At 37.5% G+C, this 72,089-nt stretch overlaps 1 protein-coding gene and 1 long non-coding RNA gene across 2 annotated transcripts; one reads left to right on the plus strand and one right to left on the minus strand.

Annotated features, from left to right (window-relative positions):
• Nucleotides 1-12,673: 12,673 nt before the first annotated feature.
• LOC124170265 lies at nt 12,674-28,632 on the minus strand. Its single transcript, XR_006867401.1, has 2 exons — nt 28,588-28,632; nt 12,674-12,732 (listed from the first exon to the last, which is right to left on the minus strand). It is a non-coding gene; the product is annotated as an uncharacterized LOC124170265 (long non-coding RNA).
• Nucleotides 28,633-30,252: 1,620 nt separating this feature from the next.
• On the plus strand, nt 30,253-46,091 carry LOC124170237. The gene is made up of 4 exons (XM_046548954.1): nt 30,253-30,295; nt 37,412-37,491; nt 42,830-44,286; nt 45,200-46,091. The coding sequence occupies exons 3-4, from the start codon at nt 42,964-42,966 to the stop codon at nt 45,203-45,205; spliced, it is 1,329 nt and encodes a 442-aa protein (XP_046404910.1). The 5' UTR covers nt 30,253-30,295; nt 37,412-37,491; nt 42,830-42,963; the 3' UTR covers nt 45,206-46,091.
• Nucleotides 46,092-72,089: the final 25,998 nt, after the last annotated feature.

The raw sequence follows: 72,089 nt of genomic DNA on the forward strand, positions 1-72,089 counted from the left end.
GCAGAGTATTATGCAGATTGAATGCAGAATTATTTGATTGATAACAAGAATTCGGCTGTTTCTTAGCCATACTGATTTCATTTCTGGAGCATACCTCTCAATTTACTATTATGTCAACCATATTTTCTCCTCCAAGAATCTTTAGGCTTAATCATTAGTAAAACCTAACAAAGCACCATTGCTAATCCCAGGGACAAAAGGGTGAATAGGAATGCACTCATTTAAAAGATTTTCGCTAATTTTCCCACGAATTTAAAATGGTCCAAATGCAAAGCTACTTTTTGCCCTCATTTGACCCAATTCCATGTTAACATTTACAATCAACCCTGAAATTTACTTTCTTTACTCAATTCTCAAACAAAATGCTCCATTCTGGCTTTTTGGGTTTATAATTTTGAGGATTCGCACATCCCCCTTTTTCACCGGCATTTCTGGAAAAAAGGTGCGTGGCTACAACGAGTAAATTTTTTTCTTTCAAAAAACTAGTCTCCAAGCTTGGTTGAAGCAAGGCAGCATTCTTTTCATTCATTTAATATGACTCTTTAACTGTCAAAAATGCCGAATAGAGAAAATGAAGAAAAAATTCTTAGCCATTGGTCAGTTACATACCCAACAATTTCAGTGAAACAAAAATATTTTGTTAGGGAAGACCATTAAAAACGATACAGACGACTACAAAAAAGTAAGAAAATATAACACTCCCCCCCTATACAATTACCACTTAAAATAAAGATAACAGGAAATACGTATGGATGACTAATTCAGGTTCTTCATCCTTCAGAATCAGTCACAATAAGGCCGATTTTAGAAGAGACCACTTTCCACATTCCTACATTCTCCACATGGCACAAGGAAATCCAGAGTTTTCTCATTTGAAAGCAGTCTGAGTTTCACGACCAGTTGACGCTGTTGATGCTGCAGTGCCTGGCCGGTTAGAAATGGGCGCAGTGGAGAACACCGCATGATTTGACTGGTATGAAGGCATCGGTAGGGACATTAGATTATATTAAAGCACAGCACCGTGCCATCTGAAAGTGACCTTAGCCTTACTTGTATGCAACTATTTGAGGCCCTTAAAAGCACTCATCCATGGCTTCCATTGCAGACTTATGGGACACTGTCAAATTTTCAATAATTGCTCTAGTCACAGTAAAAGTTGGCTAAATAAAAGCATTTACTTGTATATCCTCCACATTAACATCAATCCCTCCAAGTATAGAGTTATTTGCAACCTGTAAGAGTACTCACCAAATGCAGACTCATGGGCAATAGCTGAACTCTCAAATGGGTCCCCATCCTCACTTAAAGTAGGCTGGAAGTAATCATCAAGATATTAATCATGCACGAAAAGAGATTCAGGACTTTTTTTTTGAAAGGATTGATTTAAACTTTTTTATACACCACATTAAATCAAAATTTGGAATTCCACAGAAATTTTTTCCTTACAAAGTAAAAATATTTTCGACACTTCAGGGAATTAAATATTATTCCATTTTTTTTCAACATGTAAACGGTTTTTGATTTATGTTCTGCCTGCATTGTAATATTATCCTCATTAGATAACTCTGCAATGGATGTAATTTAGTCCATGTGATACCATATAATAATTAAGGTTTCTTTCGCAATGAAGGAACCAAAATAATGCAATGGAAACTAGGCATCTGTGTGAAAAATGGGATACAATCTGACGCTGCTATATTGCAGAAAAAGATTTCCACACAGAAAACTAAATTTTTCAGTGAAAATCATGGAACTAATGATGAACAGCAGGCTTTTGTACAACTTTGTAAAGTGAAAAGTAGAAACAAATTATTAAAAAAGTGCTGCATGCTAATGTGGAACCTAGGACCTCCAGATAGTAGCCAAACACCATAACCACCACACTACCACTGCTATTTGAAAGGAGACCATTTCTAGGGGAATATATTAGGCATATAAATGTTGAACTGCATTCCACTTTTAAAACCATTGGTTATATAACCCAATATGGGAGGAGATTTGTGGACAGGTCCCTGTTAACTACAACACTACAGAGTTTGATTGAAATGTGAGACCTGATTTTCTTAATGAGCTATGAATTATCAGTCCTGGGATTTCATATTGTAAAATAAACGTCTTCATGAGGCATGATTTATTGGTCGCAGGATATTTTATAGTAAAATAAATATCATATTGATATTTTATTTATTGGTACCAAGATTTAACATAGAAAAATCTAAGGCAAGAAAACTACAACAATTAAATTAAAAATAAAGAGGAAAAAATGACTTATTTTGAGATACGAATATGTACTTGTTTCAGTTACAAGTAACTTTAAATGGAATAGGTAAGACTACCTGTAAATACTCGTGTGTCAGCCTAACTAACAAGGGGAGACCACGAACCTTGCTCTGCCTTTTTCAATGCCGTATTTTTTATGGCCTTCGAATGGTAAACACATCTCGGACCTAGTAGTGGTTCTGTTGTATGGGCCATAGTTTGGCTGCAATTAATTAATTTTCATGCGGTACTTTTCACAAGCCACCTATAGATCCATAATATCTCACCTTTTAGCAGACGGGTCAGGTGGGTTAGTGGTACCATTTCAGGCTACCACACAGGGGACCAGGGCTTCATCATGGCTATATATTTTTTTGTCTTCATCGTGATCATACGGCACCAACTTTTTCAATTTTAATAGGGGTGTTAACCTCAAACGAAATTACCCATTCAAGTAGATGCTAATGGTGAGTTTTGGCTAATATTTGATATTGGTGAAAAAATTTCTGCAATAGGTGCATTACATTTTCTATTGTGTACAGCTACTTTTCTGACTGCACACTTTCAGTGAACCCCATTATCCAAGCCGTGCTTGAATTTGTGGATGCCGTAGTGAGAAGTGCCTTCGGATTGTGGTTTTGTGAGGGCTAATTCTTATACTGTGCCTAATATGAGCTAAGTGTCTAATGCTCATTTTTCATTTTCAATTTTTTTTCAATAAATAGTGGTCAAGGCAAGAAAAAATCTAAATACGCAGAAAATAAATCTAATACTGACATTTTTAGCTCTCTGGAAATTCAAAGAGTCAAGCGTGCAAGGTAAGAGTTAATACATATTTACTATGATAACACTATAAAATATGTTAATTTTACTTATGAGTATATTTTGTATCAAATACTTAATTTTGTTACCATTTACTTGGCCTTTGCTGGCTTCCATTTTTATTTTAATTATACTCTAGTAAATGCTGAAATGGTTCTCGAGGGATGCATTTCATATTATATATATTAACAATCCCTGTCACACAATGCTCGTTTTTTAAGTTTGAAAGGCTTTTGATAATTTCTCGCCTATAAAAACTATGGTGACTAAAGGAAACTTATATCATAAAATAATCAATTATGTTTCTCTCAGATTCGTCCGCATCATAGAGTTGCGTGTTGTTGTCAATATTTATTCTTGTGAAGATTACTGAAAGGCCTCTTGGCCATGCACCGATTTTGGATAGCCAGTAATATACCAGCTGTCACTATGCCTTCGGCAACCATCGTATGCTTTCGGAGCATTTGAGCCGACCCTCGTATTCCACACTTTTCGCTTAGACTTTTAAGGATTAAATTTTTAATAGAAAAGCGCTGAAACTGCCGCCAGTATCCCCTCCATGTGTACTTTTACTTAAGACTGTAAAAAAAATTGGGGAACAACCCTATTGCAACAAGCATAGACATGATACTATTTTTTATCATCATAATGACGTTTAGGTATTCAAGCAGTTTCATTTTAAACAAGGAGATGCAAGGAGGACACTAGCAAGGGTTGGTGCGCGCAAAAATTTTAATTTTTTTCATTGCTTATACTGATCAATTTCCACATTAAAAATTAAAACCACTCTTGCGAGAGCACATGCCATTCAAGGCTCCCGGCGATCAACAACTTGCGTACGGACATAATTAATAAGAACACAAAAGGATTATAAAATGCCATATTTCTCAAATACCAAGGATCCTCGAAAACCAAGGATTTCAACATTGTACGTATATTCTGGGCTAGAATGGTCTCGCGTATTCCTACAATATACTTTGACTGTCTATATTGTGAGTTTTCAAAGTTTGAGATATAGAAGCTAATTTTTTAAGATCAGGAAGAGGAACCCATCACACATGGCATATAAATTACGCCGCGCGACCAGCCGTGTACCACCTGTGTACCTTTATATCTGTGTCACCTATAAATGTACAAGATTTAACTACTTCATAGATATAAAGATTAATTTAAACAAAAATTGAGTGTTATCATATATGCACATAACATAGGCAAAGTACGCCATTTGCCCGGTTGAGTAGAAATAACAGTCGCGCCCGCTAGAGGGTTAAAAGCAACAATTACACCAAATGTGTCTTGTGCTCGCCGCTTCCCCAAATTTTCCGTAGACCTTCCATTATAATAACAAGAGGCGCTCCAACAAATGTCATTTCTTCAAAAAAAAAGCCACTGTTACAGGTCCCTATTAATCTTTCGGCATGTTTTTGAGGAGAGTAACAAGTGGAACCTTCACTTCTCCACATTGAAAATGACCCTGCTTAAATACCTAAATGCCTTTATGAATGATAAAAAAGTCTCATGTCTGTGTTCGTCGCAATTTGTAATTAATGAAAAAGTTGAAGCTGTATGAGAACAATGAAGACAACAAAATATATAGCCATGACAAAGCCCCAAACCCTGGTCCCCTGGCAGGTAGCCATAATCGCTACCACTACCCCACCTGACCCGTATGCTGAGCAGTGGGATATTATGGAACTATACGTGGCTTGTGAAAAGTACTCCTTGAAAATTAATGAAGTACAGCCAATCAAACGCCCATTCAAAAGAACCACTACTAGTTCAGGGATGTGTTCACCATTCCAAAGGCCATAAAAAATACGGCATTGAAAAGGCAGAGCAAGTTTCATTATCTCCCCTTGTAAGATGAATGGAATTTGAAGAAGGGTCACTATACTTCCAATAAACAGTACCACTGCGAATCCAGGCTCTTGGTGCCCAGGCATTGCAGGAATATGGCTCTCTGTTATTCACCACAGGGAAAAAAGTGGAGCTTGGTCACTTGTAAAGCTACAGCATTAGGTCATTTGCATCTCACCCCCCTCCCTTGTGATGAAGGCAAACAAGTAGGCCACTTGCTGAGGTACCAATAAAAGTAGCATATACGTGCCAAACACTTCTAACTTGTGGCCCACTTTCCCACTTTCTTTAGCTATTGAATGCCAACCAGTTACTAACAAGTATCCATGAAAGGCATTTCACACCAAAATAATGGGTAGCTTCTGAAAACACAGGTATTTTTCGTCATCACAAGAATAACAGCACACGTATGAAACACTTTGGACTACCGAGGTGCCACACTTCCCCACTGGAGGGCTAATAGTGTTTATCGGTCCCAGGATTTAATATAGTTATGTATGAGGCAAGAAAACTACTACACAAATGAACAACTTAAAAAGGAAAAAACAGTTTTTATGATAAGAAAACTTATTCGAGCAATTAGTAACTTTGAATCAAATGGGTAACCTTTACAGCTGTGTAAAAATCAATATGTCCTAGCATTTTCCATGATTAACATTTTCACCCACTATCTCCTTCAACAATTAATTAAATTCCATAACAATAATTCCATACATACCTGGGCATTCTCCTCGGGAGATGGTTCCTCCTTTGCCCCCACCAGCGTCCAGTCCAGGTCTGCCCCCATGGCTCCTGTGCCCTGAGCTTCCACCTTTTCGCCTTGGGAAGCATTTAAGGCATTGGGCTGCAACATAATCCCCAATCATCGTCATTAAAGATTGAGATACAGGAAGATAAAAAAACGTTTGAGAATTCCTCATACGAATAAAATTAAAGTTAGTTTCAAATGGATATATTCTTCATACTACCCTGCAAGCTGCCTCACGGTACTTAATGTTAGGACTTTATAACATTTATAATTATTATGTTAAAATTCCCACATTACTATATTCCTAGTACTTCTTATTTTCATCACAAAATCCCTGTAAAAGCCACCTGATGATCCTAATGGCAATCATTTCTGGAGATGCAGAACTCCAGATAAAGTCTTATTCGTAACAGTTTCTTATTTTACGAAAGAACTTTGCATGAGAATCTAGAGCTCATAGGTAATAACATACATTCATGGAAAATAAAAAGGGTCTATAATGGAGGATAAATTTAGTGTATATTCTGGTTTGTAATGCAGTTTAGACACATCAAACATTTTCACTAATAAATTAAACTTACTCAGACAAGATATAGAAGGAGGCTATTCTGACTTAACAAAAAAGAGAAATCTGTAGATAAACTCCTTATAGGACAAAGCTTGCATAGCTTCAATGGGAAAATATGAAGGTTCATTTACTCTGCATGGACAACTAATAAGTAGGGATGGGAAAATTTTGCTGTCTAGAATTTTGCGGATTTAGACACAAAGTGTTCTGGTAGAGGTAAGACGTTACAAAATACCCCAAAGTGACTGGGAAAATGACTTATGAACTCACGAAATGTCGCAAATTGTGTCCCAAAATATGAATTTTTATTTTTTTGGGAAAAATTTTGGAACTATAATTTCAAACACAGGAAAAAGCATTACATTACACAGAATTATTTCAATTCGATTAAAATTAACACAAGTGCGAGTATTCCTTAGGTATCTGGACGAGTGCAGTTCCTAAGAGCATCACTAATGTTACGATACAATCCCGGGAGGATGGCATCGCGTGTTTTCGATTTGCTGCAATAAGAGGCAATTGCAAAATATATGGCAATCTCCCATCCTTACTCTGAGGGAATAACCGTATATTTGCTCTCTGAGTTGAAAAATAGAAGAGCAATTTATGCAATTTATTCTTATCAACATCACGAATGGAATATTACATTAGTAGAGGAATCTGAAGAATGCCCCTAGAACTGTTGTCACTCCGTGAGCATTAAAATCAGATTTCAGTAGTAAATCCAAAGTAGAACTGTCCACTAGCCCGGCACCTAGCTTGATGAATGCACCAATGGACTGCACGTGCCTGAATACCTGCTGTTTGGATCTCTAACTTTTAGCTATATCTGTCAAATAACTGTTTTTCCAGTGTCCATTGTTAAGTATTGCTGCTGGTGTCTCAGACATTCTAGTTATTTTGACGAGTTAGTGTAATGCAAAATGAAAAATTAAGAAAAGGGACAGGGCTTTTCAGTATCAAAAGGATGGATTATATTGTATCGATAAAAGTATGGTAATGTTCAAATTCTGCAATTGTCAGGTAGCTTGGGAAAGGAAAGACTCGATTGAAAAACATTGGAAATCTTGGAAGCATCTAACTGCTGCAACATTTGGTAAGTATGGAAATTCTTTGAAGCTAAAAACATCAATCTCTATCTGCATCAACTGCTGCCATGAAAAAACCTTATTAATCATCATTTTGGAAAGTGGGTAGTATGAAACTTTCTCAAAGCTGACATTCTTCTCTACAAATAGGAAAATGAGCACATGAAGTCATTTTTGAATGACAGGAATAGAAGGATCAACAACTTTCCTATTTCCACATGGTGATTTATTGAGACCGACCATGGTTTCGTTGCAGCGTAAAATTATCAAGGTTGCTGTAACGAAACCATGGTTGGTCTCAAAGAATTACCATGTGGAAATAGCAAAATTGTTGATCCTTATATTCCTGCGATTATGGATTTCCACAAAGTTACACCCGCTGCTGTTAATTATTTTTGAATGAATTCGTAGAGTGCAAGTATACGAGTACAGCAGCTTCTTGTAAATCAAGTCAAAGCATTCTAATCCTAAATCCTAGTCATAGGAAAACTAACACTTTATTTACCGCTGTGAATAATTTTACCTCGCCACTGGTGCTGGAGAAATTCCCTGCATTTGCCAACTAAGGGACAAATATATTCCTGATCTAAAATACAACACGAAGACTCAACTGAAGGACAAGTAGGTTATAGTTTTTTGTGATAAAACAATGGAAAAGAGAGAAGAAAATGTTTTTGTGATCCAGCTAAAAATTGTTGAACTTCTTGATAGTGCCTTGGACATTGTAGTTGGTGACGTGTGTACTTTGGAAACAGCTAATTCAAAAACATGTTCAAGAGCAATTTTAGACACACTGAAGAAATATGAAATACCACTCGATAATGTAACAGCATTAGTGTCAGACTCTGCTCGCTAAATGACAAAATGTTTTCATGCAATGGAGGATTTGTTGTCAGACATTGTTCTGATTATTCAGTGCTGGGGCCATCAACTTAATTTAGTACTGTATACTCTTGTAAAAGATCTGCATATTTTGCATCAAGCAGTATCCAAAGTGAGGATGCCATTCCTTAACACATGAAAAAGGAAGCACCTTTATAGAAAACATATCTGAATACAGCCTACCCCGAATCAGCAAGTGCCACTATTTCCTCAGCCATTTTTAACCAGGTGGAGCTCCTGGTGTGAATCTGTGGCATATCTTGCAACACATGCAAAAGGTCATTGTAGGGTCTATGCACAGTGGGAACATGACACGTGACAATGATGGGTTGATTTTTCTAATAGTATTTCAGAAGAAGACTAGGAATCAATCCAAATACAGGCTATGTTCATCACAGAACATGGCAAACACATTGTTGAAATGATCACATTTCTGGAGGGACACTCACAGCCAGCTGTACCTATTCTAGATGGGCAGCTAAGGGTAATTCAGCAAGCACTTGAACTCATTGTATGAGGGAGTTACGGGAGCAATATTATTAAACTACTAGAGGATTGTGGAAGGGGAGTCGGTAGGGGCTAAATGAGTGCAGTTCTGTCCAGTGCAGCTTCCCATGCTGTAACCAAGCTACTGGAGTTCCGGGCTTTATTTGACTCTACAGCATTACCTATGTTATTCTCGATCCCGTGGGATTTGTAAAAGAAGTAACTTAGATTGAAATTTACTTATTAGAAAGAATTAAAGCCTACTAGCCACACTAAACAGCATGCAATTTTTATACATATCACATTCCCCATTTCACTACCGACAGGTATTATAGCTTAATTTTTGACTTAAATCGATTTTCCCGGTTCCACCACTGAGGTGATTGTCTGCAATCATAACACAGCCACAAGGGAAGTGTCACTTAACCAAGATATATTCAGTTAAACAATGGTACTGTCCCTTTTCTAGGTTTTGAAATAAAAACTAATGTAAGTATATATTCAAACTTGCAGCTTTTGAGAAAACACCGAAATGTCTATTTGAAAGAACCGAATTTCCAATTTCAAAGTACTGCTTTTCTCCCTCTCAAACCATCAAAAAATTCACATCCCTAATCATAAGTGGTGTTTTCTTGAGGAATTTTACATCCAGGGACTAAATAAAAACTTGCAATTCAATTCAAGTTGAACATCATTAGCTTTCCCGGAAATAACTGAACCATTTACAACTTATTAGCTCAAAAGGCATAAGACAGTGCTTTCAAACACGTGAAGTTGTTTCAGGTGGAAAAGAAATATATCCGTGATAAAATATAAAAAACAAATGATAACATCACCCCTTTAAAGTATACATACACTACTTACCATGGCTTCAATAATATGCGATTTTCATGTTTCATAACCTTACAAACAGACTTATATGCTAAGCTACACAAAGCAGAGTAACCAGTTCATTTATAAGCCACAGAAAGTCTAGCTACCATTGATGGAAGAAGCATGAAAGAAATAGACAATGGAATAGTAAAGGCACAAGGAGCATTCTCCAAAAAAGAAAGTTCTACTCACAACTGAGAATACAAATACAGAGGTAAGGAAACAATGCATCAGATTCTAAGTATGGAACATACTTATAATTGGTGGCTTCAAAATTTACAGCTGCAGAACAGTTAAGAGATAATTGTGAGTTTAAACTTCCATGCAATATTCCTTCGATGATCTCTATTTTCAAAGCAATTCACCTCTTTCAATTTCTATTCTAGGTAAATGGTTTTTCATGATAACTTCTTGATTTTTCTACCCGCATTCCTATATTTGGCCATTGTTCTCTTGGTTTTCCCTCTGTATGGCTCTATCAAAATCACCTACTGCAGCACAGTATTCCTGTGTCACAAAGGTCCTACGACAGCTGGGAGGGAATGATGCGATTGTGTTTGAAACTAATGCAGACCCTTTATGTGTTGATACTATTCATACACAACTCGGCCACCACTCCATTTCTCCTGCGTAAATACCAATGACCTCAAAGTCTTTAGCATAGATCCTCTACCTGGAAGTCAATCGCCCGATAACCTATGATGGCAAAAATTACATCTCATACCGTATTGCTTAAAGAAACTCATTTCCACTAGCTCCACGCATAATTAATGATCTAAATTAACTATTGTTATTCTGTTAAAGAGTGGAGATAAATTACTTTGGTAGGCCAACTATCTAAATCCAATGATGAGTAATGCTTTTGTCCATTGCACAGCAATGGATTTCGATTAATATAGGGACAAAGAAGATTTGAGGCAAGCAATATTAGTAAAATGCATAAAATGATATCACTTTCATGAGCACTGAGCGCAAGTTCACGTGTTATCATGAGAGCGATAAAGTTTTTTGATTAGGCTATACTGGATTTTTATTGCGCTATACGAGGCATGGGTGTACATCCATCTGAGCCACAAATTATCCATGGCAGTGGCAACATACCACTGGCAATACCATTAGAACATTACCAATTCATTTTCCTTGTATTTTTTGGACACAACGTGCAGAAAAATATGAAAGAAAACAGTGGCGCGGGGAAGAAGCCGACCTTATGCAACAAGCATCACATATCTATCCCGCTGTGCAGTCGACAGAAGAGGGAAAAACGGAAGCCGCACAGGGGGTTGATTTTGAGTTTTACATGGTCAGCTTTGAAACAGTTAACATCACTAACAATTGATACCTTTTGGCAATCGACTAGCATTGCCGATGCCCAACACTCAATTCAAATATGGTAAACAAGGTCTAAAATATCCATCATCCCCACAGTAAATTCCTCTTCACTTTCATCACAAAATCCAATTCTGCAACATTTTGATTCCTATGAACATCAATCTCTCATAAGGAATACGAGTTATGTAGTTGAATCTAGCTAGCAGCTACATTATGATGTCATGGTCAATCTGTTTCACTGAACGTAAGTCAATAGTATTCAGTTTAACTCTCGATCCCCAACATCCCCCCTTCCACTCCATGGTAAACGGAAGTGAAACTGTGTTTGTAAGATCACATACCAAATGACTGCTCAGTGCTGAGATGAAAGAAAGCTTACTTGCTCAGTGAGCAAAGTTGAGCAGCCAGTTTGGCAAAATACACCAAATCTGTTCATTACATTTAATTTAAACGATTCAAACATGAAAGCTCTTCTGTAGTTGTTCATGATTGAACAGGCAAGGCAAAATGCAGTATGTTTCTGCAGAAAGGTCTTAGGAATAATGCAAAATAGAATGACATTGTGCCAGAGAAAAATTAAATTACACTTGGCAAAAGTACACTCACCAGGTCATCAGTGGCCAATGGGTCAGAGGCATCACTTAAAATTCCAGCTGGATGTGACGTGTCGAGAACAGGAGAGTTCCCTTCACTCAGAGGGTCTTCTTTCTCGTCCTTCACGTGAAACTAGGAGAGAACAATGGGCGTCACTCAATAAAAGCAAAACAATAATTCCCTCACTCGATAATGAAAACTCCTCTTTTAATTGAGACCACTCCAGCTGGCCAAAATACTCATGAGAATCATGCAACTCACAGATCAAACTCAAGAATATTAATGCTCAACTAGGGAGCAGGGAGCTACGCTGCCAAGAGCACATGATTTTAATGAGAGTATTGGCCACTTACATTAAGGGCACCACAGTGGGAACGATACATCGAGGTTCCACTGAAAATTAATTTGTCTTCATCATTTCTTCACCTAGGCTTATAAAAAGGATCCACAATAGTTTATGCTGGTTCCTCAGTTGAAACAATGGAGGATGATGGCTTGAACAAATAGAGGGCAACCATGAGAGACAGCCTTGCAATAGCCACCACTAATGGCTTGAACAGAGATATGACAAGGGATTCCGAAATTATACTCCATGGGATTAGAGACATTTCTGTCAACAGATTATCAATGCTGTACAACTGCTGTTGACTTGCACGAAAAAAAATTGTGTGTTTCCACTTCCTGCCTCCTGTGTCACTACTAGAAAGAACAACATCTTAAGGTTGCATTATGCCAGTGACTTCCCACCAAAATTCTTAAATTTGTAACAGACACACCCCCATTCCTCATACAACCGAGAAATTTGTAAAACTGAAGGTGATTAGACTCAGTGGGTGCTTTCCATTCATACAACTCATGAGTCGACTTGTGTCGGCTCGCGGCATTTGTTTATAACTCTCCTATTCCTGTGCGTTACCGTTTGTTGACTTGTGTCACAACAGTCGGCGACACACACCGAATGGAACACGAAAACCGCGACGCAAGTCGACTTGAGTCGACGTGTGTCAATGAATGGAAAGCACCCAGTGTTCACTGTGAATGAGATTATAACTTACCAACTTATCCTCCCTGGGCAATAAGCAGTCTGGCACAGGAATGTACACTTCAGTCATTTGGGCTGAGCATGTGAACTCTGAAGTGTTTTCAATGACATCTTGAATGCAGTCCTTAGTCTCCACAAAAGGCTCCGACTCCTCATCTTCTGTCCCTCCTCCTTCAAAACTCTGAGGAAAAAGTAACAGAGATAAACCTTTATCTCTTTAAAATACATACATGGGGTACTCAAAGCATTACGGAGAAAAATGTTACACGTATTGCCTCTGCTATCATATAAAAATAGCTTGGTCTCTGCATGCCTGTTAATCAAATACTGAAAAGCTACAGAACAAACTAAAAAAAATTAACAGGAAGATCGCTGATATTCCAGGTTCACACAGTGTCTTTTCTAAATATCTTAGGGACCATGGAAGCTGCCCCTTCACAGCAAAATACACGACAGAGAATGGAGATTATTCAGATGTATCATTTTTCCGTTTTTTTTCAAATCATGAGAAATCAAAAGAGAGACTGAAGATTCAATTTTTTGCAGTTAAGAAAATGAATTGATCAAGTTTCTTATTCTTGCACTCAATTTGCTTCTGCAATTATCATTTTTGTAGTAGTAGCTGTTACCTGGCCAAGATCACTATTTATTCTTTTCTCAACAGTAGAGCCATAGAAAAAAACAAGTGGAGAAAATTTTTTCAATGTTCCTATTATGCTCTTATACCTCCTGTTAATACTCAAATATAAACTCTAGAAGAGAATACAAGGTGTAATATTTATGCAGAAAGAAAACAGACCTCAAAATCATCTTCTCTTCCATAACTATTTCATGAAATGGATTTTTAAATTACCCTGTTATTATTATCCTTAAAACATGCGAAACCAATCACAGCGCAATTAAGTATTATTCTCGAAACAAAGTTCCTACTGCCTGTCAATAGATGGCTATAGCACTGATTGTTGGTCAATTTTGAACTACCAGAATAATCATGACTCAAGCTTAGACATTAGGTAAACAAACTGCTCAACAACCATGATGAATATGTCACAGCATTAGATCCTTAGTGTTGAGAGATGAGCACCATAAAGTTAACCGAGATACTGCTATAACAGAAACACTGTTACAAGATTGGTATCATTGCTTCAAGGACAATCATTTCAATGATGACCACTGTCTATGTAAAGAAAGGCCAAAAACCTCCAGAGAAAATCAATTGGAGGCATTGCTCAAAGATGATCAATGCCATACTTACTCAAAAAGAGACTGCTTTGTATTTGTAGTTGCCCACCAAGCCATTTCCAAGGGATTGCATGCATTAGGAATTTAGTGTCAAGCGAGGAAATTTTGTTTTCAATTATTCAACAGTAATTCCACAGCACAAAACCTCACATCACAATGCCTAGAACATTAAATATTAAAACCTAACTGGAAACACTCAAATGCAAAGGCTGAATGCACTCACCAAATTCCCCAGACATTGAACCATCTTATTATTATTTGTTGAATTCAATATTGCATGGTCTGGCAGATCAGCAGTTGCACTCATGTGAATACATTGAAAAATGGCTTCATTCATGCATAACCTCAAAAGATGAACACTTAAACCATTCCAGTATTCAAGCTTTGCCACAATGATGGGAAAAAAACTACAGCTAGAAATGGACAACATCCTTCCTTTTACACCTCACCCACAAGATATTCTAATACCTACATTTCTATCATGTGGTGGACAGAGCCTCATTAATCAACCACAATTATAAATTATTAATCACATCAACCATTAAAATACAAAATAAATACACATCACGAACTAAATCCTTAACTCTACAGTTAGGTGACAACGTTTCTCACCACAGTAATCTGCATAAATACAAAGGTATTAAAGAAATCATTAAAAAGCATTAATTATACCTTATGCACAAAGAAAATATTTCTGTCAACACACTCCAAACTCATTGAGCAAAATTGATCCACAAACTAAAACAGCATCCCATTCCAAATATCATGCAATCAGTACACAAAACATTGGCTGCTATTCTGGATAAGCGTTGCAAAAAATAGCATATGCTATTCTGCGGGTCATTATTGCAACGACCCCGTATTCAGAATGAAGTGTAGTAATAATTTTGTTCGGAATAGCAGCATGCTATTTCTTGCGTGAGCTATTTGGAAGCTCCGCCCCTTCCCGTATGAAAAATTTTCTGAACAGTTTGCGCAACCAATGAGGGAGAAGATATTTTATATATTTTTCTGTATTTTATGGAATATTGACTTGCAATTAAAAATAATTGCTTCATTTGCATTTAAAAATTATATTAAACCGTGGATTTATATAATACGCTTTGAAAATATTGTTTATGAAATCAGCTGATTGTTGTTGTTTTGATATCACAATGGCTTCAGACAGGTGGGTTAGGTCATAATTTTACTGTTATAATGATGATTTATCGGGCATATATATTGAATCATTTACCTATATCCGATCGGTCCTTTATCGTGAGATATATGTTATGCGAAATAATCATTGAAAGCTAAATATGTTGGATTTTCTTCGTAATTGTCTTAGGCTTCGAAGTCTGTCTGTTCGTTGCATGTCAAAATAAATATGTACCAACTTTTATTGCTTTGATCGTGACGATATAGCTTTATTGTATGGACTAGAAGCTTTCGTTTTTAATACCAACTTTATATTATATGACTCCCTAATTTCAGTATTCAATCTCTGTTTAGGAACTGAAGTAGGTGGCAACGTCACAGCTGTGCTTTCATGTATTACGATGGAAAAGTATCGATATTTCAGCTGCAGATTTGGAAAAAGCAGAGGGAGGTGATGGTGAATTTGAGGATGATGGAACAGCTGTGAAAAAGTGAATCTAGCAATAGTGAATCGTGTGGAAAGTGCTGTTGTGTCAGTTATCATTGTTTTCGTATCAGCTGATTTTAATGTGCTCATTGAAATTTTGTATAGACCCTGAACCCTGCCGATATACTGAAAATTAATTGTGTGAATAACTTGCTTGGCTATAGAGGAAACAATTTGTATTGAATTCCACATGATATATATTGCGTTTATGATGTACATGAATATTCCATTAAACGTTTGTGGTGAATCATATTTGTTCGGAAACTTTATTGGTGTTCGGAGAAATCCTTTGTTTTCAAGCAAGTATTTCAAGTCGACTGCCCGTTATAATTTAGTAAATTTTAAGTTTTAATTGTAGAAGGTAGCGAATAGTGGGGAAAACAATTTCGACTCGTTGCATCCTATCTATATACAGCCCTTGTGGTGACTGACTGACTGATGGATACAAATTCCCGAACACTTCTAGAAGTGCTGGAGAGCTGAAATTTGGCACGCGTGCGGGAAACCGGAAATGATCCGGAGGAAAAATCCGAAAACCGGAAGTTTCCGCCACGTGTCGTCACTAGGACGACAAAATGGCCGAAATCGGGCTTTTTTCGGGGACCATCTTTCGGTTTTTATTTTACTGCGCGCGAATTATGCGTGACACACGGGTCGTTAATGCCTTTTTTGAAAGCTGATGAACGTTGGCACGTAATAAAGTAAATTTATTAGTTTCCATTTGAGAAAATTGCAGCCAAAATGGCGTCCAAAAATTGATTTTTCGAATACAATTTCATAACTTCCGCTCCATTCCAGTTAATTTAAAGTGTAGGGTAACTAAAATGATTATTATATATGCTTATAACATTCTCTACGAAATGTAGGCAACAATTTACTTTCGTCGTCCTTGGTTACTCAGAAAAAAAAATAAAATATTTCGAAAATCACCGAAAATTACGATTTCCAAAAGATTAACACAAGATTTTGTCAACTCTAACCTTACCGATTTCTTTCAAACATTGTAGTTACATACAACTTTGCATTGTCTTTCAGAAAACATGAATGTTTAATGAATGATTCAACGCATTTAACTGCGAAAAAATAAAAATGGCGGGCGCTACTCACTTTTTTCGGGGACTGGTTTGCTTTTTATTGTATTACTCTCGAAATATGGATGTCATAGGGCTCACTTCTGTTAGATATGAAAGTAAATGAATGTGACCATATAGTATCGTCATCTTTAAACCCCCCGAAACCGCCTAAAAAATTAAAATTTGCACATAAGTAGCCTTTTCGGGTACTTTACGTCACGATTCCGCCGCTTTCCCAAGAATTACCACTCATCGCTACGGAATTAATGTGGACGATTGATGACCCCTGGCAGTACAAAGCTATAAATCCCCGGTAAACCCACATACACCCCCCAAAAAATAAAAAAATTCATAAAAGTCTCCTATTTGGGAACTTCTAGTAAACAATACGCCGCACTACCCGTACACTCTGAGCTCTAGATGCGGAATATTTTATGAGGGCGGGCCACCGCAAACCATACGGGAAAATATACCAGAAACTTCCGGAGGAAAAATCCGAAAACTAGAAGTTTCCGCCACGTGTCGTGGCTAGGACGACAAAATGGCCGAAATCGCGCCTTTTCCGGGGACGGTATTTCCGTTTTTATTTTACTGCGCGTGAACGGTGTGTGCCACGCGGATAGTTTATGTACGCTTTGAAAGCTGATGAATGTAGTCACGTAATTATGCAATGGATTTAGATAATTTTAAAGTAAATTGCTGCACAAATAGCGTCCGAAAATGCTTTTTCGAAACAAATTTCATAACTCCCTCTCCCATCGTCGTAATTGCAGGTGTAGGATACTGAAAATGGTTATTATATATGCTCATAAAATCGTCTACGATATATAGGTAATAATTTTCTTTCGTCGTCCATGGTTTTCCAGAAAAAATAAAAACGTTCCCAAAATTACCGAAAATTACGATTTTCAAAAGATTGACACAAGATTTTTTCAATGTTTTCCCGACCGATGTCTTTTAAACTCCACAATTACATACATCTATGCATATGGTTTCCGAAAATATAAGAACTTAATAAATGTTGCAGTCGATATAACTGCGGAAAAATAAAAATGGCGGACAATACTAATTTTTTCCGGGAAGAGGTTTACTTTTTATTGTACTACTATCGAAATATGGATGTCATACGGGCAACTTCTCTTATACATGATAGTAAATGCATGTGACCATATGATAAGGCCATATTTAAGCCCCCTGAAAACCCTAAAAAATTAAAATTTGAATGTAAGTAGCCTTTTTGGGTACTTTTCATCACAATTCCACCGCTTTTCTAGCCTTAACACTCATCGCTAAGGAATTGATATAGACAATTGATGACCCCTGGTAGTAAAAACCTATAAACCCCCGGTAAACCCACCTACAACCCCCAAAAAATAAAATTTTGTATATAAGTCTACTTTTTCGGTATTTTTCGTAACTTTCCACCGCTGGTTCTTACCCCAGCGACTCATCCCTACGGAATTCAAGTGAACGGATGGTGACCGCCAGGAGTACACACATATAAACCCCCGGTATCCCCCTGAAATCCCCCCAAATGTAAAATGTGCCATTAAGTCTCCTATTTGGGAACTTCTCGCAAGCATTACGCCGCACTACCCGTCCCCTCTGAGCTCTAGATCCGGAATATTTGATAAGGGCGGGCCACCGTAAATAAAACGGGAAAATATATCAGAAAACCTCCGATCACCTCCTGGAAGCTCGCCGAAAAAAAATTTAAAAAATGTTAAATGCGCTTTTCCGAGTAGTTTTCGTCACAATTTACTCTACTACTGACTGGTGCCTCTACTACTTATTAAAACCCCCGATAACCCCGTGAAACCTCCCAGAAGATTTTTCTAATAAATCGCCTATCCGGGTAAAACAATCGTCAGAATTCTGCCACTGTTCCAGACCCCTAGGACTTATCCGCACGGAATTTATGAGAACGATTTGTGACCACTGGTTTTCACACGTATAAAACCCCCGGTATTCCGTTGGAACCCCCGCAAAAAATGAAAACTTGCCATTAAGTCTTCTTTTATGGGTACTTGTCGCCACCATTACGCCGCATTGCACTACCCTTTAAAATCATCGCCACATGATCACTGTGGACGATTGATGACCGCATGTATAACACATGAAAACCCCCGAATCCCCCTGGGCACCCTCTCGGTGGAGAGGACCATTTATGAGGACTACGTGGAGCAGCCGCGGGGGGCTCTTCATCCTCAAGGCGGCGAAGCCGCCCCACAACGAGGAACGGTGAAGTCGTTCCGAGGAGTAACTGGCGTAGGCGAGGGGGAGCTTCAGTAACCCTTGGGCGGCGAACTGACTGATGGATACAAATTCCCGACCACTTCTAGAAGTGCTTGAGAGCTAAAATTTGGCTGGCGTGCGGGGAACCCAAAATGATCCGGAGGAAAAATCCGAAAACCGGAAGTTTCCGCCACGTGTCGTCGCAAGGACGACAAAATGGCCGAAATCGCGCTTTTTCCGGGGACCGTATTTCGGTTTTTATTTTACTGCGCGCGAACCGTGCGTGCCAATGGATTGTCAATGCATTTTTTGAAAGCTGATAAACTTGCGCACGTAATTATGTAATGTTATCATTTTATAATTAAGCAATATGCTGCTAAAATGGCGTCCGAAAATTAGTTTTTCAAAAAATATTTCATAAGTTCCGGTCCCCTCGTCGTAATAATAGGTGTAGGATATTGAAAATGATAATTATATATGCTCATAACATCGTCTACGAAATGTAGGTAACAATTTTCTTTCGTCGTCCTTGGTTACTCAGAAACAAATTAAAATTTGCCAAAAATCACCAAAAAGTACCATTTCCAAAAGATTAACACAAGATTTCGTCCAGTTTTACACGACTGATTTCGTTCAGACTTAGTATTTACATAAAACTATGCATTTTGTTTCAGAAAAAGTAAACGTTTTTACAATATTGCCTTCGATAAACCAACAAAAAATTAAAAATGGCGGACACTTCCCATTTTTTCCCGGGAGTTCGTTTACTATTTATCGTTGTACAGGCGATAAATTTCCGTCACACGGACCGTTGTTATATATTATGAAAGCCAATAAATTTTGCCACCTACTTATGTAATTTTTGAAGTTAATGTCTAAGTTAAACGCTTTCAAAATGGCGTCCAAAAATCTATTTCTCGGAAAATGTTTAATATTTTCCACTGCCATCGGCCTAATTCTGTGAGTTGGACAACGAAAATGATTATTATATATTTTCATAACATCATCTACGAAATGTAGGTAACAATTTTCTTTCGTCGTCCTTGGTTACTCAGAAAAAAATTAAAATATTCCGAAAATCACCGAAAATTACGATTTCCAAATGATTAACATAGCATTTTGTCAATTTATACCTCACCGATTTCTTTCAAACTTTGTAGTTACATACATCTATGCATCATCTTTCTGAAATCATAAATATTTAATAAATGAATTGATCGATATAACCGCGAAAAAAAAATGGCGGGCACTAATAATTTTTTCCGGGGAGAGATTTACTTTTTAATGTTTTACTCTCGAAATATGGCTGTCATAGGGGCAACTTCTCTTAGATATGATAGTAAATAGATGTTACCATGTAACATAGTCATTTTTAAATCCCCTAAAAATCCCTAAAAAATTACAATTTGCATATTAGTAGCCTTTTCGGGTACTTTTCGTCACAATTCCGCCACATTTCCAAGCCTTACCACTTTTCGCTACGGAATGGATGTAGACAATTGATAACCCCTGGCTGTAAAAACCTATAAACCCCCGGTTAACCCACATTCACACCCCAAAAAAAAAATTAGCATACAATTCTACCATTTTGGGTACTTTTCGTGACTATTCCACCGCTGGTTCTTACCCAAACGACTCATCCCCACGGAATTTATGTGAACGGATGGTGACCGCCAGGAGTACACACACATAAACCCTCGGTATTCCCTGAAACCCCCCGAAATGTAAAATGTGCCATTAAGTCACCTATTTGGGAACTTCTCGCAAACATTACGCCGAACTACCCGTCCCCTCTGAGCCCTAGATCCAGAATTTTTCGTGAAGGCGGGCCACCGTAAACCATACGGGAAAAAATACCAGAAAACCCCCGATCACCTCCTGGAACTTCGCCAAAAAAAATTTTTAATTTGCCTTTCCGAGTAGTTTTCGTCACAATTTAACCAGTGCCCCCACCACTTATTAAAACCCCCGATAACCCCGTGAAACCTCCCAAAACATTTCTAATAAATTGCCTCTCCGGGTAAAAGAATCGTCAGAATTCCGCCTCTATTTCGGACCCCTAGGACTTATCAGCACGCAATTTATGAGAACGATTTGTGACCACTGGTTTAACACAAGTATAAAACCCCCGGTATTCCGTTGGAATCCCCCGCAAAAATGAAATATTTCCCATTAAGTCTTCTTTTATGCGTACTTGTTGAACTTACTACGCCGCATTGCACTACACTTTACAATCATCGCTGCATAATCACTGTGGAAAATTGGTGACCGCATGTATAACACATTGAAACCCCGAATCCCCCTGGGCACCCCTCTCGGTGGAGAAGACCATTTATGAGGACTTAGCGGAGTAGCCGCGGGAGGCTCTTTATCCCCAAGGCGGCGAAGATGTTCCGAGGAGTAACTGGCGTAGGCGAGCGGGAGCTTCAGTAACCCCCGGGGGGCGAAGCTGCCCCGATGTTCAAGCGGCGTAGCCGCTGTGGGCACCATCCACCCCTGGGCGGCTAAACCGCCCCTTAAACGAATAACGGTGAAAAAGTTCCGAAATGCCCTCGCCCTCTGGGCGGCTATGCCGACCCCAGACGAGGAACGGCGAGGCCGTTCCGAGTGTTAAGCGGGGCAGCCCCGGGGGGGCATACGCAACCCCTGGGCGGCGAAGCCGCCCCTCAACGACGAACGGCGAAGCCGTTCCGAGGAATGAGTAGGGCGCTTCCCTACCCCCTGGCCGGCGAAGCCGGCCCCTAGCCGAGGTGAGATTATTCGAATTAAAATTCTTCGAACGACCACAAATGTAGACGGCGAAGCCGGAACCGGGGTTTTAAGGGGCGGAGCCCCTTAACGAGCGCGCGCAGCGCAGCGAGTCTCTATTATATACAGCGCTTCGGGTAACTGACTGACTGATGGATACAAATTCCCGACCACTTCCAGACGTGCTGGAGAGCTGAAATTTGGCACGCGTGCGGGGAACCCGAAATGATTCGGAGGAAAAATCCGAAAACCGGAAGTTTCCGCCACGTGTCGTCGCTAGGACGACAAAATGGCCGAAATCGGGCTTTTTTCGGGGACAGTCTTTCGGTTTTTATTTTACTGCGCGCGAATGGTGTGTGCCACACGGATCGCTAATGCATTTCCTGAAAGCTGATGAACGTGGGCACGTAATAACGTAATGTTATTAATTTCTTTTTAAGAACATTGCAGCCAAAATGGCGTCCAAATATTCGTTTTTCTATTAAAATTTCATAACTTCCGCTCCTTTCGACTTAATTTAAGGTATAGGATAACGAAAATGATTATTATATATGCCTAGAACATCGTCTACGAAATGTAGGTAACAATTTTCCTTCGTCGTACTTGGTTACTCAGAAAAAAATTAAAATATTCCGAAAATCACCGAAAATTACGATTTCCAAAAGATTAACACAAGATTTTGTCAATTTTAACCAGACCGATTTCTTTCAAACTTTATAGTTACATGCTGCTATGCATTGTCTTTTAGAAAACATGAACTATTAATAAATGATTCAATGGATTTAACCGCGAAAAAATAAAAATGGCGGACACTACTCACTTTTTTCGGGGACTGGTTTGCTTTGTATTGTATTACTCTCGAAATATGGATGTCATAGGGCACACTTCTGCTAGATATGACAGTAAATGAATGTGACCATATTATTTCGTCATCTTTAAACCCCCCGAAACCCCCTAAAAAATAAAAATTTGCACATAAGTAGCTTTTTCGGGTACTTCACGTCACAATTCCGCCGCTTTTCCAAGCCTTACCACTCATCGCTACGGAGTTGATGTGGACAATTGATGACCCCTGGTAGTGCAAACCTATAAACCCCCGGTAAACCCACATACACCCCCCAAAAAAATAAAAAATTTCATAAAAGTCTACTTTTTGGGTACTTTTCGTGACTAAACAACCGCCCCCAACGACTCATCCCCACGGAATTTATGTGAACCGTTGGTAACCGCCAGGAGTACACGCATATAAACCCCCGGTATCCCCCTGAAATCCCCCCTAAGTGTAAAATGTACCATTATGTCTCCTATTTGGTAACTTCTCGCAAACAATACGCCGCACTACCCGTACCCTCTGAGATTTAGATCCGGAATATTTGATGAGGGCGGGCCACCGTAAACCATACGGGAAAATATACCAGGAAACCTCCGAAGGAAAAATCCGAAAACCGGAAGTTTCCGCCACGTGTCGTGGCTAGGACGACAAAATGGCCGAAATCGCGCCTTTCCCGGGGACGGTATTTCGGTTTTTATTTTACTGCGCGTGAACGGTGTGTGCCACGCGGATAGTTTATGTACGTTTTCAAAGCTGATTAATGTAGTCACGTAAATATGTAATGGTCTTAGATAATTTTAATATAAATTGCCGCACAAATGGCGTCCGAAAATGTTTTTTTCTAAACAAATTTCATAACTCCCTCTCCCCTCGTCGTAATAGCTGTTGTAGGATACTGAAAATGAATATTATATATGCTTATAACATCATCTACGATATGTAGGTAACAATTTTCTTTCGTCGTCCATGGTTTTCCAGAAAAAAATAAAAACGTTCCCAAAATCACCGAAAATTGCGATTTTCAAAAGATTGACACAAGATTTCTTCAATGTTTTCCCGACCGATGTCTTTTTAAACTCCACAATTACATACATCTATGCATATGGTTTCCGAAAATGTAAGAATTTAATAAATGTTGCAGTCGATATAACAGCGACAAAATAAAAATGGCGGTCACTACTATTTTTTTCCGGGGAGAAGTTTACTTTTTATTGTACTACTATCGAAATATGGATGTCATAGGGCACACTTCTCTTAGATATGATAGTAAATGCATGTGGCCATATGATAAGGTCATCCTTAAACCCCCTAAAACCCCCTAAAAATTAAAATTTGCATGTAAGTAGCCTTTTCGGGTACTTTTCATCACAATTCCGCCGCTTTTCCAAGCCTTACCACTCATCGCTACGGAATTGATGTGGACAATTGATGACCCTTGGTAGTCATAAAACCTATAAACCCCCGGTAAACCCACATACACCCCCAAAAAAATAAAGTTTTGCCAATAAGTCTACTTTTTCGGTACTTTTCGTGACTATTCCACCGCTGGTTCTTACCCCAACGACTCATCCCTACGGAATTTAAGTGAACGGATGGTGACCGCCAACAGTACACACATATAAACCCCCGGTATCCCCCTGAAATCCCCCCTAAGTGTAAAATGTACCATCATGTCTCCTATTTGGTAACTTCTCGCAAACAATACGCCGCACTACCCGTACCCTCTGAGATTTAGATCCGGAATATTTGATGAGGGCGGGCCACCGTAAACCATACGGGAAAATATACCAGGAAACCTCCGAAGGAAAAATCCGAAAACCGGAAGTTTCCGCCACGTGTCGTGGCTAGGACGACAAAATGGCCGAAATCGCGCCTTTCCCGGGGACGGTATTTCGGTTTTTATTTTACTGCGCGTGAACGGTGTGTGCCACGCGGATAGTTTATGTACGTTTTCAAAGCTGATTAATGTAGTCACGTAAATATGTAATGGTCTTAGATAATTTTAATATAAATTGCCGCACAAATGGCGTCCGAAAATGTTTTTTTCTAAACAAATTTCATAACTCCCTCTCCCCTCGTCGTAATAGCTGTTGTAGGATACTGAAAATGAATATTATATATGCTTATAACATCATCTACGATATGTAGGTAACAATTTTCTTTCGTCGTCCATGGTTTTCCAGAAAAAAATAAAAACGTTCCCAAAATCACCGAAAATTGCGATTTTCAAAAGATTGACACAAGATTTCTTCAATGTTTTCCCGACCGATGTCTTTTAAACTCCACAATTACATACATCTATGCATATGGTTTCCGAAAATGTAAGAATTTAATAAATGTTGCAGTCGATATAACAGCGACAAAATAAAAATGGCGGTCACTACTATTTTTTTCCGGGGAGAAGTTTACTTTTTATTGTACTACTATCGAAATATGGATGTCATAGGGCACACTTCTCTTAGATATGATAGTAAATGCATGTGGCCATATGATAAGGTCATCCTTAAACCCCCTAAAACCCCCTAAAAATTAAAATTTGCATGTAAGTAGCCTTTTCGGGTACTTTTCATCACAATTCCGCCGCTTTTCCAAGCCTTACCACTCATCGCTACGGAATTGATGTGGACAATTGATGACCCTTGGTAGTCATAAAACCTATAAACCCCCGGTAAACCCACATACACCCCCAAAAAAATAAAGTTTTGCCAATAAGTCTACTTTTTCGGTACTTTTCGTGACTATTCCACCGCTGGTTCTTACCCCAACGACTCATCCCTACGGAATTTAAGTGAACGGATGGTGACCGCCAACAGTACACACATATAAACCCCCGGTATCCCCCTGAAATCCCCCCCAAATGTTAAATGTGCCATTAAGTCTCCTGTTTGGGAACTTCTCGCAAACATTATGCCGCACTACCCGTCCCCTCTGAGCTCTAGATCCGGAATATTTGTGGAGGGCGGGCCACCGTAAACCATACGGGAAAGTATGCCAGAAAACCCCCGATCAACTCCTGAAACCTCGCCGAAAAAAAAATAAAAAAAGTTTAAAGTCGCTTTTCCGAGTAGTTTTCGTCACAATTTAGCCGGTGCCTCTACTACTTATAAAAACCCCCGATATCCCCGTGAAACCTCCCAGAAAAGTTTTGTAATAAATCGCCTCACCGGGTAAAAGAATCGTCAGAATTCCGCCACTGTTCGGGACCCCTAGGACTTATCGGCACGGAATTTATGAGAACGATTTGTGAACACTGGTTTTCACACGTATAAAACCCCCGGTATTCCGTTGGAACCCCCCGCAAAAAATGAAAACTTGCCATTAAGTCTTCTTTTATGGGTACTTGTCGCCACTATTACGCCGCATTGCACTACCCTTTAAAATCATCGCCACATGATAATTGTGGACGATTGATGACCGCATGTATAACACATGAAAACCCCCTAATCCCCTGGGAACCCCTCTCGGTGGAGAGGAACATTTATGAGGACTAAGCGGAGCAGCCGCGGGGGGCTCATCATCCCAAGGCGGCGAAGCCGCCCCACAACGAGGAACGGTGAAGCCGTTCCGAGGAGTAACTGGCGTAGGCGAGGGGGAGCTTCAGTAACCCTTGGGCGGCGAAGCCGCCCCAAAATTAAAGCGGCGCAGCCGCTGTGGGCTCCCTACGCCCCTGGGCGGCGAAGCCGCCCCTTAAACGAAAAACGGTGAAATAGTTCCAAAATGCCCTTGCCCTCTGGGCGGCTATGCCGACCCCTGACGAGGAACGGCGAAGCCATTCCGAGTATTAAGCGGGGTAGCCCCGGGGGGGCACACTCAACCCCTGGGCGGCGAAGCCGCCTCTCAACGAGGAACGGCGTAGCCGTTCCGAGGAATGAGTGGGGCGCTTCCCTACCCCCTGGCCGGCGAAGCCGGCCCCTAGCTGAGGCGAGATTATTCGAAATAAAATTTTTCGAAGAACCACAAATGTAGACGGCGAAGCCGGACCCGGGGTTTTTAAGGGGCGGAGCCCCTGAACGAGCGCGCGGAGCGCAGCGAGTGTATTTGTATATACTGTCCAATTGAGGAAATGAACGGCTGATCAAAGTATATGGTATTATTATGGTAATATATGGTTTTCATTGAAAGCTATAACTGTTATTATATTTGGCGAGTTAGTGTGTTAACACAAGCTTGAAAATTTTCAAGAATCGACCTCATAGCCTATATTGAGGATATTTTTAGTAGCAAGTCAAGTGATGAAATAAAATTATGAGTTGTAAATATGAATAAAACACGGAAAATTTGGTCTAATCGTAGTAATTCTCGATGAAGCAAGCTTGTGCTTCATATATTAGGCTCGAATGTTAATTTCTAACCAATTCACTTAACTAGTTAAATATTCATCACTTATGCTTCTATTATTTAATTAAAATAAAGCTGATATCATTTTATTTTTGGCTATTATTCCATTTTTCAATACTTGATTATGTTACTTTAACCTCAGAAAAACAATTCGACATCGCAATGCGCACGTTTTCTGGGTTGCAATACCGAATAGGTCGGCCTCGAAGACCGCGTAATATTATAGCAAGCCTACCGGTTGCAATTCGCCGTTCAGAATAGTGAATTGCTACGGGCCTATGCTATTCTGAGAATTACGTCTTCCGGTGTAGTAAAAACACGAATTGCAACCGTTCTGAATACCAAATAGCATAGGCGTTGCAATACGCTATATTATAGCAACATCGGTTGCAATATCGGAGAATAGCATAATGCTATTCCATCCAGAATAGCAGCCATTATCAAAACAAATAAAAAAAAGGTTTCAAGAGAATAGACCTCAAAATAGATTGTAAGAATTAAGCTACTTTGAGCATGAATTCAGAGCCCTTATTTATGCCAATAGCCCCCAAAAAAATTAAGAACGCAATAACCTTGCCAGGCATGCATATCATAAAAAGAATTGTCACAGGTTTTCCCTGTATATAAAATCGTTAAAGTTAACATGGGAATTCCACTGGGTCCGATGTACGAGCTGTCCATCGTCATCAGTGCACCAGGACAACTCATTGAAATAGAAACGCCGGCCATGATGGAGTAGGAGAATCTGGCCTGGCGTAACACCTGACTAAGCTTCTGCATGCCATATCCTTTGCAAAGATTTTGAAGACTGTTATGAAGGATAAACATCTCAGTACCTAAACAATATATATCCTAACACAGGTAACCTTTGAACTTATTTATGCTAAGGTCATATTTAAACTTGCTAACCACAAAATTTATAGAAAACTTTCAAATTTTATAATGTACTTTAAGAAACAAAATAGAGTTTATCTAAAAGATTTTGTAAAAAACTGATTTTATAAGTAAAACGCAAATAATTTTAAAAAGGGCACTAACAGAAATGGTTCTAGACAAATATGCTGTGATTGAAATAATCAAAGTCGATGAAAATATAAAAATTGTATTCCAATATTGGAAAATAGTAAACTAAATAAAAATAAACTTAACAAATACAGAAAAGATATACCAAATCAAAATTCCTAATTTTCTTTCTACTTTTACATTTTTGATGAAAATGTTTTCTGGGTTAATTTTTCCGCACTTAAATTAATTTCTAAAACTTTGCCAATCTTGCCTTCATTGTAACCACCATCTATTCATACAAGATGACTTGAAAATAAACAATCAATTTCCAAAACTTCGCAAAGATATTTTTAGTTATACATAACCATAGCCTCATGAGATCATAGTTAAAGGTAAGAAATGGGCCCCGAGCTAAAGAAAGGTAATATATTTACGTGCAACTGTGACTTTATTTGACAACGCATAGACAAACCAATTTCTGGGTCTCTGACACTTCAATCTTTAGCAGCAAATCGTCAGGGATTTTTTTGTTTTCTTTAACATGCTCCGATTACCTAATCAAATACTTAAAAAGGTAGCGTGGTATAACGCAGTGGGTAGATTGCCTTTTTGAGTTGATAAATAGTGAGTTTGAATGCCATTCTCTCCTGGAATTCGTAGTTTAGCACACACTTAATTTCACTAGATGACAAAATGTCTTCAATCGTCGCCATTGTAACACAAACAGCAACAGTAATAGGACCTTGCCAACGATTGACGGATAGGGAAAAACCAAATTTACGGGAAATTGGACTTGTTACACTTTTCCGTAAAACGTTTCGCAAAATATATCATTCTTGATTCCTACTTTTGTCTACATAAACCAAAGAGTTTCACCTTTAACTCTGCAATACTTATACTACACCAGTCTTCAAATAAGAAATTACGATAAGTACTCACCCTGAAGCAACTTTTTCTAAGAACTGCGTCTGATTCTAAACAAATCTTTTTGAAAACACTGAATTCCCTAAGTTTCTTCAAACACAGTGGACACATGGTAGTGGGCAGGCCATCTCCCACAGTAATCTGAGAATTTAATAAACAAGTTGCACATCAATAGAGTTTGGAATGAAAACATGAAATGAAGTAAGCACCATTTTAAATAAAATCGATAAAATTTAATGTGCCACTTACTTGTAAGCCAACTACATCATGTAGGGCATCCTTCACAGTTATATTGTACGCTACATTCGAAGTGAATATGCTGTAAAAACAATCATGCTTCTCCCTACAAAGTCTGCAAAGGTCTATTTCTGGATTCCTATCTGGAGATTCCGTGAAAATCCCGATGGTACGACTCATGTTTTCGATTCAAAATCTTATTCACTTTTTAAATCAGGTTTATCGTCAAAGAAATCATCTACTCAGCATTGACAAAGATCACAAATTCCAACAAGGAAACTACATTGACTAAGATGATGAGTGAAAATATAATACTTTAGAATGCTAAACGAAAGGAACACGAAATCCAACAATTGATGAATCGACGGAAAGATATATCACGACTCAATAGCTTGGATTGAGAGATTTTTCAACAATTTATGACACAATTGTACATTCTTTGGACAAGCATCCACGACAAGTTTAATCCACAACGATCACTTGTTATTATGTGACTATACAATCAACCTCTGTATAGAACCGATGTTTTCTAGTTGCCATTTTATCCGCCAGTAGCACACCTATAGAGTAGGCCAAACATCCGTGTTTGAAGAGTATTTTCTTTCCATTTAAAAAAATAAAGGACCATTTCATTTAAAATTCGTCAAATTTTCGATTAATTGTAGTGTTAAAATGTTTGTTTAAAGGTTATTCAATCACCTGGCCGGAAATAAAATTTAAGCCCAACCTCGGCGTCCGCCAGGTCAGATTATATCTACAGTCTTTAAATATGAGAAAGAGTTCAATATTCTTAAATGTAGAGTTAAAAAAGTTTTAAAATATTTTTTTTAATTCAAATAATGTAATAAACTAGCATAATATATCACTTATTGTTGGAAATATTTCATTTTTCGATTTTAGGCCTGCTGTATACGCAATTTTCTAGCGGTGCAATACGCAAATGAAATCCGGTATGTAAGCTAATCCTTGCTATCATGGTCAGTTAATAGCAAGGCGTCAATGAGCATGGAGTTCGTGGAAAATATTTGATGTCTTTTCTGTTGAAATGCGATATATTTTTGAGGTCCTTGTCAATGTGAGCTTTATAAGCCATTCTCCTGGATTATTCTCAAGTTTTTTGCGTTATCGTAAGTCATGGAAATGAACGTAATGTATTAGAAATTTGTAAATCACTGAGTGCTTTGTGGATGATTTTTGAGGAGTGAACTGGTTTTACAGATAGATTGAGTTATTGCTGTAAAAATATAAGTATTACCGCTGGGAATTTATCTGAGTCTTCAGAAAGGAATTCTGAGGGATCTCCGTGCAGACTTTGCATGAAGAAAAATTATTATTGTTGCAAAATATTCTTTTCAATTGCAGGAAAGATGACCTGCCTGCCAGCCCACTGTGCTTGAAAAAGCTCATCGAATTCAATGATTTCATAAATATTTGTCATAAATCGGACGGAGAACTGAGAAAATTTTCGTGTAGAAATTACCTCAGGGTGAGTGCATCCTATTTTATTTCATTGGAAGCCTCGTGTAACTTTTTAAATAATGTGAAATCATTCACGTAACCAGATATTAACTTGTTCGTGTTACCTTACCGTGTAGCCCGGCCTTAATAGTTCAAAGTTCATGTGGGATAGAATAAAAGTTTTGCCAAATGTTTGTATTTGTGGTTTCATCAGATTATAGCAATAACTTGAAAATGTAATTAATCGTGTATTCGATGACTCACTTGCCATGGCGGGCATAGTATTTGTTTATACGGTACATTAACACGTACGGGTTAATGTCTAAATGTATGAACGCCAAAATACACCGTGTAACCACACAACTTGTGTGAATGCATGAATAAAAAATATAACCTGTTCTGATATATGTCAACGCATATGTACACATTCCATTTTCGTCCGCTAAAGTCGTTCATGCATTCACTAAATAACTTGTGTATGTGAGTGCAAGTTTTTTGTAATCAGACTCATGGATTAGAGAATGGGATGTGTTTTATTTTATTGATCAATTTTGTTTAATTAATTTTGAGAACATGGAAAATTGTTTGTTTTTAAATGGGTTACACTCAAAGTTTAGGTTATTTCTAGAATCATATTTGCGCCCATTTTTGAAGTTTATTTACTTATGAGATGTGTTTTTTTTTACATATCAATTTTGTTCATTTAATTTGGAATACATGAAAAAAATAATTGTTGGTGTACAGATTGCAATGCACTACTTGAACGGGAAAGTCTTCTTTTCTAGTATATTTTGCAATTTTATTTTAATGGCTGTCTGAGTGTGCAGTTTTTAGTATAAGTGGTGAACGACTTTGCTGAAGGAACAATTTGTGATAGTTTATGTAGCAATCACTAAGTCCAAGAGGTACTACATGGCTTGCACTTGGCCACATTTCATATATGGTCTTTTAGTATGAAAAACAGTAAAAAATCTCATTAATGTCGAATGAAAAAAGTTTTAAAATATCCATGTTTAAAATAATGCAATGCACCTCAATAATATTTCACTCATCGTTAGATATACCTCATTTTACGATTGTAAGCCTGTTGCATACGTAAACCTCTAGTGGTGCAATACGCAAATGAAGTCTGGTATCTAAACTAATTCTTGCTAGCCTGGTCAGTTATAAGCTAGGGCGTCAATGAGCATGGAGTTCGTGCAAAATATTTCCTGTCTTTTGTGTTGAAATTCGATTTATTTTTGAGGTGATATGTTAATGTGAACTTTTTATGTCTGTTTTCTTAATTATTCTCAAGTTTTTTGCATTGGTGTACGTCATAGAAGTGAATGTAATGTTTTAGAAATTTGTAAATCACTGACTGCTTTGAGATTTGTTTGTGGAGTGAACTGGTTTACAGGTTTAATGAGTTATTGCAGTGAAAAACATAAGTATTACCATTGGGAATTTCTCCTAGTCTTTACAAAGGAATAGGGTGCTCTCCTAAAATTAAAAGCTAATTTTTTTTTCAAGTTTAGATGAGTAAGTTAAAGTTATTAACGTGTGCAAAATAATATTTTTGCATATTAAATGTATATGAAAGATAAATAATTCATGATTCTCATTATTCTTGTTGCTAGAGAGCTTCTAAGTTCCCAACAATTACCAAATTCTTTCATGCTACAAAAACGCCGTGACATCAGCGAGTAAGTAGACTCGCTCCATGGCAGTAACAAAACAGTAGCGACGATAACAAACATCTACAACGATACTGATTCATAATGTGAAGGGTGTGTGAAAACATATGTGAATTGTTCAAAAGTTTTTACGGTGCTTGTATTGCACAATGTTTGACTCCGACTTCATAAAGACGCATCCTGGGAACATTCTGAAGGTAGATTAATTCATGGCCACTTATTTCTTCTCCAGTAATGAAGATTTCTATGAGTTGAGAAGCCGCAAAATTGAAATGTAACATAAATTAAATCAATAATCTCATTTGCTAGTAATCTAAAGCTTTGCTTGTGTCTCATTTAACTACTGTTATTTACTCATTGTTTAATGTGTACTTGGTGCAATATTGGAATATGTGATGTTAACGTTTTGGAGAAATACAACGGATCATATTTTACTTTGATTTACTTAGCATCCCTAAGGTCTGGAAGAGAGACATACTGTGTTTCAGCAGGTTGTTAGGTTCAAGTGTTAATAAATTTGAACGTTTGCACTGTTGAGGGTAAGGTGACACCAGAACATTAAGTGACAACAATAAGCTTATACTATGGAAATCGCATGGATGGGGAGGATGAGAAAGTAATAAGTGCTATTTGTTAAGATGGTGCTGCATCTTCCAGTTTGCATACACTCTTTAAACTTGTCAATTATTCAGGATAAATATTTCACATGACTGATGATGGAATTAAGATATAGAAAAATTAACTATGTAGATAGATGCATAGGTTTTACTAAAACTGGGACAAATAGTCTACTGGCACCACGTAAACCTATTGTTTACTGGCCTCAGATGTCACGCTCAGCCAACATGGCACTGGGTCATTTTGAGGGCAAGATGAATGTAAAATTTTCAAATTGAAATTTTACGAATAATATTCAGCTTAGAGAAGAACTGCTTTAACTTTAATTTGCTGCACGAAGAATATTTTTTTATCACATAATCATTCAGTTTCAGTAGAATTCCCCATTCCGAGGGTACCCCTGTGCCGACTTTGTGTGAAGAAAAATGATTATTGTTACAACATTTTCTTTTCAATTGCAGCAAGCCAGGTAACTGTAGAGGATGACTTATAAGATTTTGTCGACTTAAATGCAAGTTTGGGGTAACATTTTATTGATTTCCTCAGTTATTGTTTTATTCCATTCTATGGGCATGCTTTCCACGACAAGTCTGAAATCTCATGCATATGTTTTAATTCCTTTCGTAGGTTGCCTTTGGAAGTGGCCAACCTGCCAATATATGCCCACTGTGCTTGAAAAAGCTCATCAAATTCAATGATTTCAGATATATTTGTCATATTTTTGACGCAGAATGTTGCCTAAAAAATTTTGAAAAATTTTGTGTGGAAATTTCTTCAGTGTGATTGATTCTTTTTTCATTGTAAGCCCTAAGAAATCATTCACGCAAGCAGATATTAACTTGTTAGTGTTGATTTACCATGTAGCCCAGCCTTAATACTTTCAAGTTCTTATCAACGAGAATGAAAAATTTAGCAAAATGTTTGTATTTGTGGGCTGAACAGGTTATAGCAATGGATTGAAAAAGTAACTAAATCTTGTATTTGATGAATCACTTGCCATGACGGGCAAAGTATAATGCTTAGTGACTGCATCAAAGTATTACGTGCACAATTTACGGAAAAGCAATTCAATTACATATCAAAACTTAATGGAGCATTAAAGCTGGTGATTATTAATATTAAATGTTATGAAAGGACCTTGACAATGATCGACAGAGCAATGGAAAATGTTTAGCATTCAACAAAATACATGAATTGATTAATTTTTACAAATATAACCCGTAAATTTGATATTTGAATTGAGTGAAACAAATGTCTTGAATTCTGTTTTCTTTGAGTTATCACAGACAGTTTGGTCTGGTTTTAGTTTTAGCTCATTATAACGTTAATAACCTGGCGTTACTCACGCGATATTCCCGATCGAGATTACTCAAGTGGGGTGCTCCTGACACCACATAGAACATTTTAAAAAATGTGTTAGACAACATTTTATTTGAAAAAATTGCTAATATTAATGTATTTTTAAGTATAGCATCATTGAATCTACAATAATTCATGGCATAAAAGAGTAAACAATTTAATTATGGTTATTAGCAGTGCCCAAATGCAATGCAATAAAGATGTACAAATGGAATTAGATTTTATATTGAAGGAATGTAATGGAAGGGAAAAATTTAACTTTGAGTTTATCATTTAATCATCTGAAAGTAAATATTATGATTTAAATCAATTTTTACTTGCTGTTTTAATGTGAAGGGAGAGTGTCATCTTCACAGCAGAGGTGACTCACAGTTGCCCAGAAAAATGATGCTCGATTATAGTGTTGACATGTCTGAAACAATGAACATTGTGACTCGGTGTTCCATCTGAGACATTTTTGTTCACACTTCTAATACGTACCTGACAATACTTGGATTATCCTGAGACTATACTTGGGGGTGGTGTTCCCCCCAAAATTTATAGCGTAATCCTCATCTGTCTCCTACAAAAATTACATCCTCAGAATCTTCAATATGCACTGTGAATAATGTTATCGTGGCATTAGCACGGTAGTCCTTTTCTACTGCATGCTGACTCATATTTCCGTAACTTATCAAAGTTTCGTAGTCTAGGTTCCTAATGAAGATAAACACATATTGATATTTTTACACTTTATTTTCCTCATCAGTGATCCTTAGAATTTTTCTTACAGTCCTTGGAAATATAAATCATATTGCTCATGCACATCCAATTATTGCACGAGCAACAGAACAATTTTGTTTTACTTATTTATTTATTTATTTCACACACCACCAAAAACAGCTCTGTCGGCCTTTACATCAGGGTTGATAACATTTAATAATCAGAAACATCCATGTTCTGTATGGGGCCCGAGACCTTCGGTTTGGCAGGCGAGGACTTTATCCCGCCGGCACCGTGGCTGGCAATGTCTTTATTCTTATTTTAATGTCTTTATTTGGCGGACATACGATGCATCTACTGCTTCTTTCTTTTCTTTGCTTCATACCACTTTCACATGTTCATAAATCAGCGAAATAAGCTGTCTTTCTTTTCAGCTCATTTGAGATCATTTTATTTCTGATCTTCTCCTTATAAATGACTTCCAACTCCCTCAAAATTTTTCGCAGGAATTTTGATGCATACATCTTGCTTCCAAGATTTATGTTATTGTACGGACTGTCCCAACGATCGTGTGTCATTTTTTACCTCAAATTTTAGTAACTTCCACTGCAGTAATATTCGTGAAAATTGGCATACTCATGGGGAAAGGTCCTAAGTTTTGTTGAATGCAATCAAAATTTTAGAATTTAGATCTTTGACCTGACAATGTGGGCCCAAACCAAAATTTTCAATGTTAAAAAAATCGAGATAGAAAAAAGTTTGAATTTGATTGATCAGGATGATAATTCTTATGTTTTAGGACATGAGGAAACCGAAAATAACCCTTTTGTTCATGAAAATTCAACTGTTGACCCAGTAAGGTCTCAGTCAAGGACATAAGGGTGAAAATAGCATACCATCAAAGGTGTCGATCCATGAGTTTTAAAGGGTTCCCATGTCATTCGTATTGTCCAAATGCTTGTCTTATCCAGTATTTGACCTCCAAGGCCAATACTGATGTCAAAGGTCATAGAGGTAAATGTCAGGCCATCGTGACAACCAACCTGACAAACTACAGGTTTTAAAAGGTGCTTAAGTCATTTTTGCAGTTCATTTATCAGTATTGTTGATTTTTTGACCTTAGGAGGTCACAGTGGGGGTCAAGGGTCTTCGAGGTAAACGTCGAGCCATCGTGACAACCAGCGCGTCGAACCATGGGTTTTTAAGGGTTATTACAACAGTTTTGCAGTTCATTTATCAGTATTGTTGATTTTTTGATCTCCGTAGGTCATATTAGGAGTCAAAGGTCATAAAGGCATGATTTTATATATCAAGGAAACTAATGTCGCCAACCAAAGGGTGACCAAGTGAGTTGCGTGGTACACTTAGTACCCATTTTTTTAAGTCGTTAACCTCCTGAGGCCATAAGGTGGTCAACATTCACAGAGGTTTGCACAAAAATATTCAGGAAATTAACTCACTAACCGGAAGGTGTTTTCGGTGACAACTCTTGTCGCGTAAACTGAAGCACGAAACTTACGCGGTGGAATGTTCAAAATGGCTTTGTGAACAGCAACAATGTGATTTTCGCGATCCCGTGATGGAATCTTTTGTCTTCGCGACTGCATAAACAGTTACTGAATAGCCCTGCTGATCATTTTTTACTTTTATTTCAGAGTATGTTTTGATTTATACAGGCGTTCGCAATTTGGCATGCGGTCTAAGGGACCGCTGCATTTTTTAAATTGTGAATACTTGTAAAAACTGTAAATAATTATCGCTTTCTTCCTATTTTGGAGTAATAAGGACATAAAGTCTTAAAAATTAACTTTTTTTATTACATATTTACTAGAGGACCTGGTAAACCTCACATCACCTTCATGTATCAAGCTATGTATAGAAAAATCTATTCTTCGTTTGTCTTGCAAAAATCTGCCGGCTAAAGTGACATTCTTCTCCCAACCGTGGTATGGATTATATAATCATGATGTTATAAATAATTATATCAACAAATATGTACTTACCTTTAATTTTTTTGGTTAGTGCTGTTTATGGGTTATCTCTGTTGTATGTCATTATTTAATATTATTTGCTTACGTTTGGATTTAAAATTGTTCTGATGAAGAAGCATTTGCAGTTCTTGAACAGTAGTTTGGTTCACTGTTGGCTTGTGTGCACAATGCCTACAAGCTTTCGTATCTGGATTGCCCGTGGGGGTAGAGGCTAGCCAGTGTGTTCAGTTTAGAATCCTTTACCTTCACCTCGTTATCAAATTACAAGCTTTCGTATTCTTATTTCAAGAATTTGGATTGCCCGTGGGGGTACAGGCAAGTCAGTGTGTTCAGCTTGGAATCCATTGCCTTCATCTTCATTTGGTTATCCCATGTCTCCATAATCACACCAAAAATCACAACCAATCCGAAGAAAAATAGTAAAATGTTATATCTGTCCTTATCCATTATGTGCAATTGAGAGTATCACAATTATTTTTGCCGATGACTGGAATTATCGTAAATTGGCAATCCCTATACTTCCATTTTTTATAAGGCCCTAATGATTAGATAAGCCCGTTCTCTATGTGTGTAAAGCCCTCTTTTTAAGTCACAGGACGAGCCATTATCGTGCGAATTGCATCTGATGAATTGATCCACCATTATTTTCTTAAACTCCTGCTATTTGAGAAGTGTTATTGCTTCATCTTGGATTGAGATTTCTGTGAGTTAAAAAAGGCATTAGAGAAAGGTTTTGCTTCATGCGTGTATAAAAATTTTCCCATGTCAGTAACAAACTTAATTTATTTTACATTTCAGGATTGCCTTCTCTATATTGGGAATAGGAGAGCCAAGGAAAGAGCATTTACAGATTTCAACCAGATTGCCTAATCTATTGGGTGAGTAGTTTCGAATACATTTATTCCATGCTTTTCTTTGAATTGTCCATTACTGCATGATTGCCTTACTTTAAATGAGCATGCCTTTCAAGAGAAACATTTTATCTTATACAATCGACCAACAGAGTTTAAACGTCATGCACGTTAAGGGTGGAGAGCAAGTATTTCTTTTGTTATATCCAAAAAAAGTTTTCCACCACAGTGTACCTCTCACTTACTCCACCGTTGCAGAACATTGTTCCAAAAATTTATTTCAAATTTAATCCACCAATTTCTATTCCACGAGACGTAGTGCTATTGCAAAATTATATGTACGAAATAACTTTTTAACTGCTTCAATCAGAGGTTAGCATTAGTCAGTTTGTATGATCTGATTATTTTTGGCTTTTGTATAAAATGCTGTTAATATCTATCATATATTCTTATCCTACTATCGAGAATATCTACCATATCATTTTTAAAACAATCGGTGTTACTTTAAATGTTTTAGAAAGGTCATATGTTACTGTAAAAATGGAGAAAATGTTGGACTGGTGGTCTTGCTAATAATTTATGCATAAAATGTATTTAATTATTCTGCAAATATTGCCAGATAAAACAGGTTAAAATAGTAAAATAAAGATAAAGTACATCCTGAAAAGGCATAATTCCCAAGTTTACTATCTCATTTTTTCAGAGAAGCAGAAAAACAAAATTTTCCTAGCAACAAAAACGAAATAGTACCAACTGAAAAAAATAAATCTCAAAAATGGATTAGCGTCAATTTCAAAGTCTGGCTGAGTATGGAAAAGTCTTGCAAGTGTGACACCTGAAGTTTTATTTCATTACATGCAATTATCACAATCCTAAATACCCAGAGAAAATTACGCTCAGTTTGAAAGTTAAACATACGATCTTCAGTGAGATACTCTTCATGGTGAGGTGATAGAGTATAATTCTGAAAGTGGATAAGATATTGCCATTACCATTGGAAATGGTTCAAAGAACGCTACACTGTACTCTCGACGGAAGTACACCAGAGCACCGCTCCGTAGGCAATACTTTCGCTATGAGAATTTCTTTCCTGAGCGGTCAAGTGTGAAGTCAAAATGGCAGAATGAACAAGGGCAGGATAGCTGTATGATGAGATTGAGGAGATGCTTAGTTGAATATTTATGGTTATGGTGGAATATAATTCGAATAAACTTCAATTCGAATGTCATGGTTCCACAAAGTAAAACAAGAAACTTGGGACTACATTTCTCACACCTACCCCTGCATACCTCTTCTTAAATAAACTCAATATCTTAGTAAAGTAAAAAGTGGGTACTCTACGGTTTACACACTTGCAATATATTGACTAATTATGGCTAACGACTATTATAAAACATGTATTCATTTGAATTATTTTTCTATCCCGCTTTCCTTCAGATTTTAATTTGTGGCATGAGATGATGTGTCTAACAGGGTCCCCACTCAACCGTGAAAACCTTCTAACCGTGAATAAGCCCTGAATTTCGTCTACCATGAAAAAACCTGGAAATTTTGCAATGAAACCTTAGAAATCTCTCAAACTTGATTGTAGAACTAGGATTGGCGGATTAAAAGAAAAATCTCTCTTTCGATCATATTTCAAAGCCGAGTCACGTGCAGACTCTGTCCACACATTTATCTACACCCGTGTATTCGAAGCGCAATTATTAATTGGCCCGTGTGCCATGACAGCACATTGACCTTAACCCTGGCAAAGAAATTAGACACTACTGCTCTCCTTCCTGCCACCCTGCTCCCTCCATTTTCCCACTCACACCCTTTAGCCGTAGTTGAATTTTGCTAGCTATAGGAGACGTCATAAGAGATAGCGCTTTCATTGCTGCGTTTGCATTGAAGGCATCTTTTGCATTTGTTACATTTTTAGTTAATGTCTGGTGGATGATTGTTATATGATCAACATTTCTGCCTAAAATGCCTGATCTACAAACTGTGGATTTGATGACATTTAGACTGTGAAAACCTGGAAAAACCCGTGAATTTTGTGATGTAGTTTGAGTGGAAACCCTGGTCTAAATATGTTTTTACAATCGTTTCTACAACTACATGCCCCTTTAAATAATTATTGTGGCTTTCTGTGATTAAAGGATGCTTCCAGAGGTGTTTGAGTTTATTTCGTAGGAGATAGGAGAATGTCTATGGAGAGATAGTGCTTGTTATCACAGTTAAATTAATATCCTACCTGTGAACGCCAGAGTCTTCTTATATTTGGGATTAAGAGCAACTTACTGAATTAAAGTAAAAAATATTCCCTATATTTCAATAGGAATGTTATTAATATGATATTTTAAGATTGTTAATCAAACCAAAACAAACAAATGATAACCATATTATAAATCTTGTCCACTTTTAAAGAATCAGGTGGAAACGTGCACCTGTACTCCTCCCCAAAATATGGATATGTACTTTCGTCGTCTGAGCATTGTGCAACTTAGGAAATTTTACTCTTAAATGGGAAACAGAATTGTTTTTTCCGTCCAATTTTCTAGTAAAAATAATCAACCTGTAATGAGTGAAAGATAGTAAATTTTTGCTCCAGTATAGTTAATAATATATGAGGCCACCTCTAACATCTCTAAAGAGTTCTATTTTACTGAAACAACTGAGCAAGATCGTGTATGTTATTAGGGCCACAAGCATGAAGAATTTAAATTGTAATATATGCCATAAAAATCAGATAAGTGAAATATCCAATGGCGTTATCCATATGATCCATATTTGTTTCAATTCATGTACACCAAGACACTGTGGTGATGAGGAATTTCCAATACAGATTAATAGGATATCGGGGGAGATAAGAAGTGGAGTATGCAAGGAAGATAAGCAGGGGTAGTGTGGGGTGATTGGGGCCTTCGGCTGGGGCTCAAGATCTTATCTTCTTAGCTGGGGGGCCCTGCCTGCTAATATTAATGAAAATCCCAGGTGCTGAAATGGATTTTGAAGCCATTCTGCATTTAAAAAAGTAGAGTTACACTTAGTGTGCCATGGACGTAATATTATGTCCTTTAGATCTTTCTGAAAATTGCCACGGACGTAATGTTATGTCTTTCTATTTAATTGGCTTTGTACGTGTGAAGCCGTAATATTTCGCCCATGGTACTTTTCCACCATACTGCTTAGTGATTCTGTTATTTCAAAAAACAAATCCTCGATGGAAAAAGAGTTCTTTTAATGTCTTGAGGATGAAAAGTCCTTTGCAGCTACTGGCATCCTTATCTTAGGCCATTTGGTGTGAAAATTCTTTTGCGGAAAGAACCGTTCGTTGAGGGTGCAGTGACCCTTTTTGTCATCCAGGATTCATAAGGCTTTGCTTGGAACAATGCTTTTTATAATTTCCATGCTTTAAAGAGTTAGAATTGAGTGTAATTAAAAATTGTTATGCATGTTATGGCGGTATATCATATCTTGCAACTCTTTTATATTTCAAAAACATTAGGTTTTCATTGTTAAGTTATGTATTTAAAAATTAGCAATAAATGTTATTCAACGCATTCATAAAGAAGAGAAAAGTCTCATTTTTACTGAAATATACATCAATATAAATATTTTTTTAATGCTGATGTTTAAAAAAATATACAAATTTAGTAAAAACGGCTGGATTTTTCAGTAGGGCTTTAAATTTAGCACACAGCACTCAAAGTGTAAAATTACAATCTTGTAAAAGAAGTACTGTAAATAGTGAGAATTGCACAGCTTAAAAAATTCCATAATGTACATTGGCTGTTTTTCTCAACCTCCAATGGGTTATGATCAGCAGATGAAGTGATTGAATAAAATTATTCCATCCTAAACATTGAGCACACTTGTGGTGTCCTTTCGACATAATTGCCTCGGCGATTGAGGGATTGGTCATGCCAGTAGACACGACTTAATAAATCTTTATAGGATGTTGCCATCAATGATTCCCAACAAATTTTACCTTCGTCCATTAGCTCATTGCCCGTTTTGAAACACTTCCATCCTAGCCACGCAATTCTATATGTCAGATGGAATCTTTTAAAAGGAAGACGAAGTGATTAATTATAAATTATTCCATTACTAAAGACTGAGCACACTTGTGGTGTTCTATAGACATGATTGCCTCGATGAATAAGGAATTGGTCGTGCCAGTATACACGTTTTATTATGCCTTCTTCATAGGATGTTTCCGCTAATGACTTCCATTAACTCTGCCTTTGTCCTGAAGCTCATTGCCCATTTAAAAATGCTTCCATCCTAGCCACATCTTTACTTCAGCGTAAAGAAGGAATAATGGATGAATGGAGATAAGAGGATCACCAATTGTGATCACCAACTCAGATGGAATCTTTTAAAAGGAGATATTGTCCATTTCCAACATATTTTAAGGTTATGCAGTCGATTTGGTAGTCCCATGGTTAATTAAAGTTACATAATATAAGTGATGGTGTGTAAGGGGAAGATAATTGAGAACTTAGGTAATTAGCATTTCTTAGAAGAGAAAAGGAAGTGAGGAGGAAAATCAGGCGCAATCATGCTTTCAATGAATGGCACCAAAAGGAATAAGACTGCGTATCATTTGACGAAAGAAATATTACACTTGAATTGCCGTCCAGATAGTAACCATGCAAATATTGATAATTTTATGATGTATTTCCACCCATGTTGGCATCCCCATTAAGAAGTTAATCAGGAACATTTTTTTTCTATTGGTATACAAGAGGGAAGACACACATAATTATTTACGATCTTAATTTAGGAAGGAATACACTTTTCCACAACATTTCAATGTGAATGATGCATTTCAGCTCACAGAGTCATCATCTGGTACAAGAATTGTACATCAAATATTGAGATAAAGTGTTACCGTCTTCAATTTAAATATTTCAAACTTCTACCATGTAGCACCTGCATCTGATGAATTTCTTCTATTGTTCTAATTTCTTTCTTTCTGTTTTGCTTTTTTTCAGCAGCCTCTTTTCCCATGTTATCATGTCACATCATAGATTTTCGTGCATATCATCTCTATTTTCATTCTAGCCTCACTTTCCACATTATTATAGGTTCCTTAATAAATAATCGGTACTTCTGCTTGGTAGAAAACTGTCCCGACATTTTTAGCATAGTTACATCTGTTTTGGTCTCCAACGGAATTATTTCCTCATAAAAACGATGGTTGTGAGTGATTGAATTTCAAAATAGCCATTCCAGATCATTTCATTTTTAATCTGCATTGCATAGTTAGCGAGATATTTTTTCTTGGGTCACGCTAATGCTAGTTGTTATGTTCCCACACTGCTATTGACAAATTTTAAGATAATAATTTGATGTTTCTTCTTTTTCTTTGCAGTCAACATTCATTCTTTTCAAACCAACGCTGAGATCGTTACTCCTTCGTGACCATTGCCACCACGCCTGCTTTATATAGCCAACCTCTGCTGAATCCACTTCTGCTCAAATAAATTATTTCTTTTTTCCCCAATCATGGTGAGCAACATTTCTAACAGCAATGCTGAGCAATTTGTTGAGGAGAGGCTTCTTGCTGGATTGGTAACTGGCTCATTCCTACAGCATAAAGACCTACTGGACAAGTTGGAAGATGTGAATAGCAGAATGATAAAGGAGAAAACACTCTTGCATGTTGGAGTGGGACTTGGAAAAGCTGATTGGGTGCAGGAGCTATTGGCAAGAGGAGCTGACACAGACATTACAAATGAAAGTCAACAGAATGCATTGTCTTCAGCTGAGGAGATGGTGCGGCAGTTCCCTGATGATGCAGAACGCTCAAAAGTTCTGAATTTGGTTACGTTGGTTCACAGGAGGGACCAAGTTATTTTGCGTCGTCTGGAAGCATCTTTGAGTAGAAGCACTGATCATGTGACACCCGTGGCTAGCCCAGAATGTGATATTGCATCTCTCAAGTCCTCTGTGGACTCATTGAGGCGAGAGATGAAATCTCTTGTGCGACAGCTGAGCTCATCGCTGGAGGAACTGAAAGCGCAAGTGTGTGGATGCGATGTACTGTTGCATTGTCTGGAAGGGGCCGTTAAGTCAACAGCGGAGGACGTGACATCTATCAAGTGTGGTCTGGGAAAGGAGGTGTATTTAATTCAACCTACATCCGATCCGGCCAGAGCAAGGCAGGAGTGCGTGGACGCCATGATGCGAAAGACACGGATAGTGTATGGAAACGGAGTTGATGAAATGCGTAGATTGTATGAGAGACTGTATGATGGAGATGGATGCACTGCTTGTGTTATTAAGTTTTTAAGTGGGGATGGCCGGGTGAGGGTGATGGTGGACAATGATTCTTATAGCATTGGAAGGATGAAGGAGAAGGTTGTGGGTTTTGATGGGACTCAGGGGAATGGGAGTGCATTGATATCGTTTTGTGATTTTGAGAGTGAGACGGTGTATTTCGGTGCAAAGGATTCTTCTGGTGTTTGGGAGAGTGTCCAATGTGCTAGGTTAGCTTGGGCCCTCTCACAATTATCCCTAAAATTAGTTTTTGATAATGAGGGGAGGCCATATAGCAAGGGAGATGTGGAACGAGAGCGTGAGTGGATCAGGGCTATAGAGGATTTGGAGGAGAGGAGGAAGAGGGGAGGGAGATTAGATGGGTGTATCAAATTAGCATTGGATGGGAAGACACCAAAGACAAAGTTATGTTGGCTTGCGGCAGCTGTCCCTCGTCTTATCGCTTATAATGGATGCACACAAGGAAGAGCTATTCTGCAGCAGCAAGCCCCTCTCCTCTTCTCTCTCTATTCTAACAATGTGATTGGAAAACTTTTAGCCAGGGCAAAGGTGAGTCCTACGTCTATTTCTTAGGGTTTTTTCTTTACATCATGGTCTTCATTTAACCATTGAAATCATTATTTGAAGGTGCTTTGGTATATAAATTGGTAGTTAATAAATGTAAATGTAAAAAAAGTTTTGAATAGTTGAAAGATTTGTTCGTAATTTAATTTTCCATGATTTCCCAAAAGTGGGACTCTCATTGGTTTGGCATTTAGAGGTGAAATGAAACTTCTGGTACATTGGCTCCTCAATCCTTAGCTGTTCCTCCTATGTGTTCTATAAGTAGTTTGATTTAATGAGAGTGGGGTTTTGTAATATTAAAATATTTAAATACAATTTATTTTAGTCAAACATTGTACTTCTTGATATTCCAAGATGCAGATTTCTTTTTAAAAGATAACATGTATTAAAGATCGTATATGTCATAAGTTTAAGAATGGACGTACATTTAGGAAAAGTCACAGCTTCAAATTCAATTTCAAGCATTTTTGACATAATTATAAACTTTCAAAACTACCAACCGGGTCCATTGGACCCAGTCCGTCGTTCTAGGGTTAAGAAAGTGACTTCAAATTAACTAACTCTTACGGATAAATAATGAAGTTAAAGATAAATAATATAAGAAAATTGAAGAGTGTCTATATTCAAATCCATGATATATCAATCCAGTGATAAATCTGTAAATTCCAAACAATAGGGAAAGTCTTCCAATAGTTTTCACTTATAAAATAAATGATTCTTGTAGAGCATGGGCTTCTCGGAAGATATCTAATAATTATTGCCTATAATTTCTTCCATTGCATTCTTGTAAGTTGAGGTAATATTTTATCTCACTATGAATATTGACCTAATTTTGACATTGCATTTTGTTTGTGATTGCACTACTTTTCATTCCATTAGTTTATATTTTCTGTTTCAGAGATGAAATTGGCCTGATATACTTAGGAGATTGTGATGGAGCCAGTGCTGAAGAGGAACATCCCGTTTACTATCATTCATTTTCTTTAAGCCTCTCAGTTTTTATTGGTTTAACTTAATTACTAATGTGTTTAGTGTAATCATTACAAATATCTTATGATTATACTCAGACATTTATGTTGATTTCATGTTTACTAAATGGCACTTTTTCATTTGGTAGGTCATTACATTTTGAGATGCATGTTGTTTTAATCCTGTGGGCACACAATTTTATCAGCCTTTTCCTAGTCATGCCGCTGGGATATTTGTAATTTTGATTATATATCACTTTGCATCTCATTTACGCTATAAATAAATGGAAGGAATGTATCGTTTTGGCTTACCAATGTAATCCTACAATTTATCTGAAAGCCATCGTGCACATAAATCTATTTGCGGCATATTCCGCTCTCTCCAATTTCATAATCATATTTTGCCGGATGTTCTCATGTTTGTGTAGCCCTTTAGTGAACATTAGTTTGTTTTGGTTCATTGCTCTCACCTTTTTTGATCCATTCACTTGAGAGACATTTTCCTATAGTTTGCAACTATAATGATGTAGGGATAATATTGTGAAGTGCAATATATTCGTTAAAGATTATTAATTTCAAAGATACGGTGCACAATTTCAATGTGATGTAGAATTTTATTTTGCAATCTTCAGTCATACTTTAACTAAGGCTTAGATGGGATTTTTTTCAATTTGCAGTTGTAAATGTATGTATATTTTTGGTATAATTGTATTATATTCCTTCGTGGTATTATACTATATTCTGTTACAATACCATTCAAGGCACACTCAGAGAAATAGCATTTCATTGAATGTGATGTAAATAAACTAAAATTTTTTAAATTTTTGCTGCAAACTGTTGTGAAGTTTTATCCAATATTGCATATCATGCTTCATAGAGATAAAATAAATTCATTATGGCTTAAAGTTCCTGTGATTTATTTTGCTTTGAAATGAGTTTATCCCATATGATGCATCAGATTCAATCACGACAATTTTTCTAACGAAGTGCAGGAGGACCACCTGATGTACACTTCCTATTTGCCATGATGCTTTTTAGTGCTGTGCTCCATAGCCCACCTCATACTTAAAAATTTTTAATCTAATCGCTATACAAAGGTATTATTATATTTTTCAATTTTGTTATGCATATGATATGAATCGATTTTAAGAGTAAAAATTATAATTATCCAGCTCAACCCGCAGTTATTGTAACTACATTGCATTTTCTACCAATTATGGGTTCGTAAACTAGAACCTCCTTTCCCCCCAAATTCTAGTGCTGTAATTTTTACTTGCATTATTACGTATGTACAGACCTTTCATGTATTTAATACACTCCCCAATAACTCGAGGCAGTGGAATAGTATTTTTTCTGCTGAAACGTTTCCCTGTGCCCAATGGAAGCACGGAACATGTATTACTGTCTACAGTGACGACAGAGTTATCATTCCATCAAACAATACCGACCTACAGCTTCATTGAATGCTTGTTTTCCTGTTCCTCTCGGTTTTATGCCGATGGTTTTGCTATATTCTTTCAGACACGCCCTTGTTCTATTTTCACGCAGGGTTCCGGTGTCAACAAATCCTTTTTCTTTCAAAACAATAGATAGTGTGCATGGTGTAAAAAGAAGTCATTGAAAAACATAAGATTATTAGAGGGCTCAGGGATAACCTTGAGAAAATATCCAGAATAACACTTGCTTCCAGGTCTATTTTTCGATCGAAGTCGTTTCCCATCGCCTGGTTGAATCCTAAAGCCGTCTGAAGACCATAATCACCAAAGTTTCAAGCGAAATGAAAGGCTTGTTTTCAAATAATATTTTTGAATTGTGGCAACCAAATTCAGGTATCATTTGCTCACTAATTGACCTATAATGCGACGTATTCCAAATTGTAAAAATTTGTAATTCAAGTCGTCAAATTAGAGGCTTAAATGTACAAATCTGTCATTTTCGTCCCGACAGGTATTGTTTGAAAAGTGTACCTTTCATTAATATAAATATGTTTCGGCTCAATGATTTCCTAGCGAAGTCCAAGTCCACTCCAGAACGTAATCAGATTACAACTGTTTCGTTTAATATGCATGACTCTAATTTGTATAAAAGTTCATTGTGAGGTACAGTGTCGAAAACTTTCTTAAAATCTTGAAATAATGCTTCAACTCGTCTTTTCGATTCACCAGATTTTATAACGCCGTGAAGAAAGAGCGCGAGCTGTGTTTCGCATGATCTACCTTATTAATCTTAAATATAGTGTGTGCCTAGAAGAATCGACAAATCCACCTCCCCCACCCCTTCCCCCATTCAGTGTTAAAACATCCCGCTATATGTATTACCATCGTACTATAGTAGACGTGATCATGAGAATAAAATAAAAGAAATAGACTGCAAAACATAGAGATTAAAAATGTCATTCTTCCCTCGCACTGGCAAGGATAGCAACGTTGTCTCAATTGATAGTATTAGTGGCGTCGCTTGCTAGGATCACTCATTGCATGTTTTTTTCATAGTTCTAACCTTGCTAATGCTTAGTAATTCCTAGAGCAAATTCATGCAAGTTTTTTTATGAATAAGCATGTATATTTTACTAGTATGCGAAATATTTCTATGACCGTGTGGTGTGCATGTGGCGGTCCTCTAGCATGAAAATGAAAAAAATGTCAAAAATAGCGGAATAACTCCTTGATATTTGGTTTAAATATGTATTCCCCTTAAACACTTCGGGTACCGGCTGCTAAAGTTAAAGCCCTACTGAAAAATCCAGCCATTCTTACTATAGTGGTAAATTTTTTTTAAACATTAGCATAAAAAATATGTTTATATCGATGTTCATTACAATAAAAGTGGACATTGTTCTTATTTACGAATGAGTTGAATAACATGTATTGTTAATTTTTAAATATATAATTTAACAATGAAAACCTACTGTTTTCGAAAAATAAAAAAGTTGCAACAGATGATGTACCGCCATAACATGCATAATAATTTTTTAAAACAATCAATTTGAACTATTTAAAGCATGAAAATCATAAAAAAGCATTGTTCCAAGCAAAGCGTTATAAATCCTGGATGACAAAAAGGGTCAATGCACCCTCAACGAACAATTCGATTGGCCCAAAGAATTTTCACACTAAGTGGCCAAAGATGAGGATGCCGGTAGCTACAGAGGGCTTTTCGTTCGTCGATCGTTCTGCGCTGCATTCTCGTGTTTTTATCATCAAAACGCAAGGTTGACAGCAAAAACAGGAATCGGTAAAGAGACATGGTGCATTGATACAACGTAGATCCAAACTCAGTTGACCACAGTTCATACAAATTTGTGTGGCACGTCTTCTGCACCCCAGAAAAATATGGAAATCCAAAAAAAGCCTCAATCTCCTCAACATCTACATCACCGTGGTGCGATTGAGGAATTGTGACATTTTGACGCTGCCGTTGTATTTCCTCATTTGTGTGCGTCATTATTTTATTTCGTAAAGCGCTATCCAACAGTAATTCCCAAGCTTGCCGGGAAGTTTTGACGTCGCGCGCTGCTCCTTTTGATCCAGGCAGATCCGAAACCAAATTTCGCTCTCTCTTTCGATCTCTAAATGATTTCAAACGTCAATGTTTGATGAATAGTTTACTATTATGAGTAATATATGTTCAAAACTATTGCTCTACAATCAATTCCATTGAAGTTTGTTCGTACGTCTTTCACTCCGAAGTTCCTAAATTATTTGCAAAAGAGGAAACCAAGATATTCCACAAAAAAGTTGATGTCCTCAAATATCCCAAAGTGATAAAAAATGATAAATGACATTTTAATTACTATAAACGTATAAATACGATTATAACAAATGTATTTTCAGCAAAAAAGGCAATAAACATATGTGTTAATTTTTTTTCGCAATTTCAAAAAAATTTCATTAAGTGCACACTGGGGTCCAATGGACCCCAGACCATATTCAACATTAAATTATAAAGCAATAAGCGCGTTGAAAAAATATCCACACTCATGAAACTTTTACTAAGATATAAAAGGAAATTTACATTGGTATGAGCTTTCAATATTTTGTGTATTACAAAAGTTACAGCAAAGAAAAAAACTGCTGGGGTCCACTGGACCCCAGTGTGCCCTTCTAGGGTTAAGTAGAAAGACGTAATATTACGTCCATGGCAATCCTCAGAAGGATTAGCAGGATGTAATATTACGTCCATGGCACGCAAAGTGTTAAATTGCACTATTTAACTTTTAATGTCACTTGAAATTTTCCATTATTTTCATATGGAAGCACATCGACACCACACATTTTTCTATTCTAAACTTCAATAAAATTTTTAAAAACCCACGAAGCCCATAAATAAACCAAAGAAGGGAAACTTAACATAAGCTCGCCAAAATATTAAAAATAAAACCTAAGAAGTTTGAAAAATGTTAAACAACAATGTTACTTCTAGTATTATCTTTAAAAAAGTTTTGTGAATTGCGTGCCATTACCCATTAACAGATGCCATTAACAATTCTAGTGGTAAAAAACTCTCATGTCTGTAAAGTATTCATATATTTTCTGCATTTTTGCAAGAGAAAAAGTACAGAGAGAGTACTTTATGTTACGATTTTTTCTCTCTTTGAAACCCAACTATATCGTTTCCTTAACTTACTGAATCCGTGATACATACCTTTAAAGTGTGGAATTTTCGCTCTTATTATCGAGTATTATTTATTTTCCCTCAATGCAATTTGGCCGGCTTGCACCAAACAAAAGGGGTCGCTGCTTTGACTTTTTATTTTCCTGTGCGCCAGACTGCGCGGCGATACAATAGTGAATTTGTGTGTTGCATATACGGCAGGATGCAAATACATACTACTAACACTCGAGCTATGTTGCTTGTTGGCGAATAAAGTTCGCCAGTCTTCGAAAACCAAGGATTTCATCGTTGAACTTACATTCTGGTCTAAATTGGCCTCGTGTATTCCTATATTTTATTTTCAATGTCTAAAGTGTGATTTTTCAAAGCTCGAAGTATTGTAGCAGATTTTTTTAGGATTGACAATAGGAACTCAACACCTATGGCCTATAAATTATGCCGCACAACCGGCTGTGTATCAAATCTGTGCCGGCGTATCAGTCTCAACTATGTATGTACTATGGGGGAAAAAAGTATCCCAACAAAGTTTGTGCCGCCACCATCGCTTCGCAGGGGAATGGGTTCCCTTTCTAACAGTATATAATCCTTGGAAAGAGACGAGGGAAATTCAAATACGGTCTTTTTCAAGCACCAAGGTCGTGACGGTGAATTTGCCTGCCTCGAACCGAGGCTCGAACGTATTTCGTACTCCTCTCTACAATGTTGGCGCATTCGATATCCCTAGGAAAAGTGCCTTACTTTTACCCGCTATCTCACTCTAACCCTCATTTCCTTTCCTTCTTCGCTCCTACTCCGGCACTCATTATAAAATTCACTGAAAGCCCATCTCCACTTCCTCATTTTCTCGTCTCATCTCTGTTCTGTAATTGCCGTTCACCTAACAATTCTTTCAAGAGCTAAAAAAAAGTTTTGTTGGGAATTGTGGGAGTATGGTGAGAGAGTACGGATCTCATGGATGTAAGCAATTTATACGTGGCAAGTTAAGTGGTTGAGCTACGAGGTGTGGTTCTTGAACGGTGCAGCTGGATACGTAATACGCTCTGATAATTTACGGGATAAATATTCGCTAGACGTAATCTGCAAGGCAGCAATGGCGAGGAGCGATTTTGAGCATCAGGAATAACCCTAAATACACTGGTCAACAAAAAATTTTTTTTTCAATCCTAGAGATGTTGTTGGATGATCCTTGAGGTGTTTTTCGTCCTGTTTCCAAATCTCGGCTCAGACATTTTCTAATACGTCTACTTTCTTTAGGACAACCGAACTAAATAAGGGTTCAAGAATGTTTAAGCAAATAAATCGTGATATTAAAAATGTGAAAAACAGGTACTTTCGTAGGGTTTTCTTATACATCTATCATCTGGTAAGTTCCAATTCAGTGTCAATTAGTAATCTGATAACATATTGCTGAAATTTCCTTGGTTCTATTTTTTCAAATGTAAAATATCTTGTTCGAAACCCTCTTTGTTCATCTCTAAAAGCGCTAAGGTTTGGTGGAAAAAGGCAGGGTTTGAGTCGAGAGAATAGATTTTAAAATTCATATTGCAGCCCATATTTTGGTACGATTTAATTGTATTAACATAGCCACCAGATCATGATAATTTTCTGCCTAACATTTCCTAAAAAATGTCCCGATACATTTTTAAATGCGTTCCACGAGCTTTTCTCCATTGATTTCACTTGCTATTGAAATTCTGTATCCTTCAATTCTTAATCTGTGGCCCAATACATATTCCTTATTTGATCTCACTTAATTGAACGACTTTTTGTTTCAGGTAAGTTAAACCAGCACCATTTTTGTCCATGGCTTCAACAAAATTTTAAAAAAGTCCTTATGTAATAGGAGGAGAAAAAAGAATATTTTTTGGATCAACCAAAGGCTGAAAAAGGATATTTTTGGATCCAGGGACGAGTTCTTTACGTTGCGGACAAATTGTTTTCAAGCAACAATTTTTTCTGTCTCTGATATCCCATTCGCAGATGAAGCAAAAACATTTCGTATAGCCAAGGTGTAATCCTAGTAACATTGCAATTACTTTAAGTGGCCACAAATTTTCCATGTATATCTTTGGTAGTGATTTTTTTCTAAAAGTAACTGCATATTCTAGTAATATTCTTTTATTTCAGTTTCATGAGTTAACAGTATTTATGGAAGCTCATTGCCATTATGTAAGAGATTAGCCTTTAAAATAACCTAGGAGGAATAAATGAGCAAACGCAATTCGTCTGTGTTTAATTCGAAATTAAGAGTATCCATAACAGAGAGAACATCATTGCAAAAAGCAAATTTTTTTGGTGAAGAAACCAAATCAAATTCGTCATGGCGAGAGCGGTACATCAAAAGTTTCGAATTTGGATCCAACAATTTTCAACCCTTAAATCGTGATCCTAATATTTTACCATGCTTTCAGGATAAAATTTAAATCTTGAAGTAGATTATTTAAATACTCTTGCGTCATAGAATGAGTATTTACTCGGTCCAAAATTTGGGTCCTTTGAGTTACCGAATCCTTCAATATCATGTTCTTGATTACTTTCTGAATATTTTCTAGGATTAACATACTCCATTGGTTTCGGCACTTGTATATTTTCGGAGTGAGGGAACGGTAGTATCGCTGATTCAAAGTTGTCTGGATTTTTTACAGTGTGTTTTGACTTCGTTGTAATTCCTTTCAATTTTTTCAACAAAAATAACAGTCTGAACAATGATCTGCCAAATTATGGGGACGGCAAATTCCTTATGACGTTTTCCCTTCGACCAACCATTAAGAAGCTCTACATTGGTGCCACACAACACATGGGGATCCCATTCTTTATCTTGGCCACCCAACAGGCAGTCAAAATAAAGTTTATTGCCCAGTCTGAAAAAGGGAGTAATTTTCCACCTTTGAGCCTTAAAAGTAATTTCACCGTATACGTAATAAAAGTCATTAGGATGGTTCACGCACTATCTATGCTTAAATTCTGATTAAAGCTAAGCCACTTCTCAGCGATTACGTTGTAATAAGCTGTAAATTCTTGCGAGCAATAAAAGTCTTTCTTCGACTATCTTCAGAGAAATCAAACATCTTCTCGCTCCTACAGCTGGCCACATGCTGATGTGAAGTTGCAGCTGATGCAGCATTGATTTGAACAAAACGATAAGATAGTACAATTTTAAACATAGCTTGACAGAATAGGAACGCATGACATCGTAGGACAACATGTTTTGGCTGGAAAGTTTTATTTACACTTTCTCATACACACTCACTTTCTCACGATACATAAATGAATTAAATTACTACTTTCGTAAAAGCAAAAACATACATTAAGCTGTCCTAATGAAACTAAACATGATAGAAAGAATGTAAGCACAGATTCGGAATCAGCATGAAAAATACGCCTTAGACAATTATCACTTTAACACATTCAACCCGGAGTATTTTATTATATTTTTTAAAAAGACAGATGGTTTTTTTTTGCAAAATTTATTCGATACTAAGCTAATATTTAATGTAGTTGTATTAAATTTTCTTTTTCTAAACAAATAACCCGTTAATTAATTAGGACGCGCATTCGCGTCCTCCGGCTTTATGGCTAGGTACGGAGATTATGCAATCCCGCATTACACCCAAAAGATTTTCCTATTCTAACTTTTAAAGGCTATAAAACCGTACATCCGAGTCTTATTCTTGCATTTTTGTTATCTCAATTTTTTACGTTTTCTAGTATGTTTTCACTAAAATATTTAATTCTGTCGTTCGTTTTTTATAACCGAATCTATTTCAGATACTTAGTAAAAAGATTATGATTCTCAAGGTTAGTATTGTTTACCCTCACAATCTACTTCACGTGATTAGGTATAAACGAATGTGTTTACTGTGAAATTGAATTAAAGTACAACCATCCAGAAATGTTCCACCGAGAAGGCGAAGGCTTTTTTGAAATGTTCCTAAATGCTGAAGTGTGACAACACTGTGACACGATCAACTTCAGGCAGTGGACTGAAAAGCCGTGGCCCACGCAATAAATGCCCTTGCCGCGTAGTGGGGGAGACCCTTACCCTCTCTCATTTTCCGCAGCGGGTTGATCACAGTAAGTTCCTTGTAATTAGGAGGGTCCGTCGCCGAGTGAAATAGCCTTAGAACATTTTTAGAAGACACGAAGAGGTCTTCAGTTCTAGCGTCCCGTACGGTGAATGGCCATATGCCGGGTAAAAAGAAATTTCGAGCAACCAAAAATCCTTACTCTGTGCAGGCAGATTTATTTCTTCCACGATACAATCCCATTCTCAGAAAAATATAAGAATTCAATTAGGGTACATTTGTATAAAGAGATATTATGGTGGCACCATTTACTAAAGTTTTGGCGAAATAAATTGTATCGAAGTAACTTTTTCCCACCATTTCAACATTTAGGAGTCTTTCTTCGGTGTCTGAATTACAAAAATAAGTACTTCGGATATTTCCGACCACTCAGGCATCTTCTTATAGGCCATTGATAGATGGGTCAACGATGCCCGTATTGAGTTTTCTTCCGTTGAAGGCTAAGGAAAAATTGAAGGATCAAAAGACGGAGCCGGCTATGAGCACTAAAACAAACCGTAAAGGCAAAAAAGAGGTAAATCATTGCAAGCTGTGGGACACGAGGACACGTTGAGTGTTCTTCAAAACTGAGCACGTCAAAAATAAAACTAATTTTTACCCCAAAAATTAAGTTTGATCAGGTACGACTTCTGTAATGAATAGAGCATTACACAATATTACGAAAATAATTTTTTTTAAATTGGTATCAATACAATTATTATGCATCAAGTGCTTATTACGAATTTGTTTACAATTGTAACATCATTATCTTCACGCTCACATTGAGGTGAACAAAATTAAAATATAATGTATGAAAATTCATCATAACATTAAAAACAACCACAAGAATATTTATCAGTATTTATGGTACAATCGGAAACATGGCTCCAAACATAGAGCAGGTTCATCAGGGCAAGTGGCGCAATGAAAAGAAACATCTTTTCTTATCTTATTTTGCAGACAGAGCCTACACTTTCTCCTTTTCGTTTTTGCTTTGGAATCCCCTTTTATATATGTCGGCAAATGTACTTTCTCCGTTGATTTTCTAATAAGTTTTTTTTTCGCCAAGTATTCGGTTTTCATCAATTTTCTCACGATGGATTCCCTAAACTGTATTAAGGACAACTTACTTCCACTAAATCTGTTGAACAGAAGGTATGCATTTACCAGGGAAAGTTCTAGAAAGTGAAGGCCCACCCTAATGTTCCATCTAAGAGTTCGTCTTTCAACGTAATAATAGGATAGTAGTTGGTCTGCTCTATCTATTCCGCCCATGTGCATGTTGTAATGCACCACTTGCTCTGGTTTCACTTCTTCATTCCCCCTCTTACTGGTAACGTTCACCATATCACCACCAAATTCCGTTGATAAGGTCATAACTTCCCTTCTGTCCTTCCATTTGGTAACGCAAAGACCCTCCTCACTGTAGCGGCTAATAAATTCCCCCTTTTTTAGTTTTTTTCCATTATATCCTTAGGAACTCCCTTTCTAGATGGGCGCTATGTTCCGGTCGAGAAAATCTTCTTTTTTAGTAATTCTAGGGAAAGGTTTGGACTATTGCAGAAATTATCCATGTATATTGCGTGTCCGACATTCTCGTATTCGGAAAGAAGTTTCTTTACCACTTTTTCTGTGTGCCCCATTCCCCCTACTTCTTTGTCTCTGGATCCTGTATAGATCAAATTATTTATGACAAGACCACCTGGCTCCGACAACATATAAATTTTTATCCCATATTTGTGGCTTTTTCCTTGAATGTATTGGTGGAAATAAAGCCTTCCCCTCCACAAAACCATTGACTCGTCCAGGCTAAGTTCTTTTGTTGGATAGTAAATTTTTTTCATATTATCGCGAAAAGTGTCAACAATATTCCTCACCTTATACAGAGGATCTTCTGGTTTTGGCTCACCAGGATGAGGATTCCTACCAAAATGGAGAGCCCGCAATATAAACAAAAACCTATCCCGAGACATAGCATCACTGAAAACAGGGAAATCGTAAAGATCATTTTTGCTCCAATACTGAGCAATTTTCGGAAGCCTCACAATTCCCGTTAGGTAAACAACCCCTAAAAATGTGTGGAATTCTTCCATGCTCACTTCAACCCACTTCTTCTTCAATTTTTCCTTCCCATAGATGTTTGTCTCTCTTAGAATAAAATTGAGCATCAAATCATCCGCCAATAGACTAAAATAGGCAAAGGGATTGTTGCCAGGGTTGGGAACCTTTAGTCCAGCATTGCCAGTAAAAGTAATATCACTGCTTGTTTTTTGCTGATCCACGAACCAAACAATACCCTTATCCCCCTCACTTAGGGTATTTGCTTGCTCTTCATCATCTGAGTCTTCGTCGGATAGATCTATATTTCCGATTACCTCCTCCTCCTCGAGAATATCCTCCTTTGAATTTTCCGATTGTAAGTCACTTTCACTTTCCTCTATCAAAGCTTTTTCCATTTCATCATCCTTAATTATTGCACTCATCTTTCTCTTGCGACTCACACCAGAAGTTGATTGTTTAGGATCCATTCCTAATTCCATAAAAACCTAAAGAAGAAAAAATGTCCTTTATTATTAGTTTATTTATCCCTCGAGAGGGCTCGGTGGCGTATAAAGTAAGCCAATCTTCGAAAACTAAGGATTTCAACATTGTACGTACATTCTGGTCTAGAATGACCTCGTGTATTCTTACAATGTAGTTTTGACTGTCGATAGTGCGAGTTTTCAAAGCTCTAGGTAATGAAGCTAATTTAAATTTAGATCGGCAGGAGGAACTAACACTCAAGACGTACAAAGTATGCTGCGCGACCGGCCGTGTACCTCATGCTTTGTTTTCCTTGAATGGCATCGCTTATTCTTACATTGTCATTTTCACTATCTAAAGCGCGAGTTTTTAAAGCAAAAAGTATTGCAGCAATTGTTTGTAGATTGGCAAGGGAACCCGACCCCCGAGCGTATACATTACGCCGCACAACCGGCCGTGTATCACCTGTGTGTCATTAAATTTTTACGACCTATAAATGCAAAAGCTTGAACTAATTTATACAAATAAAGATAAATTTCAACAAAAATCAAGTGCTATCGTAGAAATGCATACATCGTGGGTAGAGTACGCCACGCTCCCGGTCGTGTAAAAATATCAAGCGTGCCCGCTCGAGGGTTAAATGCCTTTAGTAAAAAATTGAGTACGTGGACGAAAAACAATATTAAATAAAATAAAATGTCAAGATAAATTGAAAAAAGTAAGATACTGTGCAGGCCAGAATAAAGAGAACAGGGACGAAATATAATATAAAATAAAACGGTAATATCACGATAAATTGAAAAAAAAGTTATATATTTTGCTCACCAGAATATGCTTTGCAGTAACGAAATAAAATATATTCCGTGAAAACTGTTCTCACCGACACGAAGGCACAAGTGGTACTGAGGAACTGGCGTCATAAGAGAACGCATACAATAAAATCCTATTGTAGGGGAAGGTGACGAAAAGGAATCGTCACGGTACGCGAATGCGCGTCCATAGGCATCCTGGCAAAACACTCCGGACGCGCATTTGCGTCCGTCGGCTTGAATGTGTTAAAAGGTTTTAGTGCGTCAATTGCGAATGGAAATTTTCTCAATGATATGCACATGATTTTAAAAACTTTATTTTCTGCAATTTGATACCTCACTTTCTTTTTAATGTATTGGGAAACCAATTCTGTCAAATTCAAACTGCATGCTATGTTGGTGTCAAATTACTTTTGACAATAGATAAGTCACATAAAATATCTAAATTAATGTGGACGAAAAATACACTCCAATGAATTCACACTTCGGTTGGGACAATGTCTCTCCTTTTATTAAATTCGAAATCTCAGCAGCAGTTTGATGTATTATTGTCTGCATCAACATCTCCGGTTGTAAATCTAGGAGCTAGCCGGTCACTTCTCAGGTGGAGGTCTTCTCCGACGCGTTCTGGCAATGTGCACGGCAGTCCTTCCGGGAAAGCTAAAACTTCTTCAAAACCAACTGCATTCAAATGCGTGGCCCATCGAATATTCTCGTTGACTGCCTTGTTTACGTTAAGGGAAAGCTTGCTATGGCCCATAGTGATTTTTGTCGTTTAGATGAGATATGCGAGGGAAAATTCAGAGGAGCGTTCCCACTGCGCGCACATGATGCCGTCGAATGCGCCTAAAATTCTACGGAGTTCATCGCCAGTCATGCTTTGGGTTGCGGGAGACTCGGTAGTCGGTCGCGTATTTGGACGACGAAGATAAGAAATGGTTTACCTTGTTTGAATTTCCCTCACTGACCAAAGAATAACCCACTGGAAAGGAAACCCACTAACCCGCGGAGCGATAGTGGCGGCACAAACTTTGTCGGGATACTTTTTTCCCCCATAGTACATGCAAACGCATGTATTCTAAGCTTTTTTTATGGATTATGCATTACTGTGTGATTGCTTTACTTATAATAAGCATGCCATTCAAGTGCAAGATTTTATCAAACAAAATCGACCAACTGAGTTTGAACGTAATGCTTGGTAAGAATGGATAGTAAATATTTCTCTTGTTATATATAACGTTTTTTGCCACTGTTTTCCTCGCACCTATTCCATAGGTGAAAAACACTGCTACAAAAATCTATTATAAATGTAATCCACTAATTTCTTGTCCATGAGACGTAGTCCTAACCAAAATAATATGTACGAAATAGCTTTTTAACTACCTCTATCAGAGGCCGGCATTATTCAGTTTTTATGAACCAATTTACTACTGCTTTTGTTTAAAATGATGTTAAAGTCTATAAGATACTCTCATCTTACCATCAAGAATATCTAAAATTTCATTTTTCAAACAACAAGTGATTAAATGCATGTTTTATAAAGTCCCTATGTTTATATAAAAATGGGGGAAATGTTCAAGTTGTGGTCTCACTGATTCTTGATACATAAAACTTAATTAAATATTTTGCAAATATTGCCAGAGAAAATAGGCGAGAAAAATAAAAAAAAGGAAAAGCATGTCCTGAAAAGGCATAAGTCCTCATTTTACTGTTTAATTTTTTTAGAGATGCAGACACAACTACATTTTCCCAGCAACTAAAACAAAACAGACCTTCTGCAATAATAGTCGTAGTTAACAGTTTAAAATTCAGTAACATAGAAAAACTTTTCTGTTATATACATGAACGACTGAAATTATTCAAGGCCCACACAATAAAATATTGATGAATTTTAATTTATCGCCTGGTAACGTGTTGAATACAATGTAATAATATAATAATATAATAATAATGATAATAATAATAATAAATTCGTTTATTTCGTGGGCCTGTGGCCCATGAGAAAACCATTGCACAACTTTCACATGTTAAGCATGATATTACATTCCCAAAAGAAAATAAAAAAAAATAAAAAGAAACACATAAGATACACTTGTTGCGGACAGCCGCCAACTTACAGACAATTAGGCAAAAACAATACCAACGAAAGGAGAAACAGTTTCCAAAATGGAGATACTTTAGTTTCCCCTCCTTGGTGACATCATATTCATAAAGAAAAACAAAAGATGAAAAGAAATACATAACATTTACTCGTTGTAAACCGCCGTCAGCACACAGACAATACGGCAAAACAACAGCAACACAAGGGATAACATCATACTGCGGAGTAACTGACCAACCATCGCAAGAAATCAAGGCGATAATTTAATATAACAACAGTGTCAGACAAACAGTATTAAAAAAAAACAAAAAAAGTAAATAACAACTTAGTATGACACTCAAATTTAACATAATTTTACACTCAATTTTCTTCAACCATATGTTAGAGAGTTAGGATTTAACACCGTTTTAATTTTACTTCAATCAGTTTTAGACAGACAGCATTTTAGGGTTATTTATTAAGATATCGTACACCTGGGTTTTGAAGGCATGTATGGATTTAGTATTTCTAATTTTGGATGGTAGGGAGTTCCATACTCTAGAGGCGATTATTGTGAAGGATTTATTTACGTGAAGTGTGCTATGTTGAGGGATGTGAAGATCTACGGAGTGATTCCAAGTGGGTACTGCATGTAGATCTTTTTTCTAGGTAAATCTAGCAGCTAGGTAAACGGGATTACGAGTGGATAAATTTTTATAGGCAAGCAGGATCACATGGTACGATATAAACGACGCTGTTTTAGTTTCAGCCAACGTAATCGAACGTAAGTATCAGATATCCTATCCCATTTTTTTAGGTCATAAATGTAGCGCATGGAAGAGTTCATTGTTACTTGCAATTTGTTGTTACTTTCTTCGCAGAGATTAGTAAACAGAGAGGAGCAGTAGTCAAGGTGAGGAAAAATTAGTGACTGAACCAAGGTGGTTCGAATTTTGGGCGGAACTATGTTCTTGGTTCTATACAATTGATGTAGTATGCTCAGACATTTCTGTTTTGTGACATGGACTTGTTTTTTCCACTTTAGTTCCTTATCAAATATTATACCAAGGTATTTAACCGTTTTTTCGTACGGTATTACACGATTTTCTAATTGAATTTTTCCAAGAGCGGATTCATCCATTTGAGTAATAAGATGTCTAGGACCAAATATAATAGCTTTAGTTTTTTTTTCATTGAGTTGCAGTTGGTTTTTCCTCATCCAGGAAGCTATTCTTTGGATATCATTATGGAAGATAGATCCGATACTGCCGTATGACAATAAATCTGGAAGTCATCCGCGTAGAGATGGTATTTACAATGCATTAGAACCTCAGGAAGGTCATTTATAAACAAGGAAAATAGCAGGGGGCTTAAGACTGAACCTTGGATTACCCCTCTGCAGTTATACGTCCAGTTGGATCTGGTGTTGTTTGTTCCGATGACTGATTGAGTACGGTTGCTTAGGTAAGACCGAAACCATTTTACAGTACTCGAAGAGAGATTGTACTTAATAAGCTTACAGAGTAGTATTTCGTGGTTTACCATGTCGAAGGCTTTAGATAGGTCAAATAGTACCAGTATTGTGACCTCGCGCCTGTCCATTGCTCCTCTGATATCCTCGGTGATATTTAACAAGGCAGTTAGAGTGCTGAATCCAGTTCGAAAGCCAGATTGGTAATTAATTAGTATATCATTTTCAATAATATATTTATTCAGTTGTTCGTAGACCACACGCTCACATATCTTGGCAAAAGTACATAGGATACCTATTGGTCTATAATCTGATGGATTAGAGGGTTCAGAGCACTTCGGGATTGGATGAATTAGAGAATGCTTCCAAATGCAGGGATATTGTGCGGTTTGGAGGGATGAATCAAAGATGTTTAAAAGAGCAGGAAGAATAGCCGGGAGGGCATTCTTTATTATTACAATATTTAGTTCATCGTAGCCTGTAGCATTAGTTGTGATAGCTGTACATGCTTTCATAACTGAGGAGATAGATACGTGAGAGAAATAGAACTGGTTTCTCTTAGGGCCATTCGGGGCGTTATTCTCTATGGGTGGAGTAACATAAGTAACGTTTTCGTGACGAATGTCTCCCGATGAGTAATAATTGTTGAGGATGTCTAAGTTTATATTTATAGGAGCTCTATTTTTTGATGATATCACACCGAGATTGCGAACAGTTTTCCACATTGTTCTTGAATCTGCACGTTTTCTTATGGCGTTTTCACAGTAGTCCATTTTGGCTTTACGAACCATGTCCTTGACTCTATTTCGAATTTCTTTATATTCAGCAAAAATAGTTGGACTCTTGGAACGTCTGTATAAAGCCCTTAATTCATTCCTTTTCTTTATTTTAGCCTTTATGTCGAGAGTAAACCATGGTGTAGGAGGGTGGGTGACACGAACTGTCCTCAGAGGAACATATGCATTGAAAGCAGTTAGAAGTAGTGAGTTAAGCGCCTCAACTTTTTCGTCGATTGTTTCAAGTTCCTCAATAATACACCAGTTAATGTTAGACAGTTCTTCAAAAAAAATTTCCTGATTAAATGATTTATAGTCTCTGAAGGTGACTAATTTTGGCTCAAATATAGGGGTTTTCATATTATAGTTAATGTATACCTGATCGTGACAAGAGAGAGGTGGGTCAGGTGATTGTCCGTAGGACGACACTTTTTTGAGATCGTCGACAAGAATTAGATCCAGGGTGGTACTTGTTGTTTTTGTGTGACAGGTGGGCGTCAGGGGGATAATACTAAGATTGCTGCTCTCGATAATATTCAAAAGGATGTCACTGCGTACATTTCTGGTCGACATGTCGATGTTAAAGTCTCCCATTATTACCACATTGTCATACATAGGGATCTTGCTGGCCAACATAATTTCAAAGTCAAACAAGTTATTGGACTTTGGTGGATTATAAACCACTCCAATCAGCATTTTACTGTGGTTGTTGATTATTTCAACAAGGATATATTCTAGCATAACCTCACAGGAGTTGGTAGAGCGACCAACCCGTTTTGATTTCAATGATGAATGTATATACAGTCCAACTCCTCCCCCACGTTTCGTTTCTCTATCATTCCTGTATAACGTAAAGTCAGGAAGTGAAACCACATTTGATGTAACCGAAGGTTTTAGCCACGTCTCACTCACTCCGATTACATGAACAACATTAGTATGATAGTACAGTTTAAATTCTTCGAAATGAGTTAGCAGTGACTGCGCGTTAACGTGCGACAATTTTAATAAACCTGAGGAAGTTGTTTTTGCTACCTGAGGGTGTGAATTTTTAGGTAATATAACAGGGGAATTGCGATCAAACACAAGTCTCCTGTGCTCACGACTGATCATGTGGATTTCACTTGCAGGAGGATCCGTGAGAGGGAATAATCTGTTCTCTATAAAAAACGATCAAGGTCTTTTTGTGTGGATATGACTACTACGGGAGCTCCCTCCGACTGTCTAACCAGGATATTTCCATTTCTCACCCACACAAATTTCACTTTTCCCTTCTTTTTGAGGTCTCTAGCTATGGCGAAGAGTTTTCTATTGAATGGGGTGAGGGCCTCGTCGATATAGATTGTTTGTTGGGGAAGAGGAAGATTAGACGCTAGGCCAATATCATCAACATTAAGTTCCTTCCGAACCCGACGTTTGGTTATCAGTTCGTCCCTTTTATTCAGTCTGAGAAACCGAACAATGATTGGAGGTGGACGAGAGTTAATTGAGCTAGCTTGTCTTGGCCTTGGCCGAAATACGCCATCTATATCCTCAGCTGACATATTCACATTAAGGGCAGTACTTATTTTTAGGACAATACTTTGGAGGTCTTCGTCAGTGGTCAGCGGCACCCCTCTTATCTCTACCGAATTTTTGAGTCTCTCTTGTTCGTTTCTGTTCAACTTAACCTCAAGGTCAAACACTTTTTCTTGAAGTTCGTTTACTAAACCAGTGACAATTGATAATTCTTTCTCGATGGCATGTAGCTTCACTGTAAGACCACTTAGCATGTCACTGTTTTCACTTACTTTATGAGAGAGTGCAGTTTGGTCTGCAATCAGAGTATCCAGCTTCTCATTGATCACTGCGAACAGGGATCGGAGCTCCGGAGCTGACATCTCTGGTGTGTTAGGTGTTACAGTTGATAGGGTCCTAATTGGAGTATCATCACCACGTGTTGACCGGATCATATCCTGGCACTTTCGACAACTCCAAACCTTCTGGAGGTCCTCCAGAGTCCTCAGATCTTCTTGGTAGACTGATTGGCAGGCCAGATGATATAAGTCGGAGCATGTACCACAGGAAATACCTACGCCGCGCTTAACAGAGAGACCACACTTAGAGCAGTTGCTCGGCATTATACACTCTATGCCTGAGGAGAGCGGTAGACACGACCGTCCGTCTCGACTGCGAGCGACCGAATATTTCCATCTTTAGCACCGTTTTCATCATTTTTTTCCTTTGAGAACTCGCTCCATCCATACCTTTGGTCTCCTACTTATCTCATTTAAAAAGTGCAATTCCTAACACACCATGTCCTGCACTTCATATCTCATTTTATCATATTTCCATCTTTAGCACTGTTTTCATCATTTTTTTCTCCTTTGATCACTCGCTCCATCCATACCATTGGTCTCCAATTATCTCATTTAGAAGGTGCAATTCCTAACCCAACATATCCTGTACTTCATACCTCATCTTATCATATTTCCATCTTTAGCACTGTTTTCATCATTTTTTCTTCTTTAAGCACTCGCACCATCCATACCTTTGGTCTCCTACTTATCTTATTTAAACGGTGCAATTCCTAACCCACCAATTGCTGTACTTCATACCTCATCTTATCATATTTCCATCTTTAGCACTGTTTTCATCATTTCTTCTCCTTTAAGCACTCGCTCCATCAATACCTTCGGTCTCCTACTTATCTCATTAAAAAGGTGTAATTCCTAACCCACCATGTCCTGCACTTCATACCTCATCTTATCATATTGCCATCTTTAGCACCGTTTTCATCATTTTTTCTCCTTCTAGCACTCGCTCCATCCATACCTTTGGTCTCCTACTTATCTCATTTAAAAAGTGCAATTCCTAACCCACCATGTCCTGCACTTCATATCTCATCTTATCATATTTCCATCTTTAGCACTGTTTTCATCATTTCTTCTCCTTTTAGTACTCGCTCCATCCATACCTTCGGTCTCCTACTTATCTCATTTAAAAGGTGCAATTCTTAACCCAACATATCCTGTACTTCATACCTCATCTTATCATATTTCCATCTTTAGCACTGTTTTCATCATTTCTTCTTCTTTAAGCACTCGCTCCATCCATACCTTTGGTCTCATACTTATCTTATTTAAAGGTGCAATTCCTAACCCACCAATGCTGTACTTCATACCTCATCTTATCATATTTCCATCTTTAGCACTGTTTTCATCATTTCTTCTCCTTTAAGCACTCGCTCCATCCATACCTTCGGTCTCCAACTTATCTCATTGAAAAGGTGAAATTCCTAACCCACCATGTCCTGCACTTCATACCTCATCTTATCATATTTCCATCTTTAGCACTGTTTTCATTCCCTTCTCATCTAAGAACTCGCTCCATCCATACCTTTCGTCTCCTACTTATCTCATTGAAAAGGTGCAATTCCTAACCCACCATATCCTGAACTTCATAACTCATTTTATCATATTGCCATCTTTAGCACTGTTTTCATCATTTATTCTCCTTTAAGCACTCGCTCCATCCATACCTTCCGTCTCCTACTTATCTCATTGTAAAGGTGAAATTCCTAACCCACCATGTCCTGCACTTCATACCTCATCTTATCATATTTCCATCTTTAGCACTGTTTTCATTCCCTACTCCTCTAAGCACTCGCTCCATCTATACCTTCGGTCTCCTACTTACCTCATTTAAAAGGTGATATTCCTAGCCCACCATGTCCTGCACTTCATACCTCATCTTATCATATTTCCATATTTAGCACTGTTTTCATTCCCTACTCCTCTAAGCGCTCGCTCCATCCATACCTTCGGTCTCCTACTTATCTCATTGAAAAGGTGTAATTCCTAACCCACCAAATCCAGCACTTCATACCTCATCTTATCATATTTCCATCTTTAGCACTGTTTTCATCATTTCCTCTACTCTAAGCACTCGCTCCATCCATACCTTCGGTCTCCTACTTATCTCATTAAAAAGGTGATATTTCTAGCCCACCATGTCCTGCACTTCATACCTCATCTTATCATATTTCCATCTTTAGCACTGTTTTCATCATTTCTTCTCCTTTAAGCACTCACTCCATCCATACCTTCGGTCTCCTACCTATCTCATTAAAAAGGTACAAATCCTAACCCACCATGTCCTGTACTTCATACCTCATCTTATCATATTTCCATCTTTAGCACTGTTTTCATCATTTCATCTACTCTAAGCACTCGCTCCATCCATACCTTCGGTCTCCTACTTATCTCATTAAAAAGGTGTAATTCCTAACCCACCATGTCCTGCACTTCATACATCATCTTATCATATTTCCATGTTTAGCACTGTTTTCATCATTTCTTCTCCTTAAAGCACTCGCTCCATCCATACATTCGGTCTCCTACTTATCTCATTGAAAAGGTAAAATTCCTAACCCACCATATCCAGCACTTCATACCTCATCTTATCATATTTCCATCTTTAGCACTGTTTTCATCATTTCTTCTCCTTTAAGCACTCGCTTCTTCCATACCTTCGGTCTCCTACTTATCTCATTTAAAAGGTGCAATTCCTAACCCACCACGTCCTGTACTTTATACCTCATCATATCATATTTCCATCTTTAGCACTGTTTTCATCATTTTTTCTCCTTTAAGCACTCGCTCCATCCATACCTTCGGTCTCCTACTTAATTCAACGAAAAGGTGCAATTCTTAACCCACCATGTCCTGCACTTCATACATCATCTTATCATATTTCCATCTTTATCACTGTTTTCATTCCCTTCTCCTCTAACAATTCGCTCCATCCATACTTTCGGTCTCAAACTTGTCTCTTTTAAAAGGCGCAATTCCTAACCACCATATCCTGCACTTCATACCTCATCTTATCATATTTCCAACTTTAGCACTGTTTTCATCATTTCTTCTCCTTTAAGCACTCGCTCCATCCATTCCTTTGGTCTTTTATTTATCTCATTTAAAAGGTTCAATTCCTAACCCACCATGTCCTGCACTTCATTGCTCATCTTATCATTATTTCCATCTTTAGCACTGTTTTCATTCCCTTCTCATCTAAGCACTCACTCCATCCATACCTTCGGTCTCCTACTTATCTCATTGAATAGGTGCAATTCCTAACCCACCATGTCCTGCACTTCATACCTCATCTTAACATATTTCCATCTTCAGCACTGTTTTCATCTTTTCTTCTTCTTTCAGCACTCGCTCCATCCATTCCTTTGGTCTTCTATTTATCTCATTTAAAAGGTTCAATTCCTAACCCACCATGTCCGGCACTTCATTGCTCATCTTATCATTATTTCCATCTTTAGCACTGTTTTCATCATTTCTTCTCCTTTAAGCACTCGCTCCATCCATACCTTCGGTCTCCTACTTATCTCAATGAAAAGGTGCAATTCTTAACCCAACATGTCCTGCACTTCATACCTCATCTTATCATATTTCCATCTTTATCACTGTTTTCATTCCCTACTCCTCTAAGCATTGTCTCCATCCATACTTTTGGTCTCAAACTTGTCTCATTTAAAAGGCGCAATTCCTTACCCACCATATCCTGCACTTCATACCTCATCTTATCATATTTCCATCTTTAGCACTGTTTTCATCATTTCTTCTCCTTTAAGCACTCGCTTCTTCCATACCTTCGGTCTCCTACTTATCTCATTTAAAAGGTGCAATTCCTAACCCACCACGTCCTGTACTTCATACCTCATCATATCATATTTCCATCTTTAGCACTGTTTTCATCATTTCTTCTCCTTTAAGCACTCGCTCCATCCATACCTTCGGTCTCCTACTTAATTCAATGAAAAGGTGCAATTCTTAACCCACCATGTCCTGCACTTCATACATCATCTTATCATATTTCCATCTTTATCACTGTTTTCATTCCCTACTCCTCTAACAATTCGCTCCATCCATACTTTCGGTCTCAAACTTGTCTCTTTTAAAAGGCGCAATTCCTAACCACCATATCCTGCACTTCATACCTCATCTTATCATATTTCCAACTTTAGCACTGTTTTCATCATTTCTTCTCCTTTAAGCACTCGCTCCATCCATTCCTTTGGTCTTTTATTTATCTCATTTAAAAGGTTCAATTCCTAACCCACCATGTCCTGCACTTCATTGCTCATCTTATCATTATTTCCATCTTTAGCACTGTTTTCATTCCCTTCTCATCTAAGCACTCACTCCATCCATACCTTCGGTCTCCTACTTATCTCATTGAATAGGTGCAATTCCTAACCCACCATGTCCTGCACTTCATACCTCATCTTATCATATTTCCATCTTCAGCACTGTTTTCATCTTTTCTTCTCCTTTCAGCACTCGCTCCATCCATTCCTTTGGTCTTCTATTTATCTCATTTAAAAGGTTCAATTCCTAACCCACCATGTCCTGCACTTCATACCTCATCTTATCATATTTCCATCTTTATCACTGTTTTCATTCCCTACTCCTCTAAGCATTCGCTCCATCCATACTAACGGTCTCAAACTTGTCTCATTTAAAAGGCGCAATTCATAACCCACCATGTCCTGCACTTCATACCTCATCTTATCATATTTCCATGTTTAGCACTGTTTTCATCATTTCTTCTCCTTTAAGCACTCGCTCCATCCATACCTTCGGTCTCCTACTTATCTCATTAAAAAAGTGCAATTCCTAACCCACCATATCCAGCACTTCATACCTCATCTTATCATATTTCCATCTTTAGCACTGTTTCCATCATTTCATCTACTCTAAGCACTCGCTCTATCCATACCTTCTCTGTCCTACTTATCTCAATGAAAAAGTGCAATTCCTAACCCACCATATCCTGCACTTCATATCAAATTTTATCATATTGCCATCTTTAGCACTGTTTTCATCGTTTCTTCTCCTTTAACACCTTGAGTGCGGCATGACGTGATATCACGTCATGGTGCGCTATCCCCTGGTGCTGATGACGTGATATCACGTCATGTGTACCCCGAGGGTTCCGGCCCTCCGTAAGAGCTCGGTTCAGTTCTTTTATGACATTTTACCCCCCTAAGCTGCTCAGCAGGGATCTAGGAGCGCATTTGTGGACGCCGTTTCAAGCAACCTTTCCTGGGAGGACCGGGAGAAATTTTTTCTTTTATCTTAAGGTAAGCCAATTTCCATTCATTTTCTCCCCTGTATTTTATGCTATTATTTTTATTTATTTCTATTAATGCGTGAGTATGACAAATTTTATTTGAGTTTTATTTTACAAATCAAAAGTATTTACTAATTGGAACTTACTTATGTGTGTTTATTAATTTTTTATTGTTTAAATAATGTTTAGCGAGAATATAGATTTTTTCCATCCTTCCTTTTTTCTTCTTGCGAGCCTTTCATTTTTCGAACCTTTATTGTCTGATGTTAATAAGTTTTATTCAATTAATAAATGCAGTACTGTGATTAGTTAAACTTTAATGTAAATTTGAAATGCCATTACATTTTTTATGCAACGTAACATATCTCTAACTTTTGCACCCTTCCTTTGTTTGTCAGTGCAACTCCTAAGCAGTGAGGGGATCGACAAGCGGCAATATTACGAGAGTGAAGGAAGTTATTTACGGAAAAAGTGTAAGTTATTTATAATATTTATTGTTGATATATGTATATTATGCACTTATAAACATTCTTATTATAATTGCAAATAACTGTTTGCACATTATCCCATGGATTGGTGAAAAAGTGCTTAGGAGTTACTTTATAAAAATGCTTTATTTTCTCGATAACCGTGAAATCAATGGCTTATGGGTGCTTTCAATTCTTTGTCTCGCCATTGTGAATATTTAGTTCCCAAACATAGTTTTATATTAGTAAAGCTATTTGTAGCATTTCAGCTTTGGCCTATTTCACCGAGAGTGTTTACTTTGATCCTGTTATTTATCGGAATTAAAAAAAATACAATGTATTTATTGCAGATGGTACGGAAGCGAGAAGTAAAACGGAAAATGTTTCATGCTGGCCGGTAGTCAATGCCGCCTGAAAGAGGTGAAATTCTCTATTCATCAGCTTTTGTAGATGATCAGTAGTCTTCGACTTTCCATCAGGACCTGCAGCCATCGACGTCGAGGGAGGAAACCTCCGCAAAGGCACAAACATTTCCTTCTTAGCTCTCTGCCTTCTCTAGAAGAATGTACACGAAGAAGGGGGAGCTCCTGGAAGAGTGCGGGATCAGGCATTCTCTGAAGACTCCGAGCTAGAAATTAGGGAGGAGGAGGGTGGGGAGGAGGTTGAACCCTCACAGTCAGGTACTGCGTTGCCTCCTTCTAAGCCAGATCCCTTTGTGTCAATCACTGGCCCATCCCCTTTGTCCTATTCTTTCCTGAACCCTCTAACAATACCGTCAGTCCTTTGCGGTGGACTCTTAGTTCAGTGACCCCTCAAAATATCACTTTCATAGAAAACCCAGCTCTCACCATTCCACCCCCTTCCAAGGACCCAAGTGTTTTTTGCGTCTCCTTTTCCCAGACACCCTCTTTCGTATACAGACATACTTTCTCATAATCTTCGAAAGAATACGTTAGGAATTGGAAACAATTGACCTATGAAGAGTTTTACCTTCATAGGCCTAATATTTCACAAGGTAAGTATTCCTATAACCTATATATACGACTTATGGAGCATTGCTTTCTTGTTTGACCTGCTTTGCTTTCGGATATACATGAGTCGTGATGGATTCTTTAGCATTCTTCAAGCCCTACATTTTTCAGCGAATACCGGCCCAAACGATTCAGAGCCTGAGTATTTCCTCTAAAAAAATCCGTCCCTTTTAGATTCATTTCACTCCTCCATTGATTCCCTAATAATTCCTTCCCGAAAGCTATGCACGCTTTTTCATTTATCGTGAACCCGCCGGAAAGGTTTCCCTTATAAATTCCGTCTTTCTGTCATTAGATCCTTTATTCTTCCATCCCACATTCCTTATCCCAAGCCACTTTTACCATCAATATATCAATCTTACTTCCCTGAACTCATCCAAGAGGAAGGTGGCAGAAAGAAAAATCGATGGTGCAAGTATTGCACTATTGCGGTGCAAGCACTCTTGGGCGTAGGAAAGAGACCGCAGATATCTACATTGGCTGCTAGGTCTCCTCTACTCTGTCCCGAGCTTTTTTCTTTCTTTCATAAGAAGGCATAAATAGTATTATATATTTTTGTATCATATATTGCAATAGTATTATAGGTTGCCTTGTTTAGTTGCTTTGTTATATTGCAATAGTATTGTAGGTTGTTATATTGTTAGTATAAAATTTGTGAGAGAGGTATTTCCTACACAGGTAAAACATACATGACTGTACGTAGTGGTATATAATATATAATTTAAAAACGGTCATCATTTCTATTGTATTGAATTTGTTTTGGGTAAATAAAATATTTTTTTTCATGTTATGTGCTCCTTTTTTCAATAGTCTAGGGCTCTTACATAAATAAGAAGTAACTAGAGATTTCCTAACGCGATGGAATTACTCTTTCCCTCGTGTAATTAGAAAGAAAACGTATCGTCGCTTTCGGTAATCGGGTAAGTAATAAGGGGCATAGATGCTGCAAATTTATTCCTAGCAATACACATTATTGAATGGTTTACTCGAATTGATATTATTATGCACCAAATGAAAAAATATTATTGCGGTAAAAATTTACATCATTTTCAGATTTTCGCAGAATATTCGTAGTAAGAACCGCGATACGTGGCCTAAATGAAGATTACTTGTAAGATGTTTGCTTGCAAATACTATTAGTTCCAGTTTTTATGCATTAATTTCTAACTCGGTAACATCATATTGAAAAATATGTTATTGGCTTGAGTTCAGAAGATAGTAATGAGGAAGTTATAGGTTGATTATTTCTGTTTCCACATCCATTTTTATTTCGGCAACGGAGCCTATACCCCAATAACCCTAAAAGGACACGTATCAGCAAAATATTTCCCCATACCCTCCCCATCTTTTTGATGTGCCGATAGCACTTCCAAAAAGGTTATTCCTAGTTCTCACAAGTGGACCGACTAAATCTTACTTATCACCCCTCGCTTCATCTCCGTACCCCCTCCAACCTTAGAACAGCCGGCAGGAGTGGTGCACGTCAAGAAACACCCTAATACACCGTCGGAAAATAATCTCGAAAGCAGAGTGCCACCCATCTCAAGCACCTGCAGTGAAGGGAATACATAATGGTATGTGAAAACTATTTTTGTTAAATATCTGATGTTTACGGGTGGTCGTATGGGACTAAAGGAATTGGAGCTGAAAACATGAAACGAGTGAAGGAATTTGTGACGAGAATAGTGGCTTCAGAAGAAAATGTAGAAATTATTCAATATTATCGAACCCTACCCCGATACTTAGGATTACTAGTACAAGGAATACGCCGAAATATCTTGTGCAGAATTACCATCACAATCAAACAGCTGTTCACGGCGATTCCTTGTACTTATAACTTGCATTACATCCATCTAAGCCAAA

Source organism: Ischnura elegans, chromosome 13 (assembly GCF_921293095.1).
Source record: "Ischnura elegans chromosome 13, ioIscEleg1.1, whole genome shotgun sequence".
NCBI classification, from domain to species: domain Eukaryota; kingdom Metazoa; phylum Arthropoda; class Insecta; order Odonata; family Coenagrionidae; genus Ischnura; species Ischnura elegans.

Bases quoted from the DNA above. Each gene is read 5' to 3' on its own strand.
- LOC124170237 (XM_046548954.1), top strand. From the start codon at position 42,964: ATGGTGAGCAACATTTCTAACAGCAATGCTGAGCAATTTGTTGAGGAG.